At 40.1% G+C, this 61503-nt stretch overlaps 1 protein-coding gene across 2 annotated transcripts; it reads right to left on the bottom strand.

Moving 5' to 3' along the window:
• Positions 1-4542: 4542 nt before the first annotated feature.
• Positions 4543-57156, bottom strand: MYZAP (myocardial zonula adherens protein). 2 transcript variants are annotated; one of them, XM_036389444.1, is made up of 15 exons: positions 57043-57143; positions 51132-51221; positions 42538-42696; positions 40129-40221; positions 37662-37775; positions 36651-36803; positions 33817-33942; positions 32832-32960; positions 30970-31055; positions 28720-28825; positions 18485-18568; positions 17970-18070; positions 9478-10146; positions 8609-8831; positions 4543-7775 (listed from the first exon to the last, which is right to left on the bottom strand). In XM_036389444.1, exons 1-15 carry the CDS (start codon positions 57124-57126, stop codon positions 7638-7640), a joined length of 2355 nt encoding a protein of 784 aa, XP_036245337.1. In that variant the 5' UTR covers positions 57127-57143; the 3' UTR covers positions 4543-7637. The 2 variants fall into 2 exon arrangements, with proteins under 2 accessions (XP_036245337.1, XP_036245336.1); XM_036389443.2 differs by lacking the exons at positions 4543-7775; positions 8609-8831; positions 9478-10146 and adding an exon at positions 13706-16343 and having other exon boundaries at positions 57043-57156.
• Between the last annotated feature and the right edge of the window lie 4347 nt (positions 57157-61503).

The raw sequence follows: 61503 nt of genomic DNA on the forward strand, positions 1-61503 counted from the left end.
GAAAAAACAAAAGTTGAGCATGCTTTTGCTAGCCATTGACTCCTCACAGTTGTAACACTAGGATCAGATCTGGGCTGCAACCAGTATTCCATTCAGTCTTGTAGCTTCATTACCACCTTTTTAAAATACTTTGGTAGATATCAACATTTCTTCACTGTTTGTAAAGGATACCACATTCTTAGCACTATCACATTACCAAAAGTAAAAAAGATAAAGAAAGTCTCTTCTAAATATTGAGAATAACTTTTAAAAATTATTATTTATAACTTTCTTTTCAGCACAATTTAAGTGGTTACCATAGCTGGAATGAAGTACAGTGCACTGCCAGGAATTTCAGAAAAGTCCCTTCCACCCCAGGAAAAGTTCAGTTGCATTCTACTTTAATGGCTTCTGGCAAGCTTGCATTATTGTTTTTGTACAAACAGAAGTAAGTTTGGTACAAATAAAAAATGGAACTTTATGTGAATGAAGCAACCATCAAATTCCTTAATCTTCAAAAGAAACTGTATCCCTGAATAATTAACTATGATATATTTATAAAACTAGAATAATTGAAAACAGAATTCTAAGTTGATTCATGTGGACTGCGCTGAAATATTTATTATTGCAAGTCCAGAAGATCTGTCTGGGTTTTGTCACTGGAAATGTCTAAACTCAGTGTCCAGATGTTTATTTAAGTTGCTCCCACATAGTTCTAATGTCAATTACCAGGGGTTATCAGAGAGCATCACTGTGTATCTTCCTTGACTAATATTCTCATTTCTTCTGCATCTTTGATGTTTTCTTTCATTAAAATTCCTGGCTCACAGCCACAAAAATCTGCCGTGCAGGCAAAAAAACTGGTCTGCAGACATGACACATGATGATGCCCAATGTCTGTGCACGGATAATATTTATCATCAGCTATCATTTAAGCAGTCCTATAATCAGTACAATGCCAACTTAAAGCAGTTCAGAGGAAGACACATGAAACCAAGGCTTAGGAACTTCTAATCAATATGAAATAACCTGGGTCAGTAAAGAAATTATTTCATATAAGAAAGGCTTTATGAATCTGTGTGGCTTGGGTTTGGTTTTTTCTCCCCCCATAAGGAAGAAGCAGGGAGAAAGCCAATGACAAAATAATTTCACACATAATTACAAATGGAATTGATGGAAACTGTAACTCTGGAAACCAGAATTACATCAAGACTTTTATAGTAACCAGGAGACAACACAGACCACTCGTAACAGTGACTTAAACAGAAAGAGCTTATCACACAGCCCCTGAAGGTTTCATACATTCAAATACAAAGAATGGCCAGAGAGCACAGCTTATGCTATATATATATATATACACACACACACATATATATATATCTAATCTGTTACCCAAAATCAGGGAGTTCATTTCATTGTAGGCAAATTCTAGAAGATTAATTTTTAAAGACTTGTAAGAAAACAGACTAAAATCAATGTTAATTTAATATAAGTGGCATTAGAGCTATAAGATGGCTGAAGGAAAGACTACCAATGCTATTTCCTGTTTTGAAGTTAGTACCCAGGTACTTACTAATACCAGGTTCCTCTCTTGGTGAGGAATTTTAGTTCTCATTGATCTATAAGAGACAGGCACCTGGCAGCTTCAATGGAAAACTGCTTAAATGACTTGGGAATGTAAATCTCATTGACTGTGTAATTTACTCTCTCAGTGTCAGGTTGGGAAGGTGCATCCACCTACCCAAAGCCCTAACAGCTGAGCATTACAGCCTTGCAGTCTCTCCCTCACCGAGATCTCCTACAGATGGTGTCATTGCACCTCCAGACTCAGTTGTGATTCTGCAGGACAAGGTTTGTCACAGTATTTGGGCCCAGGGCAGCACAGGCTGGGCAAATGACAGCTTCAATTCAGAAATGGGTGCAGAAAATCTTGTGCTGTTAAGCCAGAGCTGCAGTACTCCCACCATTGTCTGACTACTCTCTGAGTAAATTTAATGTGTGTGTTACTGTCATCAAGTAACAATTGAGTTCAGGAAAAAAAATGAAAGAAAAAATGTACAGAAATTTTACAACTGAAATTTCTATTTAGAAGTGTGTAAAGAGTATCTCCTATCAACTACTCAGCTACAGAGATTCAGCAAACCCTGGACTGCAACCACTTGCCACATTATATCACTGTCTTGATCTAATAAGCAAGTACATTAATACCAGCTGTGTGGAGAGAGGGAGAAAATAGGAATATGTTCATTAAGCATTATGGCTCCACTTATATCCCTCAAGATTTCAGTGGAGATCTGCCAATTCATGCATGACACAATTATAGTCTCCAATATAAACCTGAAAGAAAAGCAATGAGGGTGTCAATACAAATTCCTACAAATTTTCCTGTCAAGAAACCACTCTTAAACTTACTGCTGCAGGACACATTCACTCATATTTAGGTGATTAGAAGTGAAATGCTTAGTTCAATGATTCTAGCAAGTTGAAAATCAATTTGCTTCCCACACACATTTCACTGGGTTCATCTGTGTCTCCTCACATCCAGTAACTAGTTCACAACTCTTATTCACAAATTGCCTTGCACACAGAGATTAAACAATACACAGAGCCAATATCCCAGTTCAACAGAGCACTTGCACATAAATGTTCCTAGAGGAATCCAGCTTTGACTTCAATTCAGTATTACAGTGAAGTTTTCATGCTTCAACAAATCAAAGGGCAATTCAGTGAAAGCTTAATAACCAAGTGATCAGGACAGTTGCTTTAAACAAGAGATTACTAAATGCCTCTAAAGCTTTGCATACATAATAATAGAATAATAATTACAGTATGGATTTACAAAAGAGTCAAATGCAGTTGTGCATCCATATCCCATGAAAAGTCAGTGTGATTGGAAAATGTTTGGGCTGTAGTCAGCTAACATTTGTCCACCACAGTGGCAGCAGTGACATAGCACTGCAGAGAATGAGAACAAAATACATTCATTAGCTGACTGGAAAACAAACAATACCACAACAAAACAAATGTATTCACACAGCTGTCTTTTCTACTTCCCTTTCCCTCCCAGAACGTGGGAGTTCACAACCTGAACCTAAACATTAGGAGACCAGGAAATCTCAATGGTGATCTCCACACATACCACCTAAAAGCAGTGAATTTGCAAAAAAAACCTGTAAACTACAAACTAAGGGAAACTAAGGGTCAGTTAGCACCTCCCTGGAACAAGGCCACAACACGCAACACCTACACCCTGAAAAATTTGTCCTTACAAAATACTTTGGAGAAATTATGCTTCTTTCTTATCCTGCTCTGAAAAAAGAAGCAGGGCTGGGAAAGCTGAGAAAAGCTGTCTTTTCCTACAGCAGGACACAGCTTTGTTCCAACACAGTACTCCCTCTGCTTGTCCTCTTAAAGCCATTCATTTTCCTTTGCAATAAAAGGCCAGTTGCTATTCCCCTGGCCCAAGTACACTCCTTGCTAAAGGCAGAGGAGGAGCCAGACGCCCCCCAAACCGTGCCAGAACTGGGTCCTACTACAGATCATTTCCACTGGCAAAACGCAGCACGGCACACGACTGAGGCTGCAGGCTCCTGGAGCCGAGCTGGCTCTGCAGAGGAGCAGAGCAGCAGCCACAGGCACAGCTGGAGCTGCTCAGGGAGGCTGCTGAAGGCTGCCAGCTTGTGGTGTGCCTGCAGATCCACAATGAAACCCCACACTGCTGCCCGGGGCTGCTCGGGGACCAGCTCTTGCTGTGGCTTCCCGCTCAGCTTCTGATTCTTCAGTCAGTAGTGTCTGGGTATTGTTCTGCCTGACTCCTGATACTGTGTCCCTGTGGCAGGTTCAGAAATTCCACCGTTTCCAAGTTCTCTCAATTTACCAGCCCCGTTTCCTCCACACAGGAGCTCACTGTCACTGACGTTTTTGATCACATGGCCCTTAGTAGTCCAGAAGCCAGAACACTCTCAACAGAACTCTAGAAAACAGGAAAAGCAACTGTGTCTTTGCTACCCTTAGTTATTCTCAAGTCTGCCAAAAATAATTGAAGTCCAGCAGTATTTAGACTTTTCTTCAAATGCTATTTTCTAAATAACTAGCCTAAATTTTTAGGTGGCTAAACCCTCTAGAAGATATTATCACCATAGCAGGCAAACCAGACTACATGTTCTCTCCCTCAGGAAAGGTTAAAGCTGCTGCAGCACAGAAAATCTGTTAGAGGGCTTTTCTTCTGAGCAGTTTGGGTATCAGGTGCCCCAGCAATGCAGAAACCAAGGGCCTACAGCTGGTGCAGCACATCCTGCCTCACCTGCTACAGCTCTCTGACCCACAGGCCACATTTAAACTGTGTCTCTGTGCCATCTCTCAGACCTGCAAGACTGGCCAGCTTTAGGTCTCTCAGGTCTTTCCTCATCCATTTGCACCCCTAGTTTTCTTTTCCTATATAGCAATAGTTTCCTAGCTCCATCTCCGTGTTTTCCTTGTAAAGCACTGAAGCAAGAGTTCCCATTCTCTTCTAAATTTTACACGGTCAAAACAAAACATTATTCACATGAACAACTTCAAAAATATATTATTATCCATTCTTTATTTTTACTGTGTTAACAACCCATTCCAATACAGCAGTCCATTTTCAGAACAGAGAACAAGCTCCTTAGCTCTCAGATACATTTGGACATGATCTGGAACTGGGAAACATTGAAATACACAACAGCAATACCGTACTCAATCTGAAATTTTTTTCAATGTGACTAAACCATTTAATGATTCATCCTTTCATTATCCAGCAAATCCTTTCATGATCCTCTTGTGCTCTAACTTTTCACAGACTTCAGGATTGCATATCCTCAACATAGGACTGTTTAAACCTGACTTTGCTTTCTATCATTCACAGAATCTTAATTCAAAGCGCACACCTCTGCTCAGAAGCAACAGCCCCCAAGAAAGCTTCTAGGTTTTGCAAACTTTAAAAAAATAAATCAAAATTCATACCTTTAGCTTGGTTTGGCATTCACACAAGACTCTCCTCCACAAGAACTCCCCAAAACTGCACTGAGCAGCTGCTGATTGTTTAATGAGCACATAATGAACTTCACCTGTTACCACAGTGATTGCCACCCCACCCTACCTCCCCTTAAAGGGAAAGTTTGCCCATTCAGGGATCATTTTGGCAAAAACCCAACATGTTGAATGCTATCAAAATAAAGGTCAAGAAAACTGCCTCTAATTTACCAAGTTTAGAGAGCAAAAGTATGTGTTAATAGCACAAAAAAAAGAGAGTTGGTTTAGTTAGCAGAAGTGTGTGCTCAGCAGAAGCCTAGGTAGAGGTAAATTTGAGTACTCTGGAAAACAAGTCCCTAACCGCATAGCTTTGTGTGAATTCCTTCAGCACAGAAAAGCCAGCAGAGAGAAAACACACACACAGCCACTCACAGAGGTGTGAGAGCACAGCCAGTACAGGGTAAGGCCAGGGATGCCAACCAGGGGAAGAGATGCAAACAGCATGGAAGTGGTGATTTATGTTTCATGAAACAGCACAGGGAAAGCCAATCCAATTCTGAGGCTGCTTGTCCTTGAGCAGTACAAACTGCAGTAATGGGAGAGCTGATGATAAGATGCAGCTGGGCAAGCAGGTGGCAGCATGGAAAGCATTGATCTGAGAGATGAACTGCACCCACTCCTCTGGCCTGTGAGTCAGAGCCACGTGCTGAACAGAAATAGGCACAACTGAGATCCACTGGGTCATCAACAGGGATGCTGAGAGATCAATGTGAATGGCTGAAAACAAACTAAAGAATTGTGCTGACAAAGGCCAGTGATGGTGAGAAGCTGGGAGGATGAAGAAGGAGCATAGACAAGAGAGAAGGGGAAAAAAACCCAAGTATGAAAAGAAGGTAGAAAGGTGAGAAGGCCTGGAAATGACAAACACCTGCAGAGTCTGAAATCAAATCAGGAAATAAGGAAAGCCTCAGGAGAGCAGTTATGGCAAAACTACAAAGATATTGAGGTCTCTGTGAGGTATTCAAGGGACTGAGGCACATAGGAGGTGCACAGCTGGTATTTAGATGGAGTTCCAGAAAGCAAGGTAAGGTAGCAGTGGCAGGAGTCACACACACACACAGCAGCATGTCATTGGAAAGGGAATGGGTGGGAGGCAGAACACTGGGTTTAAGTAAGTAAGCCTAATGAGAAAAAGGGAAGAGCAGCTGATGAGAAGCCAATGAACAATGAGAACCAGAAGGCTACAAGAGTTGAAAGGGTTCAGCAAAGAGCAAGAGATGATCTAGTCAAAAAATATCACAAGGAGCTTAGCAGCAGTTCCACTTGTCCAGCTGCAGTGCCAGGGTATGGACTGTGCCACAGGGACTGCCCAGGAAGGCTTGTGGAGCACTTGGGAGAGAGTTGCTGCCTGCTAGGGAAGTGCTGCCTGCACTAAGAAGTGGCTGAGACCTTCCTCTCACATTTTCATTCCATGCAGCTTTTTCAATGACTTGCAGCTGGAGCAGCATTGGTTTCCAAAGACATCATTCCTGCAGGAACATCCAGGGACAGCCCTGCACACACAGAGCTGTGGCAACATCTTGGAAAACAGGTTGCCAGGCTATACAAGGAATCTCTGAGGTTTGCTTTAAGGAACTGAGCTCAAACTAGGCTCAGAATATCCTACTCCACAGTGAAAATACCATTGTGAAATAAATACGTGTCAGGTGTGTTCCTTATCTTTCAAAATTCATATTATTATTCATGGTCATGTAAGGAAGTTTTTTTTTTTTGTCTTCAAATAACAGCCAAAACTTAAAAATACACACAACACTTCCTCCAAGAAAACCAGAGGGTGGATCTCTTAATTTACAGTATTGGGCTACGAAAAATAGTACATCCAAAGTATGAAAGCAGTGTACAAAAATACAGAAAAACATAAAAATCTTTAATAAAAATAGTAAAGTCTTCAGATGAACTTGATCTCTTAATGTGCTTTGCCATAATAACCAAAAACCAAACAGCAGAGTCCCTTAAAGCCCAAACAGAATTTGAGTTACAAAATAACTTTAAATTCTTAGCTATTTACAAGGTAAGGGCAGCGAGTGTTATTTTAAGGTGCAGGCAGAGAAATAAGTTCTCATGTGGTAGGAAGTTACCTTACAGCCTAAAGATCAGGTATTTATTGTAACTCTCTGGGCAGGTATTTTCACCATACCATGAAAGGTAATATTAAATAGGTAAAAGAAGTAGCTCACATTTATACAAGACAAGAGCTTTATACAAGAGACGTGAGCAGTTCACAGGCACCTCAGCTTTCTTTATGGACATGTTTTGTGCCAAAGCCCTTTGCAATCAGATTTCTGCACAGAAGAAACTTTTTCTTATAGCTGACCCGTCCTAGCCTGCAAAACTGTATTAGAGAGCTTACTTTGCTAAAGCTGAGAACTGTGGGGCATTCTACAAGAATTAACTGCCCCAAGTGCTCAAAGAACAGTCCCCAAAGAAGACTGATAAATAATTGTGACATGTATATTTATTATGAGCCTTTCCTGGAGCTGTCATGTGAAGATTTTAAGAAAAAGCTGAGAAGATGAAGCATTCTCAATATTCAGGTTTGGGTTTTAAGAAGTACTGCATAAAGATCAGTTACACTGCTCATCCACAGCCACCCTTCCATGCATTCAGTCTTCTGCTGAAAAATAATCTTCATCTCTCACTTCTCTGTACTGCATTGAGGCCTCCCCCTCTGGTTCAAACCTGAGCATTTTTATATTCAGTCTCTCTGCAAGCTTCTGTGCTGCAAGCTTGGCTTGCATTTCCTATGTCAGAAAAAAAAAGACAAGGTTAGAAAAAGTGTTCATTTGTCATTCTCATGAATAAACTAATATACTAAAATATAAACTTGAAATAATAATAATAATAATAATAATAATAATAATAATAATAATAATAATAATAATAATAATAATAATAATAATAATAATAATAATAATAATAATATCAGTAATTCCAAAGTGGACTTAATTAAAAGTTTTAGCAACTAGCAAAGAAATTTCAGTTTTCTTTTCACACTTATACATAACTATGCTATTAATATTTGACTCTTTTTAATAAGAGTTGAAATTCTCCATGTGGCAGCCCCCACCTGTGATACAGTAGTGTCAGTTTTAACAGAACACTTCTACAATAGTGTCTAATTTAAACATTAGCCTGACTCTACCTGGAAAGTCAAAATCCATTACAACAGAATTTAGAACCTCAGAACCTGGATTCTTCAGACACAGAATAAATAAAGGCAAATGTAGATACTTGAATATTTTAAGAATAACAAATACTGCTAGGCCTTCATTTATGCAAGGGACAAAAGCTCTGTCATCACTAATAGGGAAAGTGTACATTTAAATTTCTAGTCAGAGGTGAAGTGAGTGCAATAAGGTCAGCATATTAACACACAAAGATTTTGTTTAATGTAGGACTAACACTTTCAGAGAGCAATAATACATTCTTTAATTATAACATTAAAAGAATCAAATACAAGACAAAGTGCCTCTCCTCAAAGTCTTCCCATCTGAATTCACCGTTATGAAAAGCTCCCTTTATCTTTTCTGTTTTGGGAGTGATATAATTTTCAGACCAGATTGTAAATGCATACCTCATAAGCTTCTTTTTGCTGTATCTGAATTGCTATGGATTCCTCTATGGACAACAGCTTGGCAGGGGAGTGGTGCAGTGGTGGCAGTCGAGCTGCTGTGATGTCATCCAAATGTTTCTTATCTCTGAGTCTCCTCTCTTCTGGAGGAACTGGAGAGCCCAATCCCCCGGGTGATCGACTGGAAGAGGAACCATGAGATGATCCACTCTGCTCTCCTGATAGTCTGGAAGACATAAAACACCTGTGCTGTGATCCAAAGTTGCATCACAAGGTTGAACAACTCCAGTTTCAAAACTTACTTTTAACACCTAAGAGTTGAAAATAAATCTGAAGTGCTATGGAAACACAGACAAATAAAAAGTAAACAGCACTCAGAGAAAACAGAACTATTTCTCCACAGAGAGACAGTATCAAAAGTTACTCCTGGCAATGAACCAAACTGGTTTGCTGATTTATTAGCAAACTGAAGTAGCAATTCTGTAGGAGTCACACAAGGTACAAACTGTTACTGCTACCAGAACAGACAATGTAAATTGTAATTTTCCCAAAAGTGCAGAAAAAGCAAAACACTTCCAGCTATTAAAGTTCTACGTGTTCTAGAACTGATCCAAAAGTTTTACCAATTGTTTAGTAGTTTTGCACCTTAAGCTATGAAATTCTATGACGACTCATGACAGTTGTTTCAGATGGGTGGAATGAAACCACTGCTCAGCACTGAGATTCTATGGCATTTAAAGCTACAGAGCCAACATATGAACCTTGTGTGTCATGAGACTTTAAGTCTCTTTAATCATCACCAGAAAACAAAGCTATCATGCTTGTTCTCTACCATTTCCCATTTTATGCACATAGAAAAGATCTGTACTCACGCATTTGTTTTAAATTTGGGTTTTTTTATGATTGGATTCTTGGCTCTGGCCTCTAGAACTTCAATATAATGTGGTGTCTTGGGATGCTGGCTTCCAAATACATTGCCCTTGTGTTTTGCCACATCCTGCTCTTTTTCCAATATTTTTTCACTGTTTTCCCCATCTGTAATTGTAACTTTTTGAAAGGCATCAACCAAGGCTTCTTTACTATTGTCCAAAGCAGCTGTACTTTCTGTCCCATCCTCAGTGTTGCTCTGGGACACTTGCTGATCATTGTTCAGGTGATTGCTGGTGGCTGACTTGGAGACATCTTCACAAAAACTATTCTGATCCTTTGTAACAGTCTTTACTTTATTATTTTTCCTCTGAGTCCTTTGATTTGTCGCATCTTCTTCTGCCTCCTCCTCCCTTTCAGCAGAAGTGTCAGAAATGTCCTTAGAGTTTTCATTAATGACTGAGGGATCTGCACTGTTCACTGTGTCCTCAAATAGGACAACTTCTTGTTTGCTTGCGTTAATCTCCTCCTGTTTTGCCTGAAACTCCAACCTAACAGCAGATAACAGCTCAGCTGTCCTGGCTACTTCTTCCTCTTGGGAAATGGCAAGCCTCAGCTTTTCAGCAAAATCAGAGATCTTCTTACCTTTATCTGGAAGCCTAGCAATGAACTTCCTAAAACAAAGAAACAGAAAACCAAAAATTATTATAAACAATCCTATTTCAACCAGAAATACATAAGTTTTATTAGAATGGCTAAATGGGGCAGGTTTCCTATTTACATACTAAACTTCTGAAACACAGCAAGATGCAAAGCATTTGCAGCACAGCACTACCTACGTGTTGTCAGCGAAACACACGAGCCATGAAATGGTTTGGGTGGAAGGGACCCTAGAAATGATCTCGTTCCACCCCGTGCCACAGGCAGGGACACGTTCCACCAGGCCAGGCTGCTCAGAGCCCCACACAACCCCACAACCCCACACTTGCAGCGACGGGGCAGCCACAGCTTCTGTTCCAGTGGCCTCTCCACCCTCACAGGGCATAATTCCTTCCTTCTGTATCTAATCTAAACCTACTCTCTTTCATTTGAACCCCTTCCCTCCCTCATCCGTCACGACATACTCCCGCAAATGGTTTTGCCCCATCGTTCGTGTACGCTCCCCTCAGGTTCTGCAAGGCCGCACTTAGGTTACCACAAAGCCTTCCCTTTTCCAGGCTGAACAATCCCAACCCTCCCAGCCTCCCTTCACAGGACAGGTGTCCATCCCTGTGCCCGCGGACGGCAGAGCCACACGGCCATGTACAGCCCGAGCGCTGCCTGCAGCCCCAGCCGCTGGAGCCCGGGGCTACCCGCGCCCTCCCCAGCCCCGCAGGCGCCGAACGGGAGCGGGCGGTTCGTCCTCTGCGGCCTGCTAGGGGACGGGCGAAGTCGGAGGGAAACCCGGTCCGCTCCTCGGCGCCCGCGCTCCGGCTGCCCTCACCGGTCGGCCAGCAGGCGCTCCTGCCGCCTCAGCATCTCGCGGAGCTCGGGCAGCGCCCGCCCGCGCAGCCCCGGAGCCGCCGCCATGGGCACCCCGCACAGCCCTGCGGGCCGCCATCTTGCCGGAAGTGACGGCGCGGCGGCGGGGCCCGACCTGCTCGGAAGGCGAAGGACGGCGCGGCCCTGGGACAGCGCTGAGGGTGCGCTGGGGGCTGCGGCACCGCGGGCCGCTCTGCCCCGCGCTGGGGACCCGCCTTCATCCTACGGGAATTGCATCAGCAGCTGGGAAAGCTGCGGTGTGTGCCCTGCACAGCACGCGTGCCACGTGCCGAGCAGCGCTGAAAGCCTGTGGGTTTGAGAGCAATTTGACACCTTTTAGCAATTTTTTTAGGTCAGCGCTGCAGCAGACTCTGACTTTTCCTCCTCCACAGTCCACACAGTACCACACAATCTGGTATTCTATCGAAGTTTCTCGACATCTTTTATCTGTTACGCACTACCTGGATCATCCGTGGAAAATCCCCTGGGGGTTTTGCTTAAGATTCAGGGAAATCCTCGAGTTTTTCTCAGCGGCAGATCCCCCGCAGTTACCGGACACAAGTTCATTGAATTGTTGCCTCTGTTACACAAGTTTAAGTCAGGCACCTCTGTCACATTTGGGCATCTTGCAGGAAGGAGCACTTGATCCTGCAGGCAGGAGAGAGTGGGGAACACGGCACGGAAACTGCTCCTGCCAGCAGGGAAATGAGGATCTAGAAGGAATAAACTCATTAGAGCACTGCTCTCACAAAATGTTCAGCTGCTTTGTGACATGTACAGAGAAGCAGTTTACAGAGGGTTCAATTTATGTGCTAAACTGTATAAACACAGAAAAAAGTAGAGCAAAAAATGAAGATAATAAAGTGTTAATAACATGGCTTCTGGGAATCTCACCTGATCATTCTGTACTTCACTGGTAACACTGTTCACTGAGTCTGTATTTGTCCAAGTTCACTGGGAAGGATATTGTTCATCTTTACCGTTTGGGAGTGTTAAATTTTGGAATAACATTGTCTGTTTACAGGTAACCCACAGTTCCAGAATGATGAGCAAGTAGCTGAAATTTGGAACGTGCTGGAACAAATATATATTCTTGGTTGTGAACAAGAGGGCAGTATTGAGACACCATGCTACTGAGCCAGCATCAACTTCAGTACAAACTTAAAGAAGGAAATATAGATTTAGTAATTTAGTATTATTATTCAACTTTATAAAATGTTACTTCTTTTCATTAGGAAAAGGAGCAAAAGAATCTTAAGTTTATAGGGTTTTTATCTGGGCCGGGGGGGCAGGAACTACCATTACCATTTCTCTGCTCAGGAGTTTTGAGAGGAAACAAGGTAAACATAGAATGTAAATCACCCCCAAAATAACAAGAAAATGGTATGAGTATTTGGAATTTAACTAAATAATTTTATTGCATTTAGGGAAAAAAAATAATTTCTTATCAGCATGATGCAGCTTTATAATAATTCATTTTCCTTAAAAAAACAACTCCTCCCTTAAACTTATTTCTGAAAAAAAAGTCCCAAACATTTCAAAAGCAAATCTATATGTATTTGTACTTATCAATGTATTGGGAAGCAACCATGAGATCACTGCATTGCCTACATACCATTTGCCTTTACAGAATATTGTAACCTCACAGATGTCCATTTCTATGTATTTTCTCTTTAAATCACCAAGTCCCTTTTTATTTGTAAAATATTCACATACCTTGAGTTGTAAATGGCTCCTGCCATCTTTCTTTTCTTGTGCTCCTTCCATGTTGTGCTTGAGGCAGGGCTGGGAGTTAAGGAGACCTTAACTCAGGTCTCTCTGCACTTTTCTTCTTTTACACATGCAAATAGCCCCAGGGGCTGAACAAGAGTGAAGTAAAATGTAAATGGAATGAAACTCTCAGCATGCCCTTCTCCATTCTGTGGAGCAGGGATTTCCTGTGCAGAATTACGCACTTCATGCACAGAGAACTTACTTCTCATCCCTCCATATGCAGAGATGTTCAGATGTCAAATATTTAAAGCTCTCTGAAAAGCATCTGTATCCCGCTCCCAGAATTCCATGCTGGAGGTTCAGCACCAAGCACTGCCCATCTCAACAAGATTTTATCAGGGCTTGTTGGCAATCTGAGCTGAATACATGAAAATAGGAAAGCATTATTTGAGTTAAAAACTTGACATTCTTCCTGTGAGCATTACAAACCTGTGACACTGTGATTATCGTGTTTGCACAACCTCTTCTTTAGCTGATATGTAGATTATTTTTATAGTCTTAAAAATAAATCTCTATTATCAGTAAGTGGATATAACCTGTAAATAAAGATGTGCCACAACCATCCCAGTCTCATCCTGCTGAAGCCTGGAGAGCATCATCCCAGATGGATTCAGATGTTATCTGGATGATCTGAAGCTGTTGAGTTTTTTCCAAGAGCTGTGCTGCCCAGTTTTGTTTATCCTGTGCAAGTCAATAGTTTTTTATTTCATGAAAGAGTTCATCTACTTTTGTGACTTGGCTTTGAGAGTCTTTAGGCAGGGAGTGCCTTCCTGTTCTCAGGAGCCCGTGTGCCAAAGGAAACACGGACGGGAACATCGAGGCTCCGCAGGAGCCGCTCTCCATTCCCACATGTTTGGAACAAACAAGGTTGTGAACAGCAAGAGTCTGCAACCTTTTAAGGTAGGTTTATTTCCAAAAGACTGTTCACACAACAGAACAACAAGTTTAAATACAGTGTTTATTGCAATTTATCCTTTTCATGTCCTACATACCGGATGTATTAAAAGCATACAATGAAATACATTATTTGTACAGCATATATGAAAAGTGTATCCCAAAATACTTTCCAGAGTATCTGGAATAAATCACAAAAGAATACTTATCATGGTACAAATGTAGTCATACAATTGACTTACATTTAGTGTACTTTCTGGGACCTTCCTATATGGCTTTTATTGCTTTTTACAGAAATTTTACTAGTTTCTAATGTGATAGTACTAATTAACTCAGTCTCAAATTGAGAAAATTTATCCAGAAGTGTTACAATCTTTTCAGTCAGGTTTGTTATTATCTATGCTAGTTTATATTACTGCTCATTTGACTGGAAAGCTCTACATTTTCATGTAGCACAATGATATAAATACACTTCCTCTTCTGTTCTTCAGTTGCCAAATCTACACCAGTAGTCCAATCAAGTGATAGTCATCCAGCTCACTGCATGTCAAAATGCTCTTAAAATACAGCTTTGACTTTAGTCCTTATTTGGTTTAGAAAAAAATACTGTATTTCATCAAACAGTCAAGACAAAATTTACACAGAACACCTTTACAGTAAAACCTTAAGGCCTTGCTGCATTCCTTGTAAAGTCTTGAGCAGATTATCATAATGTTGCAAGTCTCAGAGTTAAAAATAGCTTGCAGCATTTTCAGGAGATCCTCAGGAGTATATTAAAAGTAGAATGACCTTCCTTTGAGTCTGTGTCAAAACATCATTTTGATACTTACCCTGCCCTCTACTACCATTCACTGAGCACCTCACAGTCATCAGGCTCTGTTTCCTGACTTCTGGCCAAAATCAGAGGGGTAAAGGATTTTCACTTTTTTAAACTTGTCAGTTAATGTCTTTTGCAGCAACATGCATTTCCTTTTATCTAAAACTACCACCTTCATCCATCCATCTTAAGTTTGAAAGTAATTTTCACAAAACATGGTCCAGAATTCAAGTCCTGAATTACAGAGGGACTGTTTGGGCACAGAAATGCTAACAAACATTCTGTAAGACCTAGTTGCATCCCTAATGGACATTAAGATACCTGTTGGGATTAGTTTTTAGTGTCCTTTTCTTCAAAAACAGATACTGTCCAAATATTTGCTGTTATCAGCCACTAGATGGAGATAAGATTTCATGGGTACAAAGCTTATCCCTGAAATCAGAGTTATTATTCATCTTCTTGTGTGTTCAACATTATTATTTTAAATACAGCTTTAGTAAGTGTACTTGATTTGAATAGACAGGACTGAATTGCATTAGGCTGGAGATAAAAGCAATCCCTTTGTGAAGCTCTGTGGCAAGGTGAGCACCTCCTGGGATTGACACTGCATGAAATATTGATCATACAGAACCTAAGTTGTTTGTTTTCTGTTGCAGGTGCTGTAATTAGAAAAAAAAAAAAGTCCTTCATTCATGTTAACAGAATTTAAATAATATATTCCTACTTCATTTTAAACTCACTAAGAGAGGAAGATCAAAACAAGATGTAAATAATACCCTATAAATATATTTAAATTAGTTCAGTACTAGATACAGTCGCTCCTGTTGCTACTTTGAAGCCAAAGATAAGATTTTAAGTGCTCTGGACAAAAAAAAAAACAACAAACTTAGTACTCAAAACCCCAAATCCTGATTCAGGATTGCTATTGCTGTTGGAATTGCAAGGACTGCTGCAGGTTGCAGTAGGCAAACTTTTGTTTAATTAAAACTCCTATCTTTCCTATAGAAAAGTAAATAAATAAAGTGTCAGGGATTTTTCTACATAATTGCTACTGAATGTGTCACCCATGGTCACTCTGTCCTGTGACTGAAGAAGTGCAAACCAATGCCTCAGTCCAACAAAGCAAATTCCATTATAATCTGCTCTATCCCTTACTGTTTTGAGCAGCAAACACAATATTCATCTGCCACGTGTTGAGGGAATTGTTTTAAACAGCCCAGTTCATCTCTCCCTCCCAGACAAAGAGTGTTGGGTACAAAAGAGCTGCTCCCAGGTGAAGAGAGCCCTCAGCTGGCCCAGGTCTCTGGGACAGGTGTGAGCCACCCTCAGTTTGGGCAGCTCCGGAGCTTCCACACAAATTCCCTCTGCCAGCACAGCTTCAGGTACTGCTCCAGTAGTACTGACAACAGAATACATTAGAGCCTAATTAATTAAACAGAATTACAACACAATTGACAAAAAAAAAACCCCAACTGTACAGCTATACAAGTCCTTACAGGCATTTGAAATGACACATTGCACTAGACAGCTTCTAAAGAAGCAATATTGCCTGACTGCTGCTTCGCTCAGCCTGCTGCTTCCCTGTTCCCTCACAGTTAACATCAGTAGTGACTTCAGGTAAAAAGTTACCAAAGAGCTGCTTTCAGGACAAATTTAGCAAGACTCCATGCTGCTGCTCTCCTCTAAACTGATAAAAACTTATCTAACCAAGCTGCAAGGCGCAAAGATCTGCTCATATTTGGAAAGCTGGCTGAGCTGGGCTCTCAGGATGTGCTGCTCCTTGTGCTGAATTCCAGCACTCTCTTGAACGGGGTGTACGTCCTCACTGGCCTCGGGCTTTCAGGAGCTCTGTTCTCAGAGTTTGTGCTGTTCAGGAGACAAGAGAAAGCTTACAGTAAAGGTCAGAGTGCCACACAGCTGTAATGCCATGGCAGTGAACTTGCACCCTTGTGTTGATACTGACAGGCTAAAATTAAACTTATCAGTGCATTTCGTATGTTCCGTACTTCTTTATTCCATAATATTCTATAAAATTGTATATAATATTCCATTAAATTTCTTTTGTATAATTTCTTTTCTATAATATCCATGCCACAAAGAGTATTTTATAAGATGCGTGGCAGATACTGACATGTTTACAGGCCAGCATTTGCTGGTGCTCACAGCGGAATGCCCAGCAATAAAGTTATTAGGACTAAGAGTCCTGCAACAAAGAAAGATGGCAGTATTGCATTTAAGAACACAATTAGTCATTAAGAGTAATTCCATGAAATCTAAACTGCACAGAGGTGCATTTCTTCAAAGAGATAAATCTCAAAAAGAGGAAAAATATCAGATAAGTAGGGGCTTTGCTTACATACGGAGGGGCCCGAGAGAGGGCAAAGATAGGTTTCTATTGACAATCTGAGTGAAAAAACAGTGTATTTAAGGTTCCAAAACACATGCCATTAAAATATGCTCTAGGTAGAACTCCAAAATGAGTGTATTTTTAAATTATGAAGTGAATTTTAGTTTGCTTGCTGATTTCATATGCTAATTTACATTCCTCAAACTAAACAATTCAATTTGCAGAGCGGTTACAATGAACAAGTTTACTTATTGGTAATAAAAGTAATGTGAAATGGCCCTCTTTATTTTACTGGTTTGTTTCCTGTTTTGCCCTTCCGTGTGGGGCCTTGTGGGGAATACTGAAGTGCAAGTGCAGAGCCCTGCTCCCAGAGCTCAGTGCCCTGCTGTAGGCTCAGGGCAGAGAAAGCAGGGGAGAAGGGGAGGCACTTACACCCGAGCTTTGCAAAGCCAGGCTCAGAGCCTCAGTCACTACACCTGAGCTTCCCAAAGCCAGGCTCAGAGCCTCAGTCACTACACCCGGGATTGCCAAAGCCAGGCTCAGAGCCTCAGTCACTACAACCGGGATTGCCAAAGCCAGGCTCAGAGCCACTGGCACTACACCCGGGATTGCCAAAGCCAGGCTCAGAGCCCTGGCAGCACGGAGCAGCCGCAGCGTTCCAGTGCAGCCGTGGCCATGTCACGGCGCTGTTTACCTGGCAATCCTGCAGCCCGGGCCAGGAATCTCCAGAATGCCGCAGCCCTTCCCTGTGGGTGTTCCCTGCTCTCCAGTGCTCCCGGTCACACCTCCGGGCACAGAGTGAAGTGTGCCCGAAGCCAGGGCTGGGCAGCCTGGGCAGAGCTGTCCCTGTCCACAGCGCAGCCACTCTGCACCAGAACCTGCCACACCTCACTGTCCCCTCTCTGAGTTCTCGACTGAAATTGCATTATTGGCAATAACTCCTCCCCAAGAGTTTGCAGTATGTTTGCATCTTTAAGAAAAAAAAAAATCCGAAACCATAAATCACTTATGTAAACTGCACCTAGGAGTGAAGCACTCTTAAACTCCACACTCAAACAGTTCATTAGCAAAATGGTTCACTAATACAACACTGATAAGGAACATTATGAGGAATTTTCCTACAAACAAGCAGAAAAAGTAAATACCTGTATGGAAGATCACATTCTACACCAGTATCTCTGGTCTCTATATTGGTCTTTTGTTGGTTTTCCATTAGGTAGTCCAGTTTATCTTGCAATTCTTTATTCTGGGAAACAGTAATTTTCATCACAAGTTTATTTTATTTATGGTAATTAAACAAGGAAATAAAATTGCACATTGCCCTTTCCCTAAAAGAAACAGTGTAAAAGTATGTATTGATAAAATAAAGGGGTCCTTAATTCTGGAAAGAATATAAATTAAACCAACAGTTTTATTCAGAAGCTTCTGGCCTAAGTCATTATAAAACCATTAGCAAATTGTAAGTTAAGAAACTTAGAGTGAATATTGAGACTTTATTACACACAGTCCTGACTGTATGACTGGTCATATGTTTAATTTCCATTTGAAGAACAGCAAATACATACAGTACATCCAGATAGCACTGGATGACATTGGTTCAAATTTAATTTGGTTTCATAAAATAATCACAATAATGTAAACTTAAAATGTAATGCCTTACCTCACATTCTAAGAAAGAGATTTTGTCTAAAAGCTGTATTATAAATAATTCCTTTTCTTTTACTTTCTTCCTTAGCATTTCAATCTATGAAGAAAAACAAAGATATTTAGTCTGATGGGGATGGGAGAAAATTATCTAGGTATCAGAGGAAGAAAACGTATTTAATATTATTGTTCAGAAACAATTGAATACCTGTAAGTATTCACAAACTGCTTTAATCCCTGGATTAGCTACCAAATTCAGTGGACTTTTACTAAAGTGAATTCATTTTACAGAACAGCTAAACTGAAATCAAGGAACACTCAGAACACATTCATTTTTTTCTGGCAGTCATTGCAAGAATGACCATTTCTGAATACTTTGGTCAAATTTTCCATGCATTCTCACCAGTCACTTTTTAACTCTGTATATTAAAATCAAAGCTGTGAACAAACACTAACATCCCCATCACCAGGGTAAAATTTTTCAGCATATCTGGAAACCAATGATTAATATAAATATTCCCATCCTGCTAAAGGAGAAGGATAAAACACTCAAGGCACAATAATGAAAACAATACTCTCCCAAAATTTTACTGCTAGAAATTATAAAATATTTAAACAAAAACATACAGAACTGTGAAAAAAAAAAAAGAAGCAAAACAAATACACATATTGAACTGAAAAATGAAAAGCTGTAACACCAAGTGAATTTAATCTAGTCTCCATGACTTTCAGGTATCACATGTCACTGACACAATGATCAGTTGTTACTTGGAAAAGCTAAAACATAAACACCATCCAGTGTTTTCAGCTGAACAGTTACAGAATACAGGAGGGCTGTCATCATCCATCTTTCTCAAAATCAGGTCTTTCCTTTTTTTCCTCTTTTAAAGTCCATAGAAAAACTACCCATGTCATATTGTAGCATTTTCAGAAAATCTTAGAACATACCTCGATCTTCATGTTTTATCACAACTTTGTTTAATAGTAAGACTGAATTAAGTCAGTTATGTCTTCCCTGGTTCAGTAGCTTCAGTCCTGCCAATAAACTCCACTTTAGAAAAGATAAACTGTTCTCTTAGGACTTTCAAGTGGTTCTTCTCTATTAATATTCTCCTACTATGCATATAAGGAAATATTACTAACACCAATAATCAGTGCCACACAAAGAAGCCCAAAGCCAAGCACAGCTGTGTGATCACACTGGCACACAGCCATTCTTGCTTGTTATTGAAAATAATCAACTCCATCAGCTGCCTAGGCTGGTTTTTACATCAAACACAAAATATTTCTGTTTCCAAATAAGTGATTAAACTATCTGTCATCCAAAAGCAAGACAACTCTTGTGTTTCACAGGCATTTACCTTAACTTATATTCATTCTGTGATAGAAAGACCTAAGATGTGAAATAAACTGACAGTAACCATTATGTTCACCAGAATCATGTACAAATAGATTTTGTGTAAGTTAAAATTTAAGTTCTGCTTATTTTTTACATTGGCTAGAGAAAGACAGCTCCCTAAGGATATTTTTGAATTACTTTATTAGAATAGTCTGAAGGCAAAGATAAGGTTAGAACCTTAAAATCTAACAGAGAATACAAAAAGGAAGACTTTGACAAACAGCTTCCTCCCCTTCCCAAACACAGAACTGAACTCCAAAGAGACATTTTGTATTTTGGTGAGGATGCTCTAGGGAGCAGCAGACTGAAGCATAGACAACAGTACCTCCAGGCTCTCTGTAACATGTTTACATGGTACCAGTCAGAACCCATTAAAACCATGCCTTTGCCCCAGAATTACACCAGATTTTTTAAATCCACCTTCTTTTCTGCAGAGAATATGCAGAATATCATCACAAGCTCTGTGTCTCAGTCGAGCAGCCAGACAGAACGGTGTGGTTAGACCATGCAGGTTACAGAATGATCAGGCTGTGAATTGTGTAACCTATATAAAACCTTTAAACATTAGGAACTCAGACACAGCCACACATCCCAAATACATTTCAGGAGAAATAAATGCAGCAGTGAGGCTGCATTTGAGGTGCTAAAATGAGAGGCTGTTTCAGCTCCAGGAAAAATGTCCTGCAGTCCTGCTCCCTGGACACAGCAGAGCCCTGTGAGGCCACTGCAGAAGGAAAGCAGGCACAGAATGAAGCAGGAATTCTGCACCATCAGACACTCGGCCAAACATCTGCCTCAGCAGCTACTGCAGGCCAAGGGCTAAACAAGTGTCCTGACACAGATGACACATCCCAGCACAGTAATTTACTATAAAAATAAGTTTATTTACTGAATAAGGACTTGAGTACACATCATCTTATGCCATTAACATCAGGAACGAAAAAGCTGATTTGATTAATCCTTGAGAGGGTATCTCACAGGGAACCAGGAAAAACAGGAATAACTCTAAGAGATTATATTAATATATTAATATATTATTATATTAAATTTTAAAACCCCACAAATCCACATATTGATAATTTCTTTGTTTCTAGCAGCTGCATAAAGCAAGAGAACATCTAGCAGGTGTCAGAGCAATAGATTTTGACTTTGGGTTGAATACAAGATAAGGAGGAGAAGAGGAGAAGCAAGATGGGTCAAACACAGCACTCAACTCCAGGCCTGAGTGGTGGCCAGAACAGTCTTGTCAGAATGGTCAGAAACAAATCAGTGCAAGCCAAAGACTCTAGAATTCCATGGACTGACTCTTTTATTTAAGTAATTTCTGGACTGACTTCAGGATAAAATTATCATCAAGATGTTCCTATGTTTTCTTTGGTCAATGCTCACAGTCTATAATCCACCTCATCCTTGCAGTGTCTGCAGGCTTCAAGAGTTTCTGCTCACTGTACTCAGCAACTTTATCCCAAGCCTGGCTTTTGCACAACTACCCTCTCAGATTTCTTATCATTTTCTACAAGCACTATTCAGGTACATTCTTCAGGCTCTCTCTGCCAACCTTCTCCAGAAATGTCCAGACAGACTTTCCCTAGCCCTTAGTTCTTGACCTGACATTGTTAAGACTCCACATTTCTACCTGTATTTCTATAACCTTCCTGTCTACATTAAGCACTAAAACAAAACTGGCAACATACTTAGAAATATCAGTTACATTAATGAGCTGCTCATTCCTTTCAAAACAGTTCTGCTGACAGTACTAATGTGACTTTATCAACTCTGGACCACACAGTCACCCTTCTTCCTACCACTGCATTCTCTCTTACCTCCCCCAACCCATTGTATCCATTGTTCCTGCTTTCCCTTCTCCAGCTGGGAGACATCTGACTATTCCAAAGCTGGGAAGAGAAAAGCTACAAGGCCCAAGCTCCAGTTTGTAATTTATCTGGTGTGCCAGCAACTGAGGGGCATGCTGTGCTCTCAGCCCTTCAGCCACCCCTGGCACTTCCCTGCCAGGCAGAGAAGGGGCACCGAATCTCTCCCCATCCTGGCACAATCCATGAAGCTCCCTGCCAGTGGTGCTGGGTGTGCAGCTTGCATTTCATATACCCACTGCAATTTCCAATTATCTGAATCAGCATGCAAGGTCCAACATGGAATGTGAATCATCCTGAATTTATCCACTGACTCAGGATTAATATGGTCACGGACTTCTTTTTTAGATCTCTCATCCTTGTTTCTGCCCTGCTGCTGTCACCACCTCTATGCTTTTGTCTCCTTCAAGAAACTGGAAGTCATTTTTCAAACTGCCTCAATCTTCAGATTGTCATTTCATCTTGCTGCATCTCCCAGAAAATTCAATTCTTCTTGTCCATTCCATTGATGAAGATCTCTTTCTTTGTCATCTCTGCTCCTTATAGATTCTCCAAATACCAAACAATTGTCAGGGTACTTGAATGGGCTTTGTAAATACTAAACTTTGCTTCCCTAAGATGGAAAGTGAGATGAAAAGAGTCAACAGCATTAAACTGATCTCGTGGACAGAATACCTAAGAAGAACAGTCAAGAGAAGAGTTGGAGAACTGCAAGATCTAAAAGGAAGAGTCTGTAAAGAAATGCTGGGTATGTGACTAATGGTATTAGAATGAAAAGTCAACAGAATTACAAAGCTATTAAAGCAGAAGGAAAAAACATCTTGAGAGAAAAGTAAAAATTGTTTTTAAATGTAGAGCCTTTATAAAGAAGGCCTGAAATAGGAAACTATTTTATTCTAAGTAACTCAGATACAGATTTGGAGGCATTAAACTATATAGTGATCTGCTCGATTGGAACAGATCCAGATATTAGTCACCATTTACCACTTAACAGTATTATCCATTAGTTTAAAATATTTACCAGCATATAGTTTTAATATATATAAGTATCATTTTATTCAGGTATACCTATATTTTCCTTATTCATTCACCATTAATGTACTGGGCATCAGTAACACCAATACAGAGACATGAACAAATTAGTCAGAAATATGACTGCACAGGACAGATGCTACACAGCATGCACAAAACAAGACAGACAAGACATTGCAACATACATCAGCCTGAGCTCGCAGAGGTAAGTGCTGTACAAGGAGAACAGGATTTTCCTCAGTCCTGTATTTCACTGGACCTTAACTGGTATTTATGAGAGGCTAGATAAGAGTTGAAACTTTTTCAGGGAGCATAATGCAGCGAATAGGAACGAGCACCTTTGCCTTTTAATCCTCCTTAAATCATGTGAACAACTTATCCACTTAAACTTACACTTTTTGTATTTTAAACCTCACATTGCATTTACAGAAGAAGTAACTGACTGATTTAGGTTAATGCACCAATGTAGAGACCTTCCTAAATGAATGAGCTCCATGAACACATTGTCCAGTGGTTGATGTCCATGTATTGCTAAAGCAGGGGCTGACATGTCCTAATGAGTTACAGACATTGGCTCATTGTCTGCACATCAACCCACCTCGTTAAGCATTACCTTAGTGATGGGCAAGTTTCTAATTTGTGACTTGGCCAGGCAATTCCCAGCTGAAAGTGCTGATGTTGTGCATATATAAACCCTCTCACCAAACACCAGCAGTGATTCTACTTCTGCCAACAGATAAGCATTGTACTGCTTGCTCAAGTCCACTGAGGAATGCCAAACACTTGTACTGGGGAGGGGGGGAGGAGGGTGTGGAAAGTTATTCATGTTATGTCCTTTATCTTCTTCCTCCAGAATCCCAAGGTGTGTTTCTCTTTCTACATTTCCTGTTCTGCATTTTTGTTGTTTCATTTTTATGGCAGGTACTATGGAATGGAGATCTTGGTTAATAAAAGTTTGGCATCTGTTGTTGGTAATTCCATCTTCTCCTCCTTCTCTGTGGCTTCTCTTACACGACCTTGAAACTGTTCTTCCATATTAAAAGAGGGAAATTTCACTATATATCTGAAGTTGGAGTGTCTTGATACAGATGTTTTCAGATGTTTAAGTCTTTTTTGGAAAAATTTCTTCTTTTTATGCCCCATTTGTGCAATACAAAGTCTCTTCTGTATTTGGGATATCATTTGCTCATTAGCACTGTGTCCTTTCATGCAAGTATCCTCCCCGACAGAACAGGAGACAGCTTCTCCCTGGTGTCTGGTCACCATTTATTATCCAAGGAATCTGAGACTAAAGCTGGAGAACAGCTCATGGGCCATGACCTAGAGACAGTTCAATTCAGTCGTTAGGGGAATTTCATGTGAAATCTAAGTTCTGTAGATAATTTCTTGGCATGAGATCAAATATCCTTTTTTCTTCAGATCCCTTCAGAACAGCTTTCTATATCTGCATCAACCTCCTTGCCTAGCTTATAAAATGTAAATGCTAATTTCCTTCCCTCCTCTGCTTCTCAACAATGAAACAACATTACATATAAAATAAGCTTACTGGGCAATGAAATTGCAATCCATTTCAAAGTGAAATGCATAATTCTCAAAACTAAACCTCTCTCAAATCTCTCCAGGTTTGAAATTGAGATCAAGCCACAAAATAATTATATTGCTAATTTAAAATCTATGTTTTGTATTTGATTTATCTTACTTGAAAGTCTCATTTCCTTCAGTGGCACAGACAGGATGAACTGGCTGACCCATCCGATAGATACTTCGAAGAGAAGCTTTTACCCCTCTCACAGAACAAGAGCAATTTCAGCCCTGAAGGGAACAGTGTGGTAGCAGCTTCCCATGCCCTCCCTCTGTGCCTGCATCTGCCTGCCCAGTCCCATCTCTGCAGGGAAACGCCTCAGTGGAAGGGCCTGAAGTCTGTGTGCCTCTGCCTTCCACCTGTGAGTCTCCCTGCAAATTCTTCCTCTCATCAAACAGTTTTTTACCAGGACTGCCTTTGCTCTACCTAGCCATACTTTAAGACATCTACAAAGGCCAGAGCTGAAAAAACTGAGCCTTGGGTGACCACTCGGGCCATCTGTGTCTCCTCACTTGGTTTTTGAAAGCCTGTGATGTAAAAATAGTATGAGAAAAGGGCTGGGTTTCTAAACACCTGCAAAATGCAAGTCCTGCACTTTTAACTGCCAGCACTGCATTTAAAGCATACTACACTAAGCTGTGAACAAATAGATTTGTTTAACAAACAAGTTCAACACAGGGATAAATCTGTCAGCCATAAATCATCTGCAATCTCTCTCTAATGAGAACATGAGGCTTTAAGACCATGCAGGATAACTTTCTGCTCAGCTGGTGCACTAATGAGCAGCAATTTTTGCTCTCACAGAAAAGAATCCCTGTGAGGATGAAAAATGTGTGTGCATGAGAGCTAACACACAGAGGTGTTGAAGGTCACCAACTCCAGAAAATTTCCATCTTATTTCTCCCATTTATTTTTCTTCTGAAAGTAATTTTCTAGGCTTCTATTTAATTTATGACTGATTTGACTAGATCAAGTTGAAAAAGGTTTCTATTAATGCCTGCAATGGAAGGATTTCTTTTCAGAGGAAAAAAAATAGAAGCAAATATTTTTTTTGCTAAGGAATGTGAGCACACTGAATTGTGAGTGTCCTCCTCTGCCTGGGCTCAATTCCCTAGATCACGTAATCATTGAATTCAATATGATGAGATCTGTGAAGAGGAAGGTGTTAATACTCTACCTCCATGGCCTCCTACATCTGATGCTTCTCTGCAGTATCCCCTTTCATGCCTAAGTTAGGACTGACCACCAGCTCCTAACACATTTTTAAATGCCATCAAAATAGCACCAGCGGTGTTAAGAGTTGCCTGCTGCATCACAAAACTCCATTCTAAAGCTTCTCTTTCACTTCCTCCTGGCTGCTTGCTGTTCTTTTACAGAATGCCTTGCATCTATGATTTGCAAACGATCCGTCAGCTTTCCCAGAAACGGCTTAAGAGCAATCTATTCCAATCTATTCCGTGATTTTTTTCAGCAGGAGATTCAGCTCACTACTTGTCCAATTTTGACAGTTCTCCATATGAGTTTGAAGCAGTATATCTTGTTTGTTCAGCATCCCTTTGAAGTGATGTTCATTTCTCCAATTTCTCTGAATTGGAGATGGTAACAGCATACATGTATGATTTACACTGGAAGAGTAAAGCCCTTATTTATACTTCAAACCTGTGTCCAATATATGAAGATTAATTGTAAACAAAGCTCATCCTGTAGTCAAGCAAGTTTAGGCTTTCTCACCTAGCAGCTCAAACAGTAGCCCTGTTTCAGCTTCAATTTCTGCTGATAATTTTAACTACTTCCTTTCCTTCCACTTCTCTCCTGAGTTTCCCAGGTCAGCCTGTTCTCACTCCATTGACTGCCACAGAGAAGCTAAGTGTTTCAGAAAGCAAGATTTCTAGCTTTTGAATTATTTGGTTATTCTTTCTCAATTATTTAAATGCAAGTTATCAATATGATTATAATACCCTCATAAACCCTAAGATGGCATGTTACTTTACAGATACCAGTAATGAAAATAGTGCAATGAGTAACAGGGCAGGTTTTCACTACACTTTTCTTGATATTCCTTGCCATTACATTCTGCAATCAGTTAAATTTAGTGTAGGGAGGATGTGTGTTTAAATATACCCTGATGAACATGTCTTCCGGGACTTAAATAGTAGTGCAATCTTCCCTATTTGCTCTAGCAGATATTTTTAGTGCTGCTGCTCACTAGTTTTCAACCTAACTTCAGAACAGACTCTTCAGATAGCATTCCTTTTCAATATTTTTGTTGCCAACTTTTCAGCTTCTATGGCATAGTTAATAAGTGTTTGCTTAAAATAAGCCAAAAAATACTTATCTAATATTATGAAAAAACACAAAATCATGAAAAGCACCACATGCTTGGATAGTTGAGGACATACATATCTGCAATGTTTTTTCTCTTGCCCCATGGTGAACAGCTACTCTTATCCACATTATTAAAACTGCTATTTTTAGGCTATTATTCAAGAGTCTAGTTTAAAACAGGGGCATGCCAACTATATTATGGATATTTTCTCAAACACAGTACAAACACAAGCAACAAATAGCACAAAATTAAGAAAGAAACAAACATTAAATGCCTGATGTATTTGGTACCACCTGACCTGATCAAACCTCTGCTACAGGAGTCTTTAGCTAGCTCACTAGTGAAAATATAGATGTAGCTACACAGGTGTTCATGCAGAAGGAAGCTGAATTAAAATAAAACACACAGAAACTAAAGGAAAGAGCAAATATATCTCCCCTATGGCTAGGTGGCAGTCAAGAGTGATAAGAGGTTTAACTGAATCTGAAAAGCAGGCAGTAAGACAGCAGTTAGAAGCAGACATGTTTGACAATTAATAGTGACTTGGTCACCTAACACTCACTAAATACGATAACCAGATGGTCTAGAAGGGCTTTCTGTGTATATCAAGGCACCAGGAGAGATACATTACAAGCATTACAAGTAATTAGCAAGCTAAACTTACCCATTAAATCTAATATTAATGAAATGATAATCATTGGCTCAAGCTTTCTATGTGGTTTTTTCCCAGAACAAAAGATAGAGCTGAAAGGACTTGTTATACCAATGCAGCCCACTAGAGGTCAAGTTACAACCAGAAGTTTGAAATATATTTAGTAATAAAGGGCAAAATTTAGGCCACCATCCTCATGTATTACTAGATTCATTCAGGGTGCCACATATATCACAAATCCTTCAGAAAAAACTCTGGTGTACAGAGATACAAAGCAGATTAAATAATTGTTCCCATAATCCATTAATTAGATGGATTGGATTACTGGACTGGATAAACTTTCTTTATTAAAATGCCATGGTATGAAGACTGTAAGTTCTGTTTTAGACCAGCTAGGATGCTTAAAAACAGTGATAATGGTGAACTAAACTAAAACCAAAACCTCAAGATATGTCTGATACAACAGAAGAACTTTAATCCCTCTGTGTAAAATACACTAGCATCACACATGTGATCATACAGAAGGGCTGCATCAGAATCTTATAAAACAAAGCATATGTAAATACATATAAATACAAATGCAGAAAGAATGCCTTAGATTTGAGTGGCTTCTAAACATTTGATATCTTGAGTGTATGATGTCCAGATACAAATCAAAGGTATCTCATGAACACCCATCATCTCTGCAGTAGGAGGCTCGTCTAATAGAGCTGTCAGCTTTGTAAAGCTCCAATTTAAACTTATCTATTTCCCATGACATTCTTCCCACTTGGACAAACAGAAATGTTTGCAATTACAGCCTTCTGACCACAGAACAGTTTCCTGACACACAGGTAGCCTGTAACTTAAAGCATTTATCCAGCAAAATTTCACTTAAAATTTTACAGGAAATGGCAGCAGCTAAGACAATGTCCCCAGACCAGGGTAAGAAGAGATGAGCAGTGAGAACCTGTGCTTGCTCACCTATTTCTGTGAGGAATCATATTAAACAAACAAAAGAACCTAAGCAAAATCTCCCAAAACCAGAAGAACAAAGCAATAAACTCAGCTTTTGCCTTCCACTTCTGTACAGGAAGGAGACCATTAATGACTAGAGTGCATCATATCAGAGGTACCCTCTGAGCTGGAAGTTGTGTTGCATTTCCTGAACACCCATGAAGAGGTACAGAACTAGTGTCAGCCTAAAGATCACAGTATATAACCCACAGCCACTGCAATAAACTGCTTTCATCTACTCTTTCTGCTTCACTGGCTCCAGATGCTTAACTCAACTTCCACTGTAACAAAGGTGGCAGAAAGCAACTACACAAAGAACACAGTTCTCTTTGGATTATGTACTAAAAGAATCAGTGCTCCCCAAAGGCTCTGAGTTGTTTTACTACATCTCACCTCCTCAACCATATGCTTGACTTTCTTCTGCTGGCAGTGGACCATGTCATCCAGATGCTTGATCCGCTCTCTCAGGCTGGCTGCTACCTCCTCCAAATGCTGTGACCTGGCAAAACATGCAAAGGATCAAGCCTGTAAGTGGGGAGCTATGCAGTATAAGCAGAACAAGAACAACCCCCACAGTCCACCATAAATCAGGACAGGCAGGTCAAATTGCCCTGACAGATGTCAAATTGTCCAAAGTACATTTTAATGTGATCTTAGTCCAAGTGGCTGTCTCCACCCAAGTTATCTCACCTTCGTCTTGCATACTGACATGCTTACTCAGAGCCTGAAGTGCTGACAATTAAACAATGTGACAAAACTCATCTCAAGGTGTGTTTGCCTTTAGTGAAAGGTTTTTACACAACTAGATCTTTAGCTTCAGAGAGACACATTTAGGCTGACTTACTACTACCTGCAAATATTTTGGAAATGTATGCTAAACAAAAGCCAGGAAGCAGGTCTGCTTTCAAAACTGTCTTACTGCAGGGGAGCCTTGAGTCAAGAATTTGGCAGAGCTGCCAACAGCAGCAGAATGCTAACTGGAATAGTATTAACTCCTCAGCAGTCAGCAGGAATGCTATGAATGGTTTAAATTTGTCCATACAACTCTTCAGATAGATTCTGCATTTCTTCAAATGTGTTTAATACAGAAAGTGAACTCCCACAGAACTCCTGCCACAAGCTGGTTTGGCAGCTTGTCAGAAAAGTAGCTGAAGAATATGCAAGGAAACTGGAGTGAAGCTTTTTCATAAGTTTTTGTCTCTTTGGCCATGGGAGTCTCCATTTTTATCTGAATGTCCAATTCTTAAAATTTGTCAAAGAAAGCAATTTCTCGCTTACAAAATAAACTGCTGTACTCCCAGGTTCAGGACTGGACAGAATTTGAGAATGGAGGAGGGGAATCAAAAACAAAAAGGCTTTTTTCATCTTGGTCTGTGCACAGCAGAAAAAAAAACTGTTAAAGCTGCAAATAGAAAAACCATTCTAAGACAAAGCAGCAGATGGCAAACTGTAGGACGTGATTCCAGTGAATGACTGAATTGTATCCTGTTTCCCCCAAAAGAGTCTCTATTAACAGTGAAGTACTCTGCAGAAATATAACAGCAGCACTTCGACAAGGACTCAAAAAATTCAAAGCATTGCTGCAGGTTTTTCAGTTGTGTGTATTAACATCTCATAAAACTTTAATTTATGTTTTAATTGCAATTCTAGCACATATTTTGTATCTCATTGGAAGAGTCAGAATCTTAAGCATTGATAGCAATGGAGAAATGGAACAGACATCCTTCCTAAGGTGAAGCTTGAGTGTCTGATAAGGTAGAGACAGGTAAAGACAATTTAAGAATAAACCAGCATCATCTGAACACAGATTCATTGCTTGCATGGCATAGATTGCAACTGTGAGCTTGCCTGCATTGCACAAATTCCTGCCTGAACATTGCCTTTACCCTTTTACTGCAGCATAACTTTTCACACTGAAAAGGATTCACTGAAGCAAGAAGTGTCTGTGTTATTCAGAGGTAAAGGAAAACAGCAATTATCTTTCATCTCCATATTCTATGTTGTATGTGAGCGACATCTGTTCATTTGAAGTTATTATTTTAACAGGCTGCTGTGAAAAGCCATTCTTACTCTGAAACCAGAGAAGCTGGTCAAAGATCAATACAAGGCACTGAGAAGCTCTCAGCAGGGACCTCCTTTCATGTTTATGCTTCCCAAAGAACAGCAGGAAGCCCAAAACCTTAAAACTTAATTTCTGGGTGCCACAGAACCGTAAGTAGTAATCAAGCACTATTATTCAGTCTCTGGTTATAATTCATCTTTACCCACTGAAGCAGTGTCATATAAACCTTTGAGTTTAGGTAGTGAAAGTATTCATAGTCAGGATCATACTCTTCTGAATTTGGAAATGCTTGTTTAAGAAAAATGCAAGCTATAGATATGTCACAACTTGTTCTACCTACAATGGACTTCGCACATTTGCAAACAACTTTTCAGAAAAGATGCATGAAGGTGGTCATTCTTGCAAAAAATAATTGTCTTGGTATTTTACATGTCAATAAACCTACATTCAGATGGACAATCCCTACCCCCTACCACACTGCAGTTTTAAAGTTAGAAAAGGCAAATTCAGATGTCTACAAAAACAAAAAAACCCACATTTCCCAGCAATAGTAGAAGTTCCACAGGCAAGTTATATCTCACCTTTCACTGTCAGAGTTGTTTTCAGATTTTGCTCCAGATATTTGTAGTTCATTTAATTCAAGTTGTTTTTTCAGCTGATGACGTTCCTAAACAAGAAAAGTTATCATTCAGTTCTCCATGTATAAAAGTGTAAAGGCTTCACAAAGCATATTTCATTGCAATTCAAAACATCATTTGTGAAATTAAAATAGAAGCTGATTAAACAAAATTCATGTATTTCCTATAGCCAAAGAGGACAGAATACATAATAATAAAATCAACTTCCCAGCTATGCATGGAAACAAGATCAGTTTTCAATTTCCTATATGAAGATGTACGGCTGTACTTGAAACAGATTTTTTTTCAATAAAAAGATGAGTCATCAAAATCTTTAACTACATAAAGTCAAATTGTCCACATTATTACTCAAAAAAATCTCCCAATCCAAGGCTGAGCTAAAAGCTACTACTGCATTTTCTTCCCCCAGAGTATTCCTGTTTATTTTTAAGTGCCCCACCAGCACAGTGCTTGTGAAGATCTGTGAGGACTTAGGGTCTGAGTCAAAAAAGTTAACAGAGAAGTGTAAGTGTGTTATCCACCTTGAGGGCAATTTAAGAGGCATTCAGCCTCACTGGGGGAGTATGAGCCAGGTAAGAGCAGATTAAAGAACTAAAGTGAAGGAACTCCTCTGTACTTGTGAACTGTACTGCAATCCTACATTTACTGCATAATACTTAAAAGCTGTAGGCTGAAGCCCAGATGAAGTTAATGGAGCCACTAGAGGGGCTATTATTAGGTTGAGTAATTTCTCAGTGTAATCATTAATTCTACAAATGGATTTGCAAGCATTAGACAAAAGGGACTCAGTGCACATTAGACTAACCACTCAAGCCAAAAAGACTGGCTTATAAAAATCTATTTCTCAGTAGATACTGATATTTAATATGTACGACAATAAAGTGAAATTAGTGAAAAAAACCATTTCATTGGAAAGAGCAGAGGATTGTACTCCCTCCCCTGACTAAAACACTCTCTGCTCCTGTATCAGAGATAGTGAGGCATATGAATCTTTAAAGATGAGTTGCCTGCTATTGAACGAAATGAGAAATGCCAAAGTACATCCAAGACCATTTCACAGTCACTGCAGCCAAGGCTGCCCTTGAGCTTCACATTCCCCAGGAGCTCCTCCTTGGTGAGAACAAGGTCCAGAACAGCACCTCTCCTCACTGGCTCCTGTATCAACTGGAGAAGGAAGTTATCATCAGCACATTCCAGGAACCTGGATTGCTTATGCTCTGCTGTTTTGTCCCTCGAAATGATGTCAGGGTGGTTGAAAATCCCCATGAGGACCAGGACTTGTGAACAAGAGGCTGCTCCCATTGTCTGTAAAGGGCCTCATCCTTTCAGTCTTCCTCGCTGGGTAGCCCCCCACTCTGATGTCACCTGTCCCTGACCTCCCTTTAATCCTGACCCTGTAGGTTCTTCATCAGCTTCTTACTCATCCCTGGACAGAGCTCTGTGCACTCTATGGACCTACCACAGCAACATTTCTAAGAGACTCTGGGATATTTATGATTATTACTTGATTAGGCTTAAGACACCTTGCACACTGAAGAGACACTGAATGGTTTTTAAATTCTCTCTTTAACATAATGGTTCATTTCCTAAATAAATGCTGCCCTGTAAGACTACCAAGAAGAGAGAACCACCTCCTCAACACAGGGTCTCTATGGCAGTCCAGGTGCATTTACTGATATAAATACTAAGATGCAAACAGCTCAGTATGCCACTGAACAGGGAGCTGAGCAGCAGAACAGTAACATCTGGAGTTTCCTCCATGCACTTGGTACATTTCCTGTCAAGGCAGCAGTCAGCTCTCCTACCTCTTCCATGCGTTCAATCAGCCGGTCCAGCTCACCAATTCTCTGGTCTTTCTCCTGTATGCTTGTTTCTGTAACCTGCATCTTCTTGTTTGCCTCTTCAATAGCCTTCAGAAGCCGATTTGTTTCCTCCTAAACAAGAACATTTACAGTCACATTAGCATCTATGGTATTAATGAGGAATATTTCTTCTTTCAGATCTAGGGCAAGGCTAACAGCTCTTAAAGAACTCAAAGCTTTTCACTACACCTGCTCAGAAATCTGGAAGAGTTATGACCCTGAGAGCGAATTATACAGAGCAAAAGATTAGGCATACTTTGAAATACACAGGAATTAGTAAAGCATCATTATGACAATCCACAAGAAACTTTTACCCATTTCTTGGATAGCTGATTTCCCTTCCCTTTTCCCAAGGATGCTGTTGAATAACAGCATGAGAAAAACATGCTGCTCCAAAAGACAGCTTTCTAAACACCATAGTTGGCCATGTTCAGCTTTGTACTTTCCTTACATGTAAAGCAATATGAATAAAAAGGAGCATCTATCTTCAATCTCATCATTATCTGACTCTATAATTTTAAAAAATGCAACGACTGACTGCTCATAGAAAGGTTTAACTTGGGGGTGGAGGGGAATTGGGGTACAGGAGAGTTCTTGCTCCAGTAGCATCCAGTGAAGTTGTTCCCTTTCTCCTTAAAATGTCACTTGTTAGAATTGGACATTATGTTTTCCTTTTTTAGAGAATCAAAAGTTAAAAAAGCCTACTTACCCTATTCAGATTTTGAAATCTAGATTATCATTGATATTACTACGTTTGAATACATATTTTTCTTAGTCCTACAACCCCAAATGTTTGTGAAGTTTAGTAACTATGGCACAACTAATCCCAGAGACAGGAGTGAAGGAACTTGCATCGACTGTGGAGTATGAAGCGATTGAGAAACAACATCCAAGCTAAGCACTGCTCTTACAGACTGGCTCTACATACCAGGAGCATTTCTTTCTCAGCTTTGTGTTTCTGTTCCTCCTCTCGCATTTTTTCCTCATACTGACTATACAGCTTTCTGGTCATCTCTCTCATGACTTCAGCATTGGCTTCCTGTGATGATTCCACCTATGAGAGAGGAAGGTTGCCCCATCAGTAAGTACAGTATTGCTGGCAGCAGGAGAAAGAGAGTTCACATGATGAGAAAATAAGAGTTTGAGATTAAGCTCCTCCTTCTTATAAATCTGACATTGAAAAAGTAGATTTCCATTTGCATCAAGACCATTTACAGCATTCTGCCAGAATTCACATAATTTGAATCTGAAGAAGTTACTGTTCCATGAAGTTCCATGTTGTCTGAAATTAGCTCATTTAGTCACTGCTGATCCAAGATCAGGCCATGCCTCTTTGCTGAACCATTCCATAACAGCCTCCAAGTCACTTGGTTTGTTTCCCCATTGAAATGATATTGTCTGCCCCCCATTCTACTGAAGCATGGACTAGACTCAACTCCTCTTTCTAAATGACCATGAACACTCAAAGCAGTACTTTATTGCAGTACCTTCCCTGCAATCAAACCAAAAGTTAAAATTCTCAGGTGTGTGGAAGGGTTAATTTTTAACAACAGAACCAGAAACTTTACTAGAACTATGGGGAAGAGGGCAGAATGGTCATTCAGAGACAGGATTTCCTGTGTTGGCTGAAAACACTGACTTAACCACACCCTCAGTAATTAAACACCAGATAGGATCTTCGTAGCTTAGGTCCATCTACTATGTAAACCACAATAAAAGTGAAGTAAAAAAGCTAGTACAGAACTTAGTTCTCCTCCTAGAGATGCTGTGAATCAGCCAAGGTTATAGTGAAATGCTGTGGGTGCTACAAAAGTGACAGGAAGAGGAGACTGATCACCACACAACAGAGCTACAAAATACAGAGTTTTGATGATTAAGGTTTTGGGTTGGATTTTTTTTTCTATTTCAGGGACCAAAAGGTTTAGTAAACCCTTGGGTACATCTTGCATGGCAGAAACAAGCTTGTTTAATACCCTGTAGAAAAACAACAGTGTGTTTCATTTCTTTGAAAAGGGACAAGCCCTGAAGGACTCCACTTGTACTGCAGTTGTCCCCTCTGTCATCTCACCTAGGCCAACCCTGGGGCACAGGTAGTGACCTGCACTTCATGAGAGGGTGTGGAGTTAAATGAACTTCCACATTTCAGGAAGCCTGAAAGAATTGTATCATTTAGAGAAAGCCAATCATCAAACCCCAGATTCCTTAAGATACACTGAACTGGAACAGGATCTCTGGCCTTTTATCTCCATCATTCCCTCCCTTACACCTTGAGCAATGAGGACAGTAAAAACAAGCATAAAAAAGTGGATGTATCAGGGCATCTGTTATAATACACTTAAGCAGCATCTCCACTCTAAGTTATTACAGATTTATGAATAAACCAAACCTCTTTAATAAGCCCCACAGGTGTGTTCTCCACCCAGACTGTAATCATGGTACACAGTAGTTACTGCTTTTCAACACTAACCTCCCAGATGCCACACCATCCGCTTACATTCATTCCTGGAATTAATTCCCAGAACTCTTGGCACCTTTTGAGACACAATTTTATATTTAACTGCCAAAGACAGTAATGATGTATATTATTCACTAACTTGGTACTAAACCTGAAAGTGTGAGGCCAAAATTTACACTTTTGCTTTGTAAATGCAGGGCATGTATTCTGCAGAGCTTGACATGCTTGAAGATAAACAAATCCTTATGCATTCAGTTGAACTGAGACTTAAGCTGCAGTTCCTTGCCCTTAGAAGCAGACATACCTTTCCCTGACTTGCTGGGACATGTCCTTAATATTATAATGAAGCCCAAATTTCTGTTTTAAATCTTAATTGCATAATCTTTGCGTCTGTTACTTGTTTTTTCCCTCTTTTTATTTCCTGCTGACAACAACAGGTGCAAAATACAGCTACTTTTACAGCCTGTAGAGCTTCACTGTGAGAGGAAAGCAGAACATGAAATGCACTTGTTAAACCATTTATCATTAAACATGAGTGCTAGTCACTAGCAAAACAGCCAGAAAGAAATACCTTCTCTCACAAGATCAAACATGAATGTAGCTACAGTCACCTTAATTTCAGAAACTTTATCAAAAATAGAAACAAATTTTTCAAAATTTGACGAATTCTGATGTAGTGCTATATCTCAATTGGTCGACTTTGAGTAAAACAGAGACAAAGGTTTCCAGCAGGGAGAGGCTGTTGTTTGTTTTATTTGGGTTTTTGTGGGCTTGGTTTTTTTGAGATTAAAGGAATACATTTGGCTGATGAGGGGAAAACATGGTCAAGCTTTCTGTCATATTAAACCTTGCAGGTTGTGCTTTATTCCCTTGCATTTCTCTGAAATAATAGCTTAATTCTCTCTTGAAGATGCTCGCTGTTACCTGCTGACCACATGCTCATAAGACTTAACAGACTACCTATTAAAAATGGTGCAACACCAAAGAAACTCAACACCAAGAAATTCAGGTAGCAATGTGCAGAGTTGTAATATTCTTTCACTTAATAATTATGGACACTAATAAAATTTTCACCTGCCAACATCTCTGACTCTTATGTTACATCCCAAGTTATGGGAAGACTGCCTGTCGCCAGCTGAGATTCTTTGTTATTAAACCAGTATTGATTCACAGGAACAAGGGAGCTCGAGGGCATGACAAGGGCATGAAGGATGAAGAACCCTTTACAGATAAGGCCAAGGAATTTATTTTAAATCCACCTAATGCCCTTACTGTGCAGTATTTTTAGGGGAGTTTGTATACCTCACCTTTAACTTCAGTAACTGATTTTCAATTTGTGCTGTTTCCAGTTGCTTTTGCTTCTCTCTCAGCTTTTCCATAGATTGCTCATGTGTATGTTTTAAATTCCTTATTTGTTCCCTTATGTCTGTGTTCTCCAATGTAACATCCACTAGAGTTTTCTAGAAGAAAGAGGCAAAGCACATATTAAAAATCAGAAACCATTTGATGAATTAATATAGGCACGATATTATGAAACATCACATTTAAAGAGCTTTCTGACATATAATGCAGAGTGAACAGTTTTGCAAGTTTTAACATTTAAAATTATGGCTTTTGTTTTTGCTAGAGGGTGTTTCTGTGAGGAGCATACTCAGTGAAATCAAGCCCTGGAACACTATTTAAAAAAAAAAAAGGGAACATGGATACATTTCAGCATGAATAATCTTCCCTTCTCTCTGAGGGCCATGCCATACATACAAAATGCAGTGAACTGAAAACATGAAAGTAATGTACAAGAGCATAACATTCTTGTTACATACAAGAAAGCAGGGACGTTAAGTTGTTCAGCTCAGATACATGGGAATTTAGAAGTCTTTAAAAATTAAAATTCATTCCCACCTCATCCCTCCCCCTGCATCTCACAGGTATGTAAAATCTCACAAGTGTCTGGCACCCAAACATGCCACTTCATTTCTGTTACCAACTGAAGGCAGAACTAAGTCAGGAGATGCACCATTTTGCACTATACAGACCAAATCACATTTTCACCTTAGATCCTTCACAGAGCCATGATTTGTGGTATTAGTCTGCTGCATATCAGTATCTCATTATTGCACATTATTTTTAATTTTTTTAAAAACAAGAACTTCTGGGATGTTTTTCTTTGTTTCCTAAATTAGGTGCTTTAGATATCCAAGACAGTACTTCATGGTGCTCTTAGTGTTAGAAACTGTATCTGTCATCCATGTTTTCTGTATGCTTTGAAATCCAAGTTAGCAAAGGCAGCTGTGAGCTGGGAAGCAGCTGTGAAGATGTACCTGCAAGTCTATTGATGCTGATGTCAAGGAGCTGTTCATTTCGCTAAAGCTATCTAAGGCTGCAGCCTGCACTCGCACATGATTCTCTAAGGATTCCTGATGAGCATTTGTCACCTGAGCAGGAAAAAAGAAAAAAGTTTTATATAGTTGATGATCAAGTTTACCTATTCTTTCCAAGAGAGCTACAGAAGAAAAAGATGCCAAGGTCGTTTTCACAGTACTAGGATGCTTAAAATATTCAGGCCTCAAAGTATATTCTTACAAACAAACAAACAAAACTTAAAATCCAAATAATCTAACAGAAATAAGGCATGAGTATCTAAGTTTATTGTTAGTCTGTAATCACTGTATAAGCTGTTCTTTTTGAAAGGAGAAGAGGACAATTGGCAGCTGTCTATTCAGACATATTATAGACACAGAGCGGGCAGATTGTAAAAATTCAGAGTGAAAAGCAGAAGAATGCAAGAAATAAGGAAATCTAGAACTGTGAATTGTAGAAGAGCCTTAATTAAGAAGGAACTGACTAATCAGGTACATAGAGAAGCAACATCAAGAAGACATAAGGATGAAACAGTACAAAGCAGGAAGGGGAAGCCAGAGGGCTTTGTTGTGTGAAAATTAGTCATTTTTGATAGGTACTCACACACATGCTTAAAAACTGAGAGGGGAGAGGGGAAAGACACAAAATTGCATCATTCAAGAAGAGACCAAAACTCAAACAGTGTAAACAATTGTGAATGATTCAATAATAAAGAGGAAAAGAGTGTTACTAATGAAAGCCAGCCAGCTCACATTCTTAGATGGACCAGATTTGCTTCTTGATAAAAAGAGAAGAACACCAGGGACTGATACAGGGGACAAGTGTGCAGTAACCAAGCCATACACAGACTAGGTCAGCATAGGGAGTAGAGCCCAAATAGTCACTGTTAATCTTCCATAAATGTGTGCTCACGTAAAACAAACGAAAGCAGAAATGCTTTGGATGGATTAAGAAAGTTACAAGGGAAGAACTTGTGAGAAGAAGCCCAGGGCAGGATACTGGAAGAGCAAATTTCAAACAAACTTTATGAACGAAAATTGTCCTGGAAATTGGAAAGATAAAAGCACAGTGATTGAAATCTGAAGCAAAGAGTACAGAAAGGATTTTAAACACGATTTGGAAATAGCACAAAAGACAACAGTCATGTAAAACCAAAATCAGCTCCCAAATAACCAACCAAACAAAAAGCTCACATTATTAGGAAGAACAACACTTGTGCTTCTTTCAGGCAGTCTAGAGTACTAAAAAAAGGGAAGGATGTCTCCTAATGTGCCATTTATGTCAGAAGGAAGCTTCATGAACTGCTAATTTGCTGGAGAACTAGATATTCTGTCAGAGCTGGTCAGAAACCCTTAATTAAAGAAGACTTTCTGACTCATGCAGGATTTCTACTGGTCTGACAGAAGTTCTGGAAGTGCAGGATATCATCACTGCTATTCAGTAAAGATCAGCAGCAAAGACAAGAAAGCTGCACCTGAATCAGCATTTACCACGTGCATGCTGGGCAGAGAGAGTCTTGTTGGCAGCATTATGACTATTTAACAGTTTGCAGAAATTGAGTTTTTTCTCTCTCTTCCTCTCAAGTCAGGGAGATTTTTTTTTCCTATTTTTTGAGACCAGTTGCACAGAATGAAAGTACCAGTTTATAGCAAGTTCTGATTTTTGTACCTAATACAGCATGCAGGGAACTGACAGCCTCCAAATGAGGATGGCAGAAGGGCACAAGTCAAGGTCCCAGTCCCTTGAAATCAGAATACTTTTAATCGCCAAAGCTTCCTCTGAATCAGGGCTGTGAAAATCAACGCTGAATATAAATTCAAAGCAAGTTTTCAGAGGGATTTTTTGGATCAAACAACTTAGCAGTTTAATATGAAGGCTATTTACAGAGTGCAACAGCTTTTATTGCTAAAGCAGCATGTCAGAAGAAAGACAGGTCATTGAATGACCATTGAAATGTTCCATTAAAAAACAAAAGGTAAGTCATTTTTAGCACTTTAATAGCAAAAAATATTGCTACTTCTTTTACTTAGTGTTTAAACAATAGAGTCAGTAAAATAGAGCAAAGTGTTGAAATAACTCCAAGTTATCAGTTTTCCCTAATTATCAGTTTTATTTGATTCACCTGCAAGCTGTTACATCCATCTCCATTAATTACCAATACACACTGGCAATCGTATCAAAATCATTCTTTTATTTCCAAGAATTTCCAGCCAGTTAGTAATTTCATATGAAAAAGCATCCCTGTCCTGCTTTACCTTCCTGGATGGAAAAATAAATAACAAAAGAAAACTACAGATGTCACATAAACCAGTGAATTGGAGTGGTTTGGGAGATTAGTTCTGTTCTGCTAAAGCAAAAGAAAAGTTTCTAGATAACACTGGGACAGTTTTTCCCATATGCTTTCCCTGTAAATGAATGGGTACTTACTTTCAGTTCATTTGTAAGCTGCTGTATTTTTCGTTTCATTTCATCATATTCACCATACATTTTCTTTCTTACTTTTTCCAGAGTTGCTCTCACCTGGTGTCAGAAAAATCAAATGCCTTTATCAAAATTTTGGATTATACTGTTCATATGATATAACATGTAGGACATGATTTTTTTTCTCTATGTTTTTCTTACTTTCTGTAATTTCCATTGTTAATCTACCACTGCATAACAGCAATTTATTCTCAAGAAAAAGACAAAAACTTAAGTCTCAAGACTTGTCTGCATAGGGATGATACAAATAACTGTCACTATGAGTAGTTCCAAACCTCTCTGTACATGCTTAAACACTTGTAAATTAATAATTTAGATAAATTAATTTCAATTAAAAATCCATAAGTCATTCTAACCTGATTACTAAATGTCTTAAAAGTAATTTGATCATATATTGTTTTATTTCTGAAAAAGGCATGGACTTAGTGTACCTCCATACTTTTAAAAGTGGTTGGTTTCCCCTGGGTATCCTTTGCAGATAAACACTTTTAATTTCAGTCTTTTAGACTTGTATCGAACTAAACAACAAACTAGCTTACATTTACCAATGCAATTTCAAATCTGAAGAATGGAGAACTCAATTTGATTTCAAGAACTATGGATGCAAATTATTCTTTGCCTTTCTAAGAAAAAAACACTCAAAAACCCCACAAGTTGGCCTTCAGTTTGGCTTTACATGCCATTGCAGTCATGTTTGCCTACAGCTTACATAATTCAACCTCTTTTTTTTCTCTTCCTCACCTCTACCAAGCACAGGCTGATTGCAGATCATTTAGGTCAGTGAGTTTACTGTGTCTGCACAGTGGGGTGAGGGCAAAACTTCAGCAGGAGATGTTTTTAGCAGCTCTGCATAGAATCCCCCCCCTGCCTCCCAGAAAGTGGGGCACTGGCCACCAGAGCTATGCAGGGAGTGCTCCCTACCCACGGGCTCCCTTTGGGGTGGGGAAGAGGGGAGGGAGCAGATTCCTGCCCGGCACCTCAGGAAAGCAGCGCTCGCCCTGTGCCTCCCCACGCGCAAGCACAGGCACACACCCTCCTGCAAGATGCAAATTTGACTCAGGCACAGGAAGCTGTCAGCAGCTCTGACATGGCCCATCATTTTTGGTCTATCTGAGTCAGCAAATACATGGCACAAGCTGAGGACTCTTGTGTAAAACTCTGCTTTTAAAGACAACACTACTCTAGCAGACCAAAGGCCACAAAGGCTTCCAGAAGATGAAGAGCAATGTCTCCTCCCCTGTCTTTCCCACTTCTTCCTGAAACCATCAGTACCCTGAATGCACAAGCAAGACATGTAGTTCACCTGGTGTGATGTGTCCCTCCATAAAGGACAGACAAGGGCAGGGAGTTGGTCCCAGCCCAAGCAATCCCCAGGTACCACAGACAGTGCAGTTTGGGGAGCTGGCACTGCTGTGTGCCAATTCACCTGTCCCTTGACACCACCCCAGCAGGGCACAGAAAATACCTAGGCAGGAAAACAGCAGCCAAGGCAGCTTGTGTGCCTCGGCAGCACCACAGCACTGACAGACCCTGCTGGTCCCTAACCTCAGCAACACTGGGAGCCAGCAAACTGGGAGTAGCCAGGGAGAGAAGCAAGTGCTGATAGCCACAGAGCAGGCAGGCAAGGAGCACACATGGTCACAGTGCTTTACACTGCTCCCTTGACTCAAGGTTCCTCCCTTCTTTATCAACTCAGTTTGCACTTGAATCAGTGTGGCACAATAAGCTCTGACCAACAGCCTCCTGGGTGGGGAAGGTGGATGGAAAGAGGTCAGATGATTTGCCCTGGGGTAATTAGGGTGTTACTGCCACAGTCTGAGAGCCAAAGACTGATGGGCAAAGAGATGCTGAGTTTCAAGAACAGAAAAATTTCAAGCAGGATCAGAAATGCACTTTTTGTTTTTCAGGCAATCTTCTGCCAACTGTGATAAATGAGCAGGCACAGAGAAAGTAGTACAAAGATCCTTATTAGGCTGACTATTTTAAGGCCACCCCAAAATATCCCCAAGTGACTTTACTATGTCACCTAATTTAGAAGCCTTTTCAAAGCTGGGGATTTTGGGGTTGGGGGAAGCAGAGGAAGAGAGACTTTATCCTTTCAGGTGTCTCCTTACATAGCTTCTTCCATCAGCAAGCACAGTTCCCAGGTACAGAGCATGCTTTTTTCCCAACTCAGATACTACCAAGGCCAGCCTCTAGCTTCAGAGTAGGTAGAGGCTGTAGTTCCCAGTTCAAACTGAGATGTTGGGCTAGACATCAGTCATCCTATTATATTCTCACAGCTCTACATATATGGAAATATATGGATATATGGAAAGGGTATTTAACAAACTTTGAGGTGAAAGTGTAACTCACTTCTTTAATGTAATTCATCTCCTCTTTCAGCTGATCAGCTGACCAGCCATAAACCACCATTTCTCTCTTATGGTTGTTGTCAGTTCGGTGCACAACACCATACACCATCCCATGAGAGAGCTTCCCTGGAGACATCCCATTTGGAACATGGTAGAGCTCCTAGAAATTAAAAAAAAAAAAAATCAGTACTAGAATTAAAAAAAAAAAAAAACCACCACGGTAGAGACACCAATTATAGTGAAAGCACAACAGTACATATGAACACTAACTCCCAAACATTTTGGAGTCAACCTGTCAGCCTTCATGTTTTAGGAAAGAACGATGACCAACTTCTAATTGATAAAGTATACAGAGATGTCTAATTACCACTGCCTTCAATGGAAGTCGTGTAGGCACAGCTAGAGATAACAGGCTGATTTGTACAAGGAGAGGTAGTAAGAAAAGGTTAAACTGGCTTATTTTCATGTAAGAAAAGGTTAAACTGGCTTATTTTCATTCACCACCAGATGCTACTTTTCTGCATTCTTGCAGAACACTGTCAGTTCTCTAGTTCCCTCTAAACTCTTGCAACCAAAGAAGTATCCCTCATTTCCCAAACTCCCTGCTGCAGGAAACAAAAATTCACAAGTTTACTCAAAAAACATAGAAAGTTCTAAGAAACTGAAATTAAAACATTTAGGCAGTGCTCTTTAAAAGAGAAAATATCTGTTTCTCTTGAAGATAAAGCAGAATTTGGAAACACAGCTGTTACTGATAAGCTTTGCACATTGCGTTTGAAAGGTCAGTTCTAGAGAAAAATCAGGCATAGATTGTTTTACTGAACTTACTTCTTATGCTGGATATACCAGTTGGAGGCCCACTTGAGGACATTTATTACATTGACCTTAGAATATGTTTTGGTTTGTTTTTTTTTATTCTAAGCATTGTCTAAATACCCTCTTTGACACAAAACAGAGGCTTAAAGAGACAAAGCTCAGCATCTTATAGATGCAGAGCTGCCTCCTAGAGACCTCCAGTCCTTACCATGACAGTGAAGAGAGGACACCATCTGCAGCCTAAAGCAGCAGCACTCTCAGTTTTTAGGAGCCAAACCAACACAACTATGTTGGCAATATAAGAATAAATACTTCTTTAGGTAGGGGGAAATTAACAGGAAAACTTATTTGCATTAAGAAAAATTGACAGACATTTGGTTTCTATTGTGTCCTTCCCACATGGCACTGACTGATTTTCCTCAACACTGTAAATCCTACACCCTCTTCTTTATCACATCATTAATAGTTTAGGCATGTTGCTGAAGCTCTGGGTGTGTGTGTGCAGGGCTGGGAGGGGAACAATCACACAGCAGACACCCAATAAAGAACATTTCAGGCATAGACTAACAAAGCTGTAAGCCTTCATTTGAAAAGAAAGCTTTAAAACCACTTAATGAAGAAAACATTGGGCAACCAGCCCTACCTATACAAGATGTAATTTTGCACTTTGAAAACATTTTATGCAAAGCTTCATATCCTCAAAATGAGATGTTTCATAATTATGTATTATTGGGAGTTTTGTTTTGCTGTTTGGATGTGCACAAACAAAAGTTCTACACCTCATACTTAGAAATAGAGAAATACAGAAACCAGATGGGGACATGACTCAAAATTATTTTGTGTTTGTTTGCTTCCAGGGTTGTACAGTTTCGTTCATAGTTCATTGCAGCTCCTCCCCTGCATCTGGAAAAAGGGATTACACACAAGTTTCCATCTTCCTGATAACAGAATGAATAATCACTTTGATTGTTTAGAGGTTACCAAGGCACCAGACACAGAATTCATAAATCTATACCCTTTGCCCATGATCACCCATTTTTAATGAGCTGAACAGCTGAATACCAGCAATACCAAGGTTCTTTGTGCCTCTGAAACATTAGCAGAATTGTCTAAAGTGCTATTTGCAGAGTTCTGGCACAAAAATTCTGACCAAGTTCCTTATTTTTAGAATATTATGAACACATTCCTAAGGAATGCTTTGAAAGATGCCCCCTCTCACAGTCCCCCCACTCCCCAAGAAAGACCTACAAATTCAGACCAATGGGTTTGCAGCTGAAGAATCACCCATGGCACTTACATATGTATTTCAGAGATGAACAGACACTTAAATTTCCATTATAATGGACAGTACATGCAGGATTAGGTACACACAAAGGCAGACTGGTTACATGTCTCTTGCAACAATGCTAAACTTGCCTGTTATCTGTATGTGCACAAGCCTCCTAAGATGCCTTTGTTATTTCTCTTTCAGAAGATTAAAGGACTCTCCATCATCTGTTGACTGTTCCAGTTCTATGAGCTACTTAAAATACAGGATATTGTTTTTATCCTCTCCTTATTCTTCCTTTGTATCACAATCCCCAGACAAGCACCTGTTAAAATTTCAGCTCTTGCTTGTTTTAAAGATGTGTGAGCCAACAGCTACAAAGGAACTGTTCTCATGTTTCCTTAACCTTTTTCATCGCTGGTCTATTCCAGCCATGCTTATCTTCTACTCACCCTTTTCTGTTTAGTAACTGAATTTCTTCTCAGTGACCACTAGTTTCAGGGTTCTATATAAGTAGCCCAAAAAAGGGCTCACCTGATGCAGTCTCCTCTTAGGAGAAAGGTTACAATCAGAAAACTCCTCTGAATGCAGGGTTGAGATGGTTGCTTTGTTTATTGACTACTTTTTCAATACAGCTTTGCCTCTAAACGAGGCCTTGCTGAGCAGCTCAGTTCTCAAATATCTCCACAGAGCTGCAGCAGTAAGCATGCACTGAGTATTCTTCTGCCAGTCTGCCTCCTCTCAAGCTACTTTATCCACCTTTGTCTATTATTCTCCCTTCACTGTTTTTTCCATTTCTGCCTTGTTCTCTCTTCTTCCTCTGATACATCCTTTCTCCCATGCTTCCTCTTTCACAAATCCTGGATTTTCCACATGCTCAAGAACTACATAACAGTATTTTAAAGTCAAATACATCCCATTATTTTCCTCTGTGTCCCATACACACCCACTCCCAGAACTCAGATATTTTTCCAAGCAGGTCCTCAATGGTCTCCACTCTTATCTGCAGTGAGGCATCTCAGTGAAGATAACAGTGTAAGTAAATACATACAAGAATTTAGGAACAAGTAAATACTGTAAAGCTAACAAGAATAGAGCTTTAAGATGGAAGGTTCCTTAGATTAATCTACCATTGCTGTTTAAGGTCAAAACATCAGCCAAATCCCTTCTAATGTGAGGTAATGATCTGAAAAGGCAGAGTTAGCTTAACCAGTTTGTGAATATTTCTTTGCACCTATAGTCAGCTCTACGAGAGCCCAAGGTGACAGCAAGGGCACGTGGTGAGGATGAGCAGCCTCCAGGAATGTGTCCAGTCTGTGCTGTAGCAACAGACAGCTGCACTTGGTGTGCTCACACAGAATGCACCGAAGAAACACAGACTGCCTTCACCTAACTAATAAATATTTAAAACAGAAGCCTACACCCCAAGGTTGCAAAAGTCTTGATAATTACCATGCATCCTGTTTATGTCTCTGTCCAAGGAGGCAGCACAAGTAACATGAAAGAGGTGAAGACATTACAAACTTAAATTCTAAATTTAAGTTTTTAGCTGTTTTTTCTATGGCCCATGGTTTAATTTGCATTACATAAATAACATTGGGGGATCATCTGCTTCCAAATCTACCAGTTTTATAAATGAAAGTCAGTTAGGCTTATATATTGTACTCCCTGCCCCAAAATTGAAAGCAAAAGCACAGAAGACACATCTTTTTTGAGAAAAAAGGACATCTAATGTATTGCTTAACTCAAGTCTATGTTAAGTATCCCTGTGGCCTTAAAATTTTCCTGACTCATGATCTTCTGTTTACCTACACCATCAAAAAACTGTAAACAAGAATTATATCAGTCAAGCAAGGCTTTATCTTTCCATTAACAGCCACATTCCAGGCGTTTCTAAAACATCCAGTTATCTTTTACCTGTTCACTAGTTACACAAGGAACAAGAATACTGATGCTGTTACTGAGATTACATATTTTCTATTCAGTAAAATGACACATTTATAACATTGAGCTCACCAAGAAAAGTTACTGTGCTCTGACAAAGGTAGCTCTGTTTTTATGTCTTTTGATATTCCTCTACAGCCCATAAAATCATGTTACACTTAGGAATGTTTTACATTAAACTAGTATTACAATGGGGAAAACATGCCACAAAAGACATGAGTGTTCCTAAATTCATGAAGAATGCAAGAAGCATCACTGAACACATTCCAGCTTTGAAGCTGCTTAGGTGTTGAATTTAGGTGTCCATCTCAAAAGAGAAGTGCCAGACATTATACAAAGTGATATCTAACCCCTGAAATCTGTACACAGAATGCCAGTGTTTACACATTGGGAAGCTAAGATACAACAAATACAGTAGTAACCTCAGAAGTCAGTGGAATTCTTTCTCTATTTTTTACATAGTGCTGGTTTTAACAAAGGTGTTGCTTAATTAGTCTGAGTCAAAAATCAAGGGACCAGTGCTGGAGAGGCTGAGAAACAGTAACATCACCTGTAGCAGATGAACCACATTTTTTCAGGTACAAGTTCTGCTCTGCTGACAGGAGTGGGCTGGCAGCAGCAGAGAAAATAGCTGTCCTAGATTCCATGTGCACCACAGCCCCACACTCACTGCACTCATATTCTTGAACCAGGCCTGACAAAAGTTTCTGCTTGATTCTCACCATGATGTACAGAAGCAAATTCCCCTTCTGGCTTCTTTACAGCCTACTTTTTTTTTTTCTGGGGGAAAAAAAAAGTTTGCTCTGCTTCTGTGTTCTTGCTTAGGAAGTAAAAAGAATTCCACTTCTTAGTTGTGATGCTTAAAAACCAAGAACATTAAAGTGTTTGAGGATATATGCAGCCAAAGTACCAACCTGAGTTTAAGACTAAACACTGCTCAAACTTGGCTGAAAGCCACAGACAGTAAAGTGACACAAATTTCCAGAGTGTTATCTCATTTTCATTCTCTTGTCCACATATCCAAATGAAAAAGAAATGTCTGTCTATACATATCTTCACATTCTGCCCTCAAAAGCTTAGCTACAGCTTCCAATGACACTTTCAAATTTAACCATCACAGTGAAGAAAGAGACTGATGGATAAAAACAAGCCCAATCCCAAAGAGGGACAATACAATTGTCTAGTAGCCCTTTATTATGCAAGACAAGAGAAGCTTCAGGATATGCAGATTTTGCATACAATCTGCCAAGCACAACATTCCTTTGTACTTCATGGTGAAGTAAACAGCCTCACACTACTGTCACCCATTGTCTGTCATGGACAGAAATAATTGAACACAATCAGAATAGTCTGTGATTCTCTCTACCTAAAGTACTAACAATTCAAACAAGCCAACCAACCAGCCTCTACCTGTGGGTTAAGTTCTCATATGCTTCTTTCAGGGTCTCATATCCTAAATATGAGTATAAAAAATTCAACCTGACACAAACTCACTCCCCCTTCAGTTTCTGAGATCAGTTTCTAACTCTGTACCATCTGCCAGCCTGTCACAAAAGGCAGGGAGAGGCCACCCTAGTACAGTATTGCCTGCAGCAATTTTCTTGCAACAAAGCCACCCAGATCCATAATTTCATTTTTAATCTCTTACACTAGTTCATTTTTATTCAAAGGATGCATAGCAGTAAAAAAGTTAATCTAGAAACTTACTGCACTGACACAGATTGAATGAAATACAGCATAAATTTCCTGCCAAGTTTGGACTCCAATGAAAAAGGCTAAGGCAAGAGCTACCAACAGAATTGATAAAGAATCCCTTCTGGTCTGACATCAAGCAGCAAAACAAGTTGTTGGGAGGATCAGCACTAGCAAGGGCTGCTGTGTAGTTTCTGAACTGAAACACCTCTTAATGGTACTGAGCCTGAGAGATGCAGAAAAGTAACAAACACAGTGAGCCAGCACCATGTCACATTAGGGCAGCTCAAAATCACCTCCTTCCAATGAAAGATTTCAAAGAGGAGATTACAACCAAATGTCACGCCATGGTGTATTTATAGTTTTCTGGCATTCCCTCCAGCACTGCAAGGTCTTTTCTCTCCTCCCTCAGCAGCAGAGGCAGAGACTTGTCTGCCCAAACAGGAGAGCACCTGCAGCCAGGCTCTGACCGCCTGACTTGGCTGAGAACTCCAGCAAAACCTGTGCAATCCCAGAGATTACCCCTGCAGTTCATTTCTCTAAGTCACATAATTGTATTGTAAATACCAAAAGCATTTTTCATGTTCCTATTTTCTTAGGAGTCAGCAATTAAAGTCAGCACAGAACACTAGATTCCAACAAGGGATCTGATGTTAAATTTGATTCTTGCTGAAGTTGGATTTTTTTACCTTAAATTGTAAAGTGCAAGGTAGAAAACAGAGCAGTTCCCTAATTTCTATTATCCCTATTTCCAAAAAGGGGCACAGTTCTCACAGGACTGTGTAAGGATTATCTAATATTTGTAAAACTTGTTGTCAAAGTGCTTTAAGCTATTTCATTAACATGAAGTTAGCTGAAAACAAGTGATCAGCAGATACATGATTACTATTTTTAGGGTTTTGTTTTTTTTTTTTTAAACTGTGCAGTAAAAGCATCACAGCATAACTAATCATGAGGCATGTGTGCACTGTAAGTTACTGTATAGCTAATTCAGATACATAAAGCAATTGATTACACAGACAATAAAAATCTACAGGTAATACACTGCTGTCTGACTTCAGAGACATAAGGAAATACCAGTTCATGAGCAGTGATTTTTTTTGTAGCTGCTTCCATACACCATGGCTATACTATCTGTGGAGTGTTTATCACACAGAAATTATAAAACACAAGTAGTTGGCACAATTCCTCTGCGTTTTTTAATTGCTATGAAATTGGCTGAGTAGATCCCACCTAGCTCTGAAGCCTGACTTTTAATTCTTTCAATTGTCTCAAAGTACTGAATTTAGAAACTACTCAGAACACACAATACTTAAATTGCACATGGTTTTTTCTGGTCTCAGCTTTAAGGACCCATCTCTTAAACATCACTGTTTTGCACATAGAATCAAATAATCTATTTATTATCTTCATATCCTCTCCTTAACATTCTCTGATATAAAACCCATTTGCCTTTATTTGTATTATGGGGGAAATAACAGCTCATTAAATACAAGGTCCCACAGAGAAAAACATTGGTTACATAAGAAAGTCACTACAAATTGTCCAGCCCCAATCCTTAACAATTCTTTCTCATTATCACATTACTCAGAACCATAAAGTGAGTAAGGCATGAGTAAATATCTATCCTCCTCAAAAGCAAACTCAGATTCCTCTTAGGGCAATGGGCCCATAAACTTAGGCCAGTCTGAGGTTTGCTGCAATCAGACACAAGCTGACAAGAGATGACAGAGAAGCTACTCTAAGTGCTACAACTAAACACCTCGGTACAAAATGAATTATTACTATTTAATGGTGGCCCAAATTTAGTTTTGCATTAAGGTCTATTTAAACTATTCTGTAAGTAACATTTCTAGATCCTAAAAAACCAATTACTCTGTAGACCAGTGTATGAAAACCTGAGTGTATAAAAGATTCCAGGACAAAAAACAACTGAAAAGGAATCCTTATCTTGAGAATTTTACTTCACAATTATTTTTATTGCTTAGAATGCCTTTCACAGTAATTTTTGCCTTTAAGTATCTCTAAGAAATTATTTCTAGTAAACCCTATTGTTGTTTTTCTTTCTGCTGTCACACTTCCTATTGTCAGACATTGAGTCTGGCAAACTTCATCAACTTGTTTAATTTTGGTTTATCCAAGTATAAATGTGATGAAGTTGTGGAGCCCATCCAGCTTCCCTTTTTAGTCTTCATCCTTAAGACTAATTAAACATCATCTCTTGCAGTGAACAGTTCTCATAGAACAAGTTCTGCACCAAAGCAGAGTGTAAATTTTTCTCTGTGTGCACACTACTCACTTCTGCAAAACAAATGGCTTCTGAACTCTTTTAAGCACATGACCTTCAAAATCCCTTTCACTTCAGAACAATCTTGAATTCTTTAATTTATTTGTACATCACCATTTACTGAAATTAGTTGGCACACACAAACATCAACAGTCCCCAGCACACCAACTACAATAATGCTCAAATCTTGCACATGAAATCTGAGCCTACATGAAATATTAAATGCTCTTTTAGGATCAAGAGGATCCTGATCAAGATCCTGTTTAATACAGGACCATGTTCCTAGCAGCAGTTTCTTGCTCTTTGATACATAAATACCAAATAATCAAGTTGTAAAGGTACCTCAGTCACAAATCACCTACAATCTCTGTTGTTCCTCTGCCACTGTTCTATTTTGCATGCAGTTTTGCCATCCCTAACTCCAAGACTTAGGCTCAAAACTCACACCTAACTTGATGACCTTCCACATGTTCTTAAATCTTCTAAGATGACTGGGCTTTGGGCTGCAAAACAACAAATATCAACATCTATGGAGGGCAATGCTTACTTCTTATTTATAGAGAATTTAACTTTGATTTTTAAAACTTACACTTTTCTTTCTCTCTGTTTCCTTTGGTCCCTGTTCAGGCTGTGACACTTCATCAGGTGGCACTGTTAAACGTAGCCTACACACATTCATCTGAAAGAAGAACAAGATTTAGGTGTTACAAAAATTATTTTAACAATTTGCTTTACAGAATGAATGGTACTGAGATTCAATTTTCAACTTACTATTTTCTGTTTTCTACCACACAGCTGATTATTATTATTATTATTATTGTTATTGGTTAAAGGGGTTTTTAGCTGGCAAAAAATAATTCAAGGGCAGTCCCATAATTACATACCTGAAATAGCAAAAAATTCCATTTCAATCAACAAATTGTTCTTAGGTACTTATAAATGACACTGAGAGCAGAGATAACAGAACAATGAACATAATTTTCTACTTTCTGAATTTTGTTTGCTGATTTGGCATACTTTTATTCTTCAAAAGGGATTATTTAGAAACACAGAGTGTATTTTAGAGTAAATGCCTCTTTTCTGCTCAGCATATAGCCAAGTATTTGATCCAAGGATACCTCAGTACCGCAACTCCACTAAATGTGAAATAGGAGCATTCTTGAAATCTGGTACATACAAATGTAAAACTTCAAAACACTTCAGAAAAGAAGTTAGGAGGTGTTGTTTCCTATCTGATTTTAGAACAGCCATTCTCTTGCCAGCAGGCATGGTACTGTTCTGTACCCAGCTGCAGTTTGCCTTGCTTTGGGCTGAGACATCTTTGGTTTAATGGTGTTTTCCAAGCAATACATTTCATACAAGAAACTTGGTTAAAACTTTTGGTCTTAGTCCTATTCATGAGACATTTTTGTGGAAAACAACTCCAAGTCCTAAGCAGAGCATAGCAAATGATGAAATAAGAAATTTGGCTGTCCAAATTCAAAGCTGCACTATACCTTCCTGTAAAATCCCAGATGTCTGCTGGCAACAAAAGAGAGCTCTTAAAGCTCTTCCTCCAAACCTCTTAAGTATCTCTTTCATGATAACTGTGGGCCAACATCACTGTTCTTCTACAGCCCAGCATCTCACTGATCTGGATCTCTCCAGTTTCTCCTGGAGTCATGCTGAACGTGTGTCTCTCTTTCACACCCACCTTCCCACTGCACTTGTCCCAGCTAACAGCTCACATCTCAGTCATTATAGCACCTCCTTTTGCCTTGAAAATGGCAATAAAGTTCTGCTCACTGCATTCAGAGCACTGCAGCAAAGCCCTTCCCATATACCCCAAATGTTTCCATTTTACAATTCCTTTCTTCCAAATGTCTTTCAAATCATTTAAGCTGCCTTGACTGCATTTTCAAGCCTCTTTACAATACAACTTCCTCAGAGACCATTATTCAGCATCACAACATCACATCCCTATTTTCCATTGCCAGACAAAAGACCTTTTTCAACTTCTCAAACAGGCTTTAATTTTTTCTTCTTCCCAAGCAAAAACAATTGGAAGAACTATCTGCAACGTCACTATTTTTTTCTTTAAATCCATTGAGAGGACAAATCAATAGCATTTAGACTACTGGTATGTTCTCAACTGTATTTTAGAAATATTAGGTACTGCCTTCCATCTTCCTTTCTGTTTGGTCTTTCAGCTCTGCAAGGGCAGTAAGAAACACTGTCCTGAGACAGATAAATTTCTTATAAAATATGTAAGATGTGTCTGTATTATAAAGAATAAAAAGGGGGGAAATTCTATAAGAAGATCGAGGTGAAATATAACCTTTTCTGTAGACATATTTGTAAAATCAATGTTTCATGCAGTGGCCTCCTACCTGTTAATTTATCATTCATCCATATGCTAGAAAATCTAGAACAAGAAGCCACAAAGTGACATAAAGCCCCCAAAACCTAAAAGCAGTTTATGCTTTCATATTTGCTAAAGAACACTGAAACAATGAAATGCATTCTAAAATTATGAAACTTGGTACATTGGCTTTTGATACTGATTGGCTGCTATGTTTGCTCTAAGAACACCAGACTGTCTCCATATACTACAGAAGCTGGTGGTACTTCCTACTTACAGATTAGTTATCCAGATAATAATAATAATAATAAATTCCTCATCTTTAGAACTCATTAATTCATAAGGTAATTGACTTCACCTTTCCTCATCTATTTCCTCGTGCCCTTTCCTCCCATCAGCTTATTAAGGCTCTTTCCTCTTAAAACATTCCTGTTTACAACAAGAAGGGAAACACAGACTGGCATTCCTCCATGCAGACAAACAAAGGCCAGAGCCATAAATAGGAAATAGAAGTGAATTTGTGTTTTGAAGGAAGTGACAGATGAGGCCACCTTTCTCTTACAGTGATTTTGAACAAAGGAAAACTGGACAAAAAGGAATTAACACATTGCTGATGAAACATTAAAAATGCCTGAAATAACTAGAAATAGATAATGACTGGCAACTCAAAGTTAGGAGAATGAGGCTGTGTATGAATCTCTGAAGCAAATAACTTGCCTATTAATCAGTATGAGACTAATTATAGCTAACAGAGATGCAGAGTGCAGTGATTGTAAATAAGTAATTATGCCTGTACCTGTACACCAATGAGTGAACCACAACTGCCCTTCACATCACAGGTGTCACAGGACTGCTATGAAGGAAATCACAAAAGTGCAGTACAGATAGCAGTCAAGTCATCACAACTACACTGGAAATATAAATTAACAACAGTCACTTGTTGAGACTAAAACCACTGTACAACAAAAGGTTGTCATCATTTAAGCTGTTTTTTCTTGCCCTTTTCACCTTGCCTTATCTATTACCCCCAAATGACTTACCCCACCCACCCCAACTGGCAATCACAAGGATTCCAGCCTGGAAGTTGTGCCCAGCAAGGCTTGTACAGCAGTGGCACAGAACCACCCAGTTCCTTGCTAGAACAAACTGACACTGGCTGTACTCTGCCACTGTTCACAACAATGGGACTTCCTCAGCATCCCTGGGGAAACAGCACAAATGTGTAAAGAAGCCATGCAGACCAGCTCTCCTAGGCACCAGATGATGCATTCTACCTCAGGACAGCACTACAGACTCATCTGCTAAAATTCAGAAACACTCTGGAGATTGGAAAGGAAAACCAACAGGCACTGCTTTTTCCTCCAGCCCCCAGAAGCAGTTCTGAACACTGTACATGCACTGTTCTTGCTCTGCAGGGCTTCCTGAAGGAACAACACACTGTGCCATTTGTTGGTGAGTTTCCGTACCAAATCAATGAGCAGGCTCACATGGAAATCACAGCAAGCCCTCCTCCCACAGCAAACACCGCTGTAGTGATGCCTTAAAATGGAAATGAAATCCTAACAGGAAGAGCCCCGACTCAGTGCCAAACAGTGGCAGGATAACGTGCAACTGAGGATGAAAAAGTAATTTCCAGAAACAAACTGGGCAATGCAGAAAGAAAATGGGGAGGAGAATGAGAATTTCTCCAGCAGGGAAAAAGCTGCAATTCAATTTCCTTCATCTGCTTACTGACAGTAAGAACAAGTGAGAGAAAACAGGGACAGACATGACTTCCACCTTATCTTAATGTCATTAACATTGTAACTTGGTGAGCATAAATTTTAAAAAGAAATACTGGGTAGAAGAAGAACGAGGTATCTTTCTAACAATCCTACAAGACTGACTTCCATTTAATTTGCAGCATCTGCAGCTTTGGCAAGTCAACATTATAAATAATCTTAATTGTGCCAACATTTTATGCTCGCTCCTGACTTTTTGACACCAACAACCCATAAGTAGCATTTCCAAAGCTCATCTGACATCATCTGTGAAACAAAGACACAGACAGGAAAACAAGGACTGGTTCACCCTACCACAACACCAGACCACAAAAGCTTCCTGACTGCAATGAAAAGTAATAGGTGAAAACACGTTTTTTTACAATATTTCTAAGAGGCTAGTGGGACAGCATAGAGGAGAGCTACTGTAATATAGCAGTTAAGAAATAATCCCAATCTAGTTTAGTTTAAAATGTTGAGAATCCATGGCCCAGATCCACAATCCACATGTATGTTTACCATCTAACTCAAATCACTAGGGTGCAACTTAAAACAAATACAGATAGATTCAGTTTAAGTAATGTCCTTCAGCCTCTTCTTCCCCTTTCCAAAAAACAAAGCACCCAGAAAGGCATTAATCAGAATTAACTATAGGCTGAAATAATTACAGATTTTTTCATTAAAATTAATTATTAAATTAATGAGCAATGCTGTTATAGAAGAACCAAAGTTACTAGTACAGCAACAGAAATATACAGGCTATTCTACTAGCAACCAGTCTCTAAGCATTTTAGAGGACATCCACAGAAAAAAAAAGATGTGGTTCAATATTGATCTAGCTTCAAACCAGCCCTTGAGTTCTACATCACCAGAATTTAATACTGTAGATACTGACAAAAGAAATGGGGATAACATGTTTGTAGAATAACTACCTACTACCTTATCAGCTCAATGGCTAAAAATCCTTCCCTTTGACTGTTGGCTTTAACCTTTGAAAGTGAAAGCAGACAAACAGCGCTTGTTTAATTTCAGTCCTAAAAAGCAAAGAAGAAAGTACTTTCTTTGGTCATTTATCTGTTGATTAGCCTGCTCCATTTATGAAATCTCTCCAGTGAGATTCCACACACAATTAAAGGGCACTTTCCTCTGACCACAGGCACACAGGAATGTGACACACATCTTCCTTTTATTTAGCAGTTATTCTAATTGTCTCTCTCCTCTTTTCTAACAACTCATGGTAAGGGAGCCACACTTCACTAAAAAAAAGGAACAACGGCTTCCCAGTGGGTTGCAGTCACAAATTAAATTCTTACCAGTTTTCTTAAAAGAATGCATCAAAGATGCAGTTCATCATTCCCAATAAATCTATCAAGGGAAGCTTATCACCTGAACAGAAGTTCCCTTACTGTAACTTCTTTAAGAAATACTAGAACAGGGAAACTCAATTAGAACACAGAAGACATATAAGGAACATACCTATGATTTTCAAGTCACTGTAATTTTTCTTATGCATGAGCAATTCCATTTTTTATGAAGACCAGGGATCTTTTTGTCAGGAAGACCACTCTGACTTTCTTGCTATCATGCAAAACCTTTCTTAATTTTTTAGATTATGAACTTATATTTTCAAAGCATCAAAACATAATTCAAGAAACAACATGGTCACATAGATGTATTTTTGGTAATGATAAGATTATCACTTTTTTTGATTTCTTTCTTCTCATGTGGAATCAACATTCACGATGATAGCAGTGTAGTTACAGAAGGAAGGGCTATTTAAAGCTGAGTGGCTGTAGAGACATTCCTATCATATCTGCCTGAGTTTTAACAACTTTTTAGAAGCCCAATAGATTTTTCATAAATGCAAATTTTCACAAATGCACTAAATAACAACCCAATGTTGTTATTTAGTGCATTTATGAAAAATTTTTAAAAATCAGCAAATTACATATCTGAATTTGAGGAACCGATTAAACAGTTAAATTACTATTGCCATCTAAATCATTACAGTGAGTTTTCTCAGGATAGGATAGGCGAGTTCGCATTGTAAATATCCAGACACATTTCAATGATGCGGGGAAAGTCTTCAACACTAGTACACCTTCTCCGCAGGTTTACAGAACAGGCCAGGGTCTAGAACTACAAAAGCCTTGCAGGACTCCCCAAAAACTCTTCCTTTCCCCACACCTACAAACAACGCACAAAAGGATGCTCTCGCACACCCCAAGCTTCACCCGAAAACACCGAAAATAAGGAGAAGGGGGGGGGGGGGGGGGGGAGGTTAAAAAGAGAAAGGCTCTCCGCAGGTAACTCCACGAGGGGGGATGTCGAACCTCCGCTTCGCCCCGCGACCCCGCCCGCGGGACCTCCCCGCCGCCCCCCCGCGCTGCCCCGCGCACCTTCCGCCGGGAGCGGCCGCCGTCGCCGGGCGGCCTCCGGGGGGTGGTGGCGGTCACCGTGAGTCCCGAGCTGTAGCGCAGCATCCCCGCGGGCCGCCGGGCCAGCGCTCTCTGCGGCTCCTCGGGCCGGCGCCGCCGCTCCGCCCCCGCGCACTTGGCCGCGGGCGGCCGCAGGGGCCGGGCGGGGGCGGGCCGGGGCTGCGCGGGCTCCGCTTCCCCCTCCGCCCCGCGGAACTCGCGGCCCCGCGCCGGCTCTCGGGCCACCCGAGTGCCCGATTTCCTCCCGTGCCGTGACACTGGGCAAAGTCGCTGTGGGACGCTGAGGTGCCAGGGCAGGGTGGCATTCCCTCTGCTCACGAGAATATTGGCTGCAGCCTGGGGAGAGGAGCTTCGAGGGGAGACCCAGAAAGCTCCATCTGTCACACAGCCACCCCCGGGACTGCAAAACGGGGGTTAGGGCTCGCAGGAGCCATTGGCGGCCACTCAGTCCCGGCACCCACCTCTGAGCACTCTTAAGAGTGTTATGTGAAAGCTGAACGCTGTCCTCCCCTTCTTCCCACGGCAATTCGTGAGCCACCCAGGCTGTCAGTTGTCCGTGCCCCAGGAATGGGTACCAGGCTCATCAGAAAGCACGCAGATCCCCGCCAGCCTCGGGGCTGACAGGCACAAAGCCGGTGCAGCTCAGTGCATGGATGACAGCATCCGCCTCAGTGCCAAAGGTCCAGCAAGGTGAGCGTGGTCTGCCCGAGCCGGCTGGCCCCGAGCCAGAGCGCAGGTGTGGACTTCAGCATTTCAGATGCTCGGTTCTTCCGCATCTGGGCTGAGGGAACGCCATAACCTATAATGCCCTACACGGCCTAGGCACACAGTCTTCATCTGCAGTCTTGGGGCGTCTGTCATGAGCACTACATTCCTCAGTAATCAAGGGAGTTATAAGCAAAGGAGATGCTTTTGTTTGAAAGAAATGACAGAACAAATAACTTAAACTACATTTTAAAAATAATTTATCTCCTGTCTCCATGTAATTAAATTAAGACCTCGAGAAAACAGAGTTATGGCTACGCAATGTCCTGTTAAGATGGTAACGACCAGAGAACTGAAGAGAGGAAATCTGCATTGGAAAAATGGGAACTGCACTGAGCTATGGGTGCCTTCCCCTCTCTGTGTACAATGCCTCTGCTCCCTTCTGCCTCTCAGCTCTCTGTCCCCAGGGCAGGATATTGAGCTATCGGCATGACAAGGATCTGAGCAGGAGAGGAAGATATTATTGCCCAGCGAAGAGGAATGAATGAAGGATCCGCATTTAGTATTCAGCATCTTTTTTGTTGTTTTCCCAATTACTATTCTCTTCTCCTGTGAAAGGTAATATAGCCCAAGGCAGATGAATTAGAACATCCACTTGTATTTGGATTTGTCTCTAGGCAAGATTGAGTGTTACACGTTTCTTTTTGTGGCAAAGTGTCTCGTTCCTACAAACAATTGCATTTCCCTATGAATCACCCGCTGTCTTAAGTCCTGCTTGTAAAGCTGCTTTTGTGGGTTTGCAGGTGGATAATAGGTGTGTCATCATCAACAGGAACATGTTCCTTCACAAGTATGTTGTCTACCCGTGGGGCTATCCCTTAGCATGTGCTCCTGGTCATTCTGGTGAGTCTATTTAAATTCTGGTATGCAGACAGCTGGTGACCTCTGTGGTTTCAGATGAGAAGGAGTTCACAGACCTGTGAGATTGCTCTGGTTAGTTACAAGTTGTATCTTCTGGACTGTATTTCCCTCTGGACCAAGGTGTGTATGTGGGGCTGCCCAGTTGCTGCAAGGCACAAACACAACTGCTTTTCTAAGAACAGTCAGAAACTAAACTTGCACTACACTAGGGAAAAGGACCTCCCTTCCTATATAAGAGTATGGCACAATAATCATTGACATAAGAGAGTAAGGCACAATAATCAGATCTCTGGGAAAATTTGCAAGGTCTGCATCAACTCTGAGAATATTGATAATTTTGATGGAAATCTTATAAGTGCAGATGAGGAAAAGTCTTGTCCATGAATAATAGACAGACAATAAAAATATTATTTTCTCAGTTATATCTGTTTTAGTTGCAGCTCTCCCCATTTCTTGGAAAATAGCAGAAAGACAGGTTTATTTGATTTACCAATATTAGTTTGAAAAGGAGCATCTTCATTTTAATCTGTAAATTAATATCCTCCAAGAAAAAGTAACCTACATGCATGGTGAGTAGTCTCCCTATTTTGGACACTCTCAGAAACACCTTCCCTTCCCCTGCCAACAAGATGTAGTAATGAGAGTAATTTGTTTGCTGCCTTGCTACTTGACCATGCAACCATTGCAGTCTCTTCACCCCTTGTGTAGCCTGTGTGATCCTTCTGCATGAAAGCAACATTTGGAACAACTTTTTCTTCATCCCCAAAGCTCTGCCTACACTAAAGGAATTATGGAGCCAACCACTGGTATGGAGTGAACATCTGGGACTCCCCAGGTGGCAAAAAGAAAGTTCAAGAGAAGCTGTTGAAGCAATATGGGACATACACAGCAGAGCTGAAAAAAAGAACTCTAGAATTATTTTTGGATTAAGAAAGGAGAAGCAAATTTGTGATCTTCAGCTTGGACAAAAGACAGTGGCAGGGAATGGGTGACAGAGGCATAGAAGATCATGACTGGTATGCAGAAGTTAACAGGGAACAACTGTTCATTATTTCCTACCTTTGAGAACAGTGGATTTGAAGAAAACCAGGCACCACATTTCTGTGTGAAAATTATGTCAGAAGAATCACCGATCATGAAGAGTTTAAATGCTCCCAAATAGTAGCTGGGTAAGCTCATGGAAAATAAGCTATTGGGGCTATGAAACATGAAGACAGGCTTACAACTCAGAAGGTCTCCAGAATGTGGGTTTGCATTGTTGATAGCTCCCCAGTCAAAGGATGTCTGACACTCCCTTGTCCTCCTGGGCAGGACTGACTCCCCACCAACAGTACTAGAGGTGACAGCTTCTAGCAAGCAACAAATCTCCTCTGCTCTGCAAAGGTGCTCCCATGCCCAGCTTTGCTTGCCTTGGGCACACTCGGCACATATTCATGGCTGCAGCTCATTACTCCATGTTTGCCAGTCTCTCTCATCCCCTTTTGGAGGTTTAACACAGTCACTCCCTCTTTCTCCACAGTCTCCCTCTTTCGGTCCCTGACACCTCAGAGAAAAGTCTCTGCTTGGTTTCAGCTTGTCCCTGAAACAGGCCCCATGACCTTACCTCCTTGGTTCCGATAATCTGAAGTAGATTTGCCACAGTTTACAGCTCTTTTTTCCTGCAAGAGTCATTGTACACTGCTGGGAGCCCTTCATACTCTGGTTGGGACGTGGCACTAGTTTACAGAAACAAGATGGAGGAATAGAAAGTAAGTCACTATTCAGGAAATAGTTTGACTGAAATAACCCTATTCTGCTGATTTTTACAGCTGGACAGACTGCTCATAGACAATATACAATATGGTGGCAGAACATAATCCAACCAGGATGTTGAGCTTTCAGTTCAAAACCTGCCAGTGCTTTCTGACTACAATGGTCCAATAGGCATCTGACTATTGCTTCAGATATTCATACTGTAGTGCAATTGTAATTCATACAATTACACTACAGTATGAATATCTGAAGCAATAGTTATTGTGAAAAAGCTAATATAATTACAAGGAAACAGCAAGAAATTTAAAGTGTAGACACCTTTGGTTTTTTGTAACTACCCTGTTTCCCATCACCAGCATTACTGAAATATTTTTTTCCCAGGAGGCCCAAAGATCATTATGCTGTAGGAAAAATGAAGTGGGATGGCACAGAATCAACAGGCTTTTCTATGCAAAGCCCTTGATCACAAGATGAACATAGAGCATGCAGTACATGGAGGAGGAAGGTCTTCCCTCCTAGAACAGCAGGAGTGGGTAGCCTGGTCTTACTGAAACAAACTGCCTAAATGTAGACATGCTAAAAGGCTGACTTTTTTTTTTTAATCAAAATTCTCCTGTCCATCTTCAGGCTATTTGCTGACACAGTCCAGAGGAAAAAGAAAAGTTCCTGTAATACATTATCAAGTGGAATATTAATCCTAGGAGATTTGGGAATAATTGCAGTCACAAATTGTACAAGAACTCACACCTGTGGTCATTAAGGTTATAAAGTCCTGTTCGCATTGCTACAAAAATGAGGTTATAATTAACTTCTAATAGCCTTCACTTTCCAGGGGGATTAAGATCTATTCTGCCTTCATCATCCCTAAGGCATGAAACCCATTATAGCAGAGATTATCAAATGGACAGATGCATGTAACACATTTCAGAACCAGACTTAGTAAGAACTGGAGGCTTGATCGATGATGTTTCCTGAAAGCTGTTTCTTTTTTTCTGCCAGCTTTCACTATTGTATTCTCAAACACACATTTAGCTCAGCCCCATA

This window comes from Molothrus ater, chromosome 13, assembly GCF_012460135.2.
Source record: "Molothrus ater isolate BHLD 08-10-18 breed brown headed cowbird chromosome 13, BPBGC_Mater_1.1, whole genome shotgun sequence".
NCBI lineage: Eukaryota > Metazoa > Chordata > Aves > Passeriformes > Icteridae > Molothrus > Molothrus ater.

Excerpts from the sequence above, each read along its gene's own strand:
- MYZAP (XM_036389444.1), bottom strand. The coding sequence starts at position 57,126 with ATGCTGCGCTACAGCTCGGGACTCACGGTGACCGCCACCACCCCCCGG. Across the intron at positions 18,071-18,484 it reads TCTCTTTCTTAGAATGTGAG|AATAAAGAATTGCAAGATAA; the intron begins GTAAGGCATTAC and ends ACTGTTTCCCAG. Across the intron at positions 10,147-17,969 it reads GAATGTGATCTTCCATACAG|GAAGTTCATTGCTAGGCTTC; the intron begins GTATTTACTTTT and ends TCTTTGTTTTAG.